We start from the raw sequence: 71,437 nt of genomic DNA on the forward strand, positions 1-71,437 counted from the left end.
CTGCATGTTGTGCGGTAAGTGTGTACATGAGAGTAGTCCTAACAGTAGACTGCTGCCTCATGACCTTTACGACATTATTTATGAATGAAAAATGTATGTGACTGGCTGGTGTTCAGTACCTCGACATGGTGTGAGACCCTCCCAGCAGGTGGAATCTGCTCTGCAGGGTTCTCCCTTTGTCTTTCTCCTTCTTCCATGTTAGCACTCTGAGGGAGAGGTCACGTGACGCCGTAACGACCCGGAAGCTGTCCTGAATGAGAAGGGTCATGGGTTTAGACCAATGAGATGCGTGCAACGGCCTGCATGGACGCCGAACAGCACAAACTGGTCAGATGAGGCTTACCACACAAAGCGCTGCGATGGGCTGCGTGTGGTCCTCAAAGCTAGCGAGCACAACGCCTTTCAGTGTGTAAACTCTCAGTCTGTTCCCCACGGCAACCACAAGAGTGTCACTCCCTTGGGTTTGGAGGAGGACGTCTGGACGCCTTCCCCCGAATTCCAACTGAAACGTCTCGACTTGCTGAACTACAAAACAAAGACAGAACAAAGGCTTCTGTTCCACCTGTCACCACAGGGTCACAGAATGGCACCTGCTAAAATGGAGGTGAGTACTGATGACTGATCGTGACTCTAATCGTGACTCGCTAATTTGATGTTCCAAAAAGCCTGGTTTCTGCACTTAAACTGAAAGGTGAATCTTCTGATTAAATTGTGTCCCATTTTATCCCAACCCCCAGACTCAACCAAACTTGCTGGTCTCCTGCCAGAAACCCTTCCTACTGATTTCAGGAGGAGACGGCAGACACGTGACTCCTCCCAGTCACGTGACACTACACTGCCACCTACATGTACACCCACATACAAAAGAGCATATACACATACGTGTAAGCAGTACTGCCATATGACACCGTGTTTGGAATGTTGAAATGAAAATTAAATGTTGAAATGAAAATGAAAACTAAACACTACATGCTACATAAAACATTGCTGCTGTGAAACTGCCGTGCATTTCTTTAGAAACTGAACCTCACCTAAAATGTCCACTTGATATTTGGATTTTTTCATGGAGATGTTGAAGACGGAGAGGGTACTGTATCCACGGTTTTCAGTATTGTGGATCAGAACCAATCTGGCTGGGTCCGCCGGTAGAAAAGCAGCCGCACAGCAGTCTGACACAGGCAAGGACTGGCGCAGTGGGGGCTCGTCCTCAGAGGGACAGCTCAGACTTTCACTGAAGAAAACCTGCAAAATGGAGGACAAGAACTGAGACCTAAGCACTGTGTCTCTCTGAGACCTAAACTGGAGAAACACTGTGTCTCACTGAGACCTAAACTGGGGAAACACTGTGCCTCTCTGAGACCTAAACTGGGGAAACACTGTGTCTCATTGAGACTTAAACGGGAGATATACTGTGTCCCACTGAGACCTAAACTGGAGATATACTGTATCTCACTGAGACCTAAACTGGAGAAACACTGTGTCTCACTGAGACCTAAACTGGAGAAACACTGTGTCTCACTGAGACCTAAACTGGAGAAACACTGTGTCTCACTGAGACCTAAACTGGAGAAACACTGTGTCTCACTGAGACCTAAACTGGAGAAACACTGTGTCTCACTGTGTCTCACTGAGACCTAAACTGGAGAAACACTGTGTCTCACTGAGACTTAAACTGGAGAAACACTGTGTCTCACTGAGACATAAACTGGAGATATACTGTGTCTCACTGAGACCTAAACTTCAGAAACACTGTGTCTCACTGAGACCTAAGCTTCAGAAACACTGTGTCTCACTGAGACTTAACCTGGAGATATACTGTGTCTCACTGAGACTTAAACTGGAGAAACACTGTGTCTCACTGAGACATAAACTGGAGATATACTGTGTCTCACTGAGACCTAAACTTCAGAAACACTGTGTCTCACTGAGACCTAAGCTTCAGAAACACTGTGTCTCACTGAGACCTTGGCCTCAGTCTCCTGAAACACTAGGTTTACCTTTGGACTTGTGTCGATGCACTCCTGTGCCCCTACAAAAAGCCATTTTCTGTCAGGAGACGAAATTAGTTGGTTGATTTTGAAGGTATCGAATAACATGTGACGTGACAATTGTGTAAGGGAAGGGCTTGTCAGGGTGTGGAGGGCACCACCACCAGTCCCAGCCTATAAAAGAAAAAGGTTTTGTAAAGTTCATTCATTACAATACATCCAATTAGTTGGACAGCTTTGTTTAATTTAATAATTTAATTAGTAGTCACGATTTGTTTCACACATTTAAATTGGTTTGATGCTACAATGCAGCACAGCCATCTGGTAATATTCCTGTAACCATTTATAACGTACATTCACTCATGAATTAGCTTTGTCACCGACTGCTGAAGTTGAGTAGTTGGCTTGCTAGCTTGCTAAAACTAACTTGCTGTGGCTAAAATAAATGAGTTGGTCTGACAGGCTAAGTAATGAAGAGGGGCTGCTTGTGATGACACCGAGGAAGAAAGCACAGGGAATGCGGCGTGTGATGTGATTGGTCAGCGCGGTCACATCGGCACGTGCCCTCACCACTATCATACTGTTTTAACCCTCAAACTGACGTGGGCTGTAGCAGTAAGTTGGGCCTCACATATAATATGGGGGGGGGGGGGGGGAGGTAATGTTAACCAGATAATGTTTTGACCTCTTTTTACCAGAACTAGTCAAGTTCATCTTGAGTTTGAGTGCATTTTTTGCATTGTGCTTACATCACCAAAATATAACCCTTATATCAGGAGTGTCCAATCTTATCGAAAAAGAGCTGCTGTGGGTTCAGGTTTTGTTTCAGACCAGCCCTATGATAGCTGAATAGACTAATTAACTAATCATGGCCTTCAATCAAGACCTTGATAAGTAGAATCAGGTGTGTTGGGCTATAACACAAGCCTGCACCCACACCGGCTCTTTTTGGATAAGATTGGACACCCCTGCCATAGACAAAATGGTGTTTATGACTGGAGACCCTCACCATGAGGACGGACTGGTTCTCCACGCTGTAAGCAAGCAGCTTGCATCCGGAGGAGGAGGTGGAGAAGGAGGCCACCTCCCTCCCAGAGAGCCCCTCCCAGGCCGAAATCTTCCCCGCGGTGTCTGAGGTGAACAGGGTCCCCAGCTTGGTATCCACGGTGATGTCACACAGAGCACTCTGAGCAGGCGTGGCCCACAGCTGCGTCCCCTAACAACAGCGCAGTGAGGAGGTTCAGTCCCACACAACACCCTCCCACTCTATGACATCACAAACAACACCCTCCCACTGTATGACATCATACACAACACCCTCCGACTGTATGACATCACACACAACACCCTCCCACTGTATGACATCACACACAACACCCTCCCACTGTATTCAGCACCACACAATACCCTCCCACTGTACAACATCACGCATAAGAACTACCTCAAGGGCCTAACTTTAGTTTGAATATTGGGGGGGTTGAAATGCATAGACCCCGAGAACTGCAACCCTTGAGGGGCATCCGGGGACATGCCCTCCCAGATATTTAAAAAAAAACATTTTTTTAAAGATCAGCTGTGAAATTATCATTTCTGGTGAATTCTAAGAGGTAAAATACTACAGACTACTGATCAGTAAGGCTGGGTGTTTGTCACGGAAAATATTGGCTGAAGTTACGGAGCAGTCACGGCAAAGTTGCTGAAAATCCCAGAAAACTGAAAAAAGCGGGAGTGCTTTTAAACATTAATTAATTAATTAAATTAATTCATAGATCTCAAGTTCAGCAGAGGGAAATGGCTGAAATAATACGTGCAACTGTAGCAACAGTAACAAGTGCTAGAAGTTTCAAAAAAATCAACGAGCAGCATGCTTATTTCGTTCAATTTAACAGAAGGCTGTTAGAAATAGGGCATGGTCAAAACTACATTGCTGAAATAAAACACAGCACCTGTGCGCTTGTTTTATTTCTTCAAAGTTTGTTTTGGTACAATATGTTAAAAACGATATAATAACATTGTGAGGTTTGAGTCTCTGATGAGCGCCTGTTGTCACTGATGTTACCGCACAGGGGAGAGATCGCTGGGCATGAACACTGTTGACAGGGGCCGTCAAACATCTGATGGCTACAACTGAAAATGATGGGAATCTTGATCAGAGTGCATTCCAGAATCTGTATGCATTGTCGCAATTTGCTTCTCCCAGCATTTAGCAATGGGGTATAATTAAAATGCATAAGCCTATACAAATAACACCGTCTGTAGTCCACGTTAAGGTTGACAGTTACCATCCAAAACTGCCAAAAAAAATCACAGAAAAAAAAAGCACAAAAAATGAAGATTATGGAAATGTCAAAATATGGGTAAAGTCACAGAATCCACGACACCTGTGACTTCTGTGACAAACACCAATATATCCCAATCACATTCTCATCTCCATTATATGAAATCATTTTTCTTATCGTAAAGAAAAATGACCTACCTGCTGGACGTCCCATGCCCGTACCGTCCCATCTGTGGATGCACTGCACACCACTGACGCGGAGCTTGAAATGTCAGCATCACTTCCAGCCAGGTACACCAAACCAACTACACTCCCTGTGAGGTAAAAAAGAGCAGTGCCTTTTAAAATGCGTTTTAAAAAATGACAGCACTGTGATTCATTCAATAATAACACCTGCTTCCATGCCCAGACATGCAAGCTCTTATTTTAGCCAAATTAACAATTCATTTTTATTATTAGTTTCCCAAATTTTTACCTTGCAGTATGAAAAGGGTTGTGGGGGGGGGGGGCATTACTGATAAATTTCACATTTTTCCATGGGAATTTTGTCTCAGAAACTTATTAATTAATAATTAATTTATTATATTATTCATTAATTAATCATTTTATTTAATGCTGTACACTTGAGAATTCTGTATTCTCTGTTTCAGTCAGATTTTCCTGTGAAATGAGTAATATTTAAACAATTCACTGGATCTTTTTATCGTCACACTTGGATTGTTTCAACTCATGAAATTCCAAGAACAAAAGTGTTCAAACAAGTTCTGACATCTTAGATGAGTAATTGTGGAACCTATAAAGATGACTGAACATGAAGGCACACTGGGAAAATGGAAGGTTCCGGCGATGTTCCTGCAACTATTCAACTCAGCTAAATGCTTCTGTGGAGGTAAATTATCGCTGGTGAATGTGGTGATAGCGTAAATAATCTAAATATGATATTGTGATGCTATTTGTCAAAACTCTACCCAGTTAAGTTCCATGTTATATATTTTCTTAATATGATGGAATATGTGCACATTGTAGAGATTTTCTACTTAGAGTACAGTTTGACGTTTGTAATTGCTAATCAGTATAAACTTGCACGCAAACATACAAAACATAGTGAAGCTCAATTTATTACTATTTGTATGTATGCACGGCAGGGTCAATAGTGTGCAAGGGCCACACTATTGGCTGGTTTTTTGTGTGCTTAAGTACCAGTAATTAATCTGAATCATTGATTGGCCAAAGATTCCACACGCATTGTTCTCACGGCCTCGATTGGCTGCTGACTGAAAATGAACCGCAGCACCTGCAGACACAGTCCGCCAGGATCAGAGTTGTCCGCCATTAGATCACACGCACAGCTGTTTCCGCACGAGCGGACTATATTCTGCTTATATTCGGCTTTACCTAATAACAAAGGTGCAGGAGGTGAAAACAATATAAAGCAAGATAAAGAATGGTAGAAAATGCAGTGTTGTAACATTCAATTTTACTTTAGAATTCAAAGCTATAGGGCTAACGTAAAAAAGTTCTACCCAATTTGGACTGATCAAGAGCTCATTACTGGATCCTTCATGATCAATTAAGCATACAGTGCCAACCCTGACTTCACATCACAATGCACAGACGAGTTAGAGGAATTTGCTGTGAGTGCAACTTAATAGGCTGACTTGCAGGCCCCCGATCGACCAGCAGGGGTCGCTAGATGAGACGCAGATCTGGAAGATGCTACTGTCGATTCCGCATCACTCTCTAGGACTACAGGCCACAGCACTGGCCTGGTTGGGATTCAAATTCAAATTAAAAGTGCTTTATTGGCATTACGAAATTTGCATTGGTATTGCCATTTCCAGATTCAATCTGAGACCTTAGGGCCCATACATGCACTACAAGAGGAATAGTGTCTTAACATCAGCCAGCAACCCCATAAAAAAGTTTACAATGCGCATTCTTATTTGTCTTGAAAAGTGCATTTCCGCTGATAGTAAAAAAGACTAAAAGGAAACGAGAGACGCCGCAATCTCTGTGGAAAAAAACAACCATTAATTACCATTCCAGTTTAATTCCATGGAAAACATTTTGAAAATGTAAACTAGGAAATCCTGGGATTTTGTAACCCTAAGTATGCCCAAGGTTCGAAAGCAAAATTGAATTCAGAAAATTCACAGCCAGTGTTTCCATGATGGTAGGGGCTGACTCTGTTCTGTCTGATTATAAAGGCTTTTTTAGCATTACCATGACAACCTGCATTACAATTGCATGTCATTAAGGTGATTTATGAAATGTAAGTGCTTCTGCAAAAATACAACCTGTCCATCTGCAATATAACTCATGCTCATATGATTCCTAGGTGCAGTTTACCATATGACATGACACATAATACAACATATTTTTGCTCAAATATCCGAACGTGAACCGAATTATGATAGCCACCTAACCATGCATCATCAAACAAGAACAGACTGTTCAAGCACTTCTGCTATCCCTGTTATTGTGGTGCTTTTACATACAAATATTTTTTATAGCATGTTTTAAACAATGACACTATTTCACTTCTGTTAGAGAGGATTTATGCATCTATTCTGTGATCCATCTGGCCTAGTTATAAGCACCACTCATCCTGAAGTGAATACAAAATAAGGTACAAAAAAGAGTTAACAGCATACACGTTACAATGAATGTTTTCTAGACATAATTTTTCTTTTTGTTTATATGCCTGAAACTGGCATGTATTTGTAACAGAAATAAGATGTGATTGTCGTGTAAATCAAACGGGATCTTTTTAAATTTGCCGCCAGAACAGGAACATCGTACCCGTGTGCCCTCTCAGGCTCCTGCAGGTGTAGTCCGCGCCCGACCGCCCCGTCTCCATTCTGCGCTCGAGCCGCGCACGGCGCAGGAAGTAGCTCCTCCAGCTTCCTTTCCCGCTCTCCGACCGGGCCACGTTGCAGAAGGTCCACTGCTGCAGACACATCTGTCTGGGTGAGGCATATTTACAAGTCAGTGCTGTTTGGATGCCAATAGTCATTAAGCCATTTATACATTACAGGTAAGTGTTATTATTAAGTTTTATTAAGAGGGACTTCAGTACCAGGACACACAATGTTCTCCTTCCACCAGAGATATAACGGGTTCTGTCACATTCTACATTTAACCTACTTTGACACTGACTATATTTAAAGTTGTCCACTAGATGGGACTATATTTAAAGTTGTCCACTAGAGGGCGGCCAAAGCCAGGCTTTGTTTTTGAAGCTCACTTCCTGGTCTTGTTGCTGAGTAGCGCCGGTGCGGACGGTTTGCATCACTCTGGGGGAGTGGCACCTCCTGTGCTTAGCAATGTCTCCGGACTGTCAATCACACTGCCCAGACGCAGCCTGGACTTCATGACCATATGGGGTCCGCCCCCACCCCCCTTTTTCCCCACTGCGCAGTCACTGGCACCAAAAACTGCACTTCTGCGGTTTCAACTTGATTTTGACAAGCCCATAGAAAGTCAATGGGTGACGTCACAGTCACTCTGTCCATATTTTTTATACAGCCTATGGTCTACGTGCTGTGTAGCGCATTACCTGCACCTGATATACAGCAAGTGCATGTGTGAGAATGGCCTTTTTTCAGACATAGCCATTTCATTGTGCATTCAATGGCAGACTGACACAAAGAATAGCATGTAAAGATTCATCTTTTCTGCTCAAACAATTGAGGTTCAGACTCCAGGGATTCTTTTAAGTTTATTTGTTGATGATGGGCCAAACTGCCCCAGACTAGTTTGCAAAAGTAGGTTTTTTGCAAAAAATTGAAAATGGCGAAAAAACAAAATGGTTCCCGAATTTTAGAAGGGAGTACCAAATTAAGAGGTCGATATACTCACCAAAATTCATGATAATCGGCCATTGCTAAGCTTGTCACATGGCTGCTGATGGCTGATTAGCTGATGGCATCCATGTTTTTTAAGTTATCTTTGGGTCATTAGAGTGACTGGTGGGGGCTTTCAAAGAGATGCAGCATGCAAAATTTTAGCCTGATTGGTCAAATGGTTGAAAAGTTGTAGGTATTTCGATTATTTTTTTTAATTGGTATGCTTCCTCGGAATCATATGCGGTAACCTACTAATGAACCGAATTTCATGACATAGCGTTCATGAATTACAGCTGTTTAAGTAAAACATGGCCACGCCCATGACAATTGATTGACGAGTGCCGGTCATATTGTTTTGAAATGTCAACATTTTTTTGATAATTATTGAGGTTCAGCATCCACATATTCTTTCTGGCCTAATTTCGTGATGATAGGCCAAACGGCCCCAGACTAATTCGCAAAAGTAGGTTTTGCCAAAAATGCTAAATGACGGAAACTTTTAAATCGAGAATATGAATTTTATTCAGAATGAGCCACAGAATTTGTGGAAAAAAATCATTTTGATTCTACACCACACGGTAAAGGAGTTATGGGCCAAAACATAAAATTGCTGAGTTACAGCGCCATCATCTGGCCACAAGGCGTCATTGCGATAACCTGAGTAGTGGGGAGGCAAAGCAACATACCTGACAAGTTTCAAAGCTCTATGATTTGTTTTAGATGCCCATTTCGTTTTAGCGAATAATAATAATAATAATAAAATAATAATAATAATAATAATAGCTTTGCTGCTTGGACCTCTAATAATAATAATTATTATTAGGAGTAGTATTATTATTATGATTATAATGACTATTATTATTAGCCTATTATTATTATTATTATTATTATTATTATTATTATTATTAATAATAATAATAATAATAATAATAATAATAATAATAAAATAATAATATAAAAACAATAGGGTTCCTGCAGCTTCACTACTTGGACCCCTAATAATAATAATAATTACCCCCGAAATGCTTTACAATAAATTAATACACAGTTCAGTAGTCGAATGTGCACACAGGCGAAGGCTACCGAAGTAATAAAACAATAAAGCAAACCGTTACCGAAAACGTGAAATACTCAAAGCAGGCAAACAAGGCAAATTTCTGGTGTTGTGCAGGCAAGTAAATTGGTGGCAAGCCTCCGAATTTTTGCCAAAGAAATTAAAAACTCACCTCCACAACCAAGGCGTTACCGCAGCTTCATGCCAAAACTTCGGACGGAACCGGAATTTCATTCGGGATTTTAAAAAAGGAAAACATTTTCACTGACAAAATCCCACAGAAGAGACTTGCTAACGTTTGCAAAAGTAAATGTTATACTATGTTATACCTAAAGCAGAGTAACATTTCAGTTAAAGTATCTATTTTAGCTTGCAACCTTCCGCTAATATTACTAATATGCAGTAATAAAAATTACGTCGGCCTACAGGCAGCTATATAGCTTCGTTCCAGAACCTGTTCCACTGACTTGTGACGTTGTAGCGAAGCTATTTTGCAAAAACTAAAATATTTGTGGTTCTATATCTAGGCCACTAAAGTTAATCTATGAACCAATATAAGTAGCAAGAATTCTAATGTGAAATATTATTTATAGCTATAGATAATAAAATAGTAACTTTCAATGTATTCTCTTTTTACCTTACAGACCTCTGAAGCTCTTATTAAATCGTCTTCATCGAGAAATGAGAAAATATAAATCAAGCAATCCAAAGAAAGGTTGGAGGAATCAAAATCCATGATTAGCCTATAGTTAGCTACAAGAAATTACACTGGTTTACCGACTCATATTTGTAAATAAGATCTAAACAAACTCTAACTCAGTTCGCAGGACCGAAACAGCAATGGAGGATTAATATATGACTCATTTTTTATTTCTGTATTTGTATGAAATCATGTGGGCTGTTAATCCGACATGGTCAGAAATCAAAATAGTCGAAAGTAATCAAAGAAACAATTCAACATGACAGCTCTCTTCCGTAGTCATGCCCAAAACATTACTATGCATTATGAAGCCAGCGACAAAAAGGCGTATCGCAAGGGTCTGAAAATGTCAAAATAAAAGTCGTCAAAAACCATTATTGCGTTCAATATAATGGAAATAATTAAAGCAACATCGAAGTTTTTCTAAAATTATAAACTATTTATTTTCTGTCTGAACAATATTAAAGAAACTTAAATGTTAAACATAGACATTGTAAAACAATACATATTTAACAAAATTACATAAATTACATGCAAATAGTGTCTCCATTTTCCCAGGTTTTTTTCTATATTTTTAACAATGACATCAAGGAAATGTTTTAAATGGAGAAATAAAAATGATATACTGTTACTTTTAAGTGTTATTACTATATCCAATACAGCACTCGTACATGATATTAACTGAAAGGTGAGGGAGAAATTAGAGTAATTTAAAATGTGTTACTTCAACATTCTGTGCTACCTTGTAACATCAGCTATGCAGCTCATGAAAATGTGACTAAGTAGGCAAGGCGAATTAGAGCGTATTAGCACATATTGTTTGTACAGATGAAAACATAATATACAGTATATCATGCTCTGCTGCTCTGGGTGTTTTGAAAATCTGGGAGCCGCCACTCTTCAGATATGGTGTCAGTTATATCAAATATATTATGCTTTGGTGCTTTTAGTGGTATTTCCCTCCACCCCTATCATCTATGATGAATGAATGAATGAATTCGTCCTGCAGACGTCCCTTACAGGATTATAAAACCTGGTAGGCTAAGCTGAAATTGGCCATGCCACACTTAAAAATCTGCGACTTCAGTGCAACAAGGTGCAATCTGTCTGGTTAGAGGACAACGTTCAGAGGGAATTTCAGCAACTCGTAACCAAAAGGTACCAAAAGATTTATTTGCCTTTAGCTGAACTGGGCATAGACCTGTTAGCAAAAGGGTGGTGGAACAAAAAACTGAAGCAGGATATAATTTATTGTATCGGTCGGGTTTTGAAGGAAATTTGCCCAGATATGACTGAAAGTGTTCTGAACAAACTTGTATACCTTCAAAGGGAAGGTATGCCACTCAGAATTACCAAGAGGGGGCGCTCAAAGCACAGCAATTGCGAAAATGAATGGGAGCCAGGGGTAGGGGGAGGTAGGATTCTTGTTTGCTGAACAGCTTACTCTACAGGGTTGGAGTCCTGATCGATGTGGTCACTTCTGGCACTACGATCCTTACTTCACTCTAGTGTTTCTTTTGCACCTCTACATCGTGAACCAATGCACTTGTTGTACGTCGCTCTGGATAAGAGCGTCTGCTAAATGCCTGTAATGTAATGTAATGTAATGGAGTCAATGGGGGATTTCCCAAAATCACATATTGCTTGAATAGTTTTGGAGAAAATTGTGTTTAATTTCTTATTCTGTGCTGAGCAGAGAAAATTCTTCCCTTAGAATAACCAGACACAGGTATATTCATATATATATATATATATATATAGGATTTATTTCTGCAGAAAGAGTTTGGCACTTACAAACGCCAAGATGAACAAACCTGAACTGAAGAAAACTGGGACAGTCCCTGCTTTTATAAACAAAAAAGCTTTTTACTGATACGTAAAATACTTAACTCAATATATGATAAGTACATGGTTAATACATAAGCATGTAGTAAAATTTAACAAAGTAAATTATTGTCTGTGTCTAATCATATAGCACCACGACCTACAACATGACAAACTGCTACTATAACACCCAGGAACCAGAACCAGTACCAGAGGGAGTGGCTGGCACTGAGGTAGACATACCGGGACCAGAACCAGTACCAGAGGGAGTGGCTGATGTTGAGATAGACGTACCGAGACCAGAACCAGTACCAGAGGGAGTGGCTGATGCTGAGGTAGACGTACCGAGACGAGAACCAGTACCAGAGGAAGTGGCTGATGCTGAGGTAGACCTACTCCCCTGGAAGCCCTACAGCAGCAGGAAATCAATGGAGACAGAAGAAGCAGTGGAACCCCAAGGCAGTGCAGTGACCGGAACCAGAACCACGGCCACAATAACCCCGAAGGACCACATGCAGTCTGGCCCATCAGTCTTTCATATCACTGTGGAGGAATTTTAGCCCACTCATCTATGCAGAACTGATTTAATTCAGACAAATCTGTAGATTTTCGAGCATGAACTGCTTGTTTCAGGTCCTGCCACAGCATCTTTATTGGGTTCATATCAGGACTTTGACCAGGCCACTCAAAAACTTTCATTTCTGTTTCTTTTCAGCCATTCAGATGTGGATGTGCTTTTGTGTTTTGGATCATTGTCTTGTTGCATGAATCAATTACGATTTATCTTCAGATCATGGACAGATGATCAGGCATTCTCCTTAAGCGGAATTCATGGTCACTTGCAAATTGTCCAGGTCCTGTGGCGGAAGAGCATTCCCACACCATTACAGTACCGCTACCGTGTTTGACTGCTGGTATCATGTTCTTACTGTAAAATGCTGCATTTTATTTACGCCAAACATAACAGGACCCGTGCTCGGCCAAAAAGTTCCACTTTTAATTCATCTGTCCATAGGACATAATCCCAGTGTCTTTGTTTTTGTGTTTTTGTCATGATGACTGCTCTTAAGTGAGGCTAGAGAACTGCTGTTCTTTGGATGCTTTTCTTGGATCTTTTGTGACTTCCTGGATGAGTTGTTGCTGCGCCCTTGGAGAAAATTTGGCAGGCTGGCCACTTCTGGGAAAAGTCACCACTATTCTAAGTGTTATCCATTTGCAGATAATGGCTCTCATTGTGGTTTAGTGAGCCCCAGAGCCTTAAGCCGCGTTTCCACCGCAGGAACTATACCCCGGAACTAGGAACCTTTTGAGGAACTCAGTGCGTTTCCACCGCAGGAACTAGGGTCTAAATTTAGTTCTGGGGGCTTTGTTTTACCCCCCAAAACGTTCCTGCTCGGGGGGTAGTACTTTCCGAAAGTACAGGAACCTTTTGGGTGGAGCTTGCAGCGCTGAACATTTCTGATTGGTCGAGTACTCGTAGCGTTTGTGTTGTATTTATTTTCCGCCATTACCCGCCATGTTTGAAAATATGCAGCGCAAACCAATTTATTTTCATAATAACTTCAAATCAAACTTGTATGTTATGCAGCGCAGTAGCCTTCTTTTGGTTATAACCTGTCAACGTCTTGGAATTATAACGTGTGCTCTTCTGTTCTTTTCTTGCTTTAGTATTCGTTTTATAAAATGCTAAGCATTCGTGCTGGGACAGCATATTACGTAGGCTACCAAAACATTCAAACGGATTAATTCGGTTGCTGAATATTTTCTTCCGGATTTTCTTTGTTAGCCCGTTGTAATTGACTCAAAACGTTTGATACAGTTATGTGAGGTATGCGGTAGTTCTGCACGATTAACATTGGTGATACAGTACAAGCAAACTGGAAATCACCTTCCGCACTTTTTATCCGGGTAAAATAACAGGTTAATTCTAGTAATCTTCCCTTTAGCTTTTTCAGACTGCCGTAATTTTACTCAATTTTACTGCCATTTTTCAATTCCACGAAAAGACCAGGAAAACTATGGACTCATTTATGGTGCATGGTTCGCATCTGAAGGGCACACGTCGCTGCTCGGCTAGCAGTAACTTCGAAGGAAAGCAAACGGTGGCTGTACCACTACTAATTTACATTTTCACGCAAGTCCGAGTTTTCGTTCTATTCTTGTCATTTTGCGATTAGCCTATATGGAATTGACGACGAGAAAGTAATAAAACAGCTAATTGTTTACAACGTGTGCATGTTTTCTGCTGTTAATGAATGTGTTTGAGAGGATATATGAAAATCAATAAATACAAAAGTAACCATATATAGTCATTGTTGGTAACGCGTTGTATATAAGTGGAATAAACCCCTCCGGGCTGTCCCGGTTATTAGAAAATAATGTAGGCTACTTCGGTGGTAGTATGGGGTTACAGAAGAACTCATATGACAGATGGACCGACGACAACGTCAGTGGGCTAATTTACCTAATCTTCGCGGTACTTTAGACCCCGGTGGAAACGCAGACAACCATTGGCTGAAGGAACCTTTTAGTTCCTGGTAAAGTAGTTCCTGGGACTGAAAGTTCCGGGTAATTTCGGTGGAAACGCGGCTTTAGAAATGCCTTTCCCCCCCTAATCTCTTCTGGAATTTCCTTTGATCCTGGCATAGTGTGCCTGTGGAAACTCGTGGTGACTATTTCACTCTGATGGTAAGGTTCAATAGTTTGATTCAACATGGTTTGCTGCAATCAAGCTTGGCTGTGTTCAATCAACTGAATCTAATTATCAATTAATTTCCTTAAACATGCGTGATATTAAATAAATTCAGAAATAATTTTAAAAATGTATTTTGGGTTTAGGCAGTTTCCCTTTGCCTAATATTACATTTTGTAATATTACATATTACAAAGATCTGAAACCATTCAAGTGAGACAAATATACAAGAATAGAGGAAATCAGTAATGGGGCAAATACTTCTTTTTTTTCTCTTTTTTTTTACAGCACCGTATCACTGTCTACATGTCATTCAGCCAAGAAGCAAACAGGAAAATTAAAGACAACCTGGCCAGGATCCTACAAATCACGGACCTACTCCAGGACTACAAGATCATCAAAAGAAACGTGCCTACAAAAGAAACTTCAAGAACTTCAAGGACCATGTGGTAAGCAGCAAACTCCCTAAAATCAACACTGTACCCATACAAAACCTGGTATTTCACAAACAGGCCACTACAGTCAAAAACAACACAACAAACACAACATACTTAATTGAACACAGTCAACACAACAAACTGCATATATGTCAAAACTGTATAATCACTGTGACATAACATATGAAGGAGAGATGGGGAATATGATTAGAACTCATATATTACATTAAAAACCATAGAGACACAGACACAAATATCAACCTTTCAAACGAATGCTCACTGGACAACAGGACAGATGTAGGATCGAAAAACACAAAATTAGAAAGGTGAATACCATATTCCCAGGACTAAACATATGCATATATTGACACATATGCAGTTTTTGGTATTGACTGTGTTTGTTGAATTACAATGTACAACAGTGCAAACACAACACAACAGAATACACCAAACCAAATTTTAGCCACTGGAGAAATCTTAAAAATTGGATTTTGCTCATAGAATAGCTGAAAAACAACCTAACTGGGATCATCTCAATAAAATAATCACAAGAAAATGTGTTTGGAATAAGAGAAATTTCACTCAAAATAGATCTTCTTACAGCAGAACAAAAAGAAAATCTTTAGAAAATTTGGATCACCCAAAATCCATTATTATCATTTTCCCTAAGCATTTCCCTGTACAATAGGCTACCTGTGTGTTTGAAATTAGCTAATATATGTGAAATTTGCTAAAAATGTTAATAATTAAAATCAGAATATATTTTGCCTCCAAATACTTGAACTAGAACTTGAACTCTCATATTCATTATTCCATAAAAATAATTTTCTATATACCATGTGCTCCAAATATTTGAGAGAACAGAGACAAATTTCTTTGCAAGGGGCAAGTTCAATTGCTTTTCATGAAAAGCTCCCATCTCCAGCCCATGCAATTTTAAAGCTATACCTTTCCCAGTTTCCTAAAATTTACAGTCTTGAGGCCACCATTAAGGTTTGTTTGATTTATGTTAACTTGAAAGACAAGATATGTGTGTGTGTGTGTGTGGTTTGATTGAATTGCATATGCAGACTCCTTACCTTTTTTGGCCACTAGATGTAACCATTTCATCAAAGATTTCTGAAATGTGACCACAACGGTGGAAAATTTGACATTCAGTTCCATTCATGAAAGATGATGTTCCAGCCTTATTAGGATGTGCTACTTTTCAACAGCTAGGCTTGATGCAGAGAATCAGTGAAGTTCAAATGCGTAGAAAAATATATTCTCTGTGCTTTTCAAGGTCTGTTCAGAGGGATGGGTTGCTTACCAGTGGTCCATTCCAGAAAGTAAATTCAAGAAATCTTAAGCTCAAACATGAAGCCTGACACGAGTGAGTCATATTTCGCCTGTCCATATTTCTTGGTACCGCAACAGCGGATTCCAAATGAGATGATCGATCAAACTCGGATAGGTTAAGCCCAAACCATTCGAGTTCACGGCAAAGCTATGTCCAGTCTCCCGTCGAAAAAAATTATTCAACATAGATTCTGAGTCCGTGAAACACCGTTAATTATTTTTTCACGCCTACTGAGCAGGAGATGATAAATAAAAAAGCAATACATCAGCAGCACCAAAGGAAAGCAAGTTGCCGTGGGAACAAAAAATCGCAAGGTTAAGTTAATCCGTAAGTTTTTTCTGACTGTGCGTTCACTATAGTGCTTGCTGAATTAAATATTTAGGGAGGTATTATTTTTTATTTTACTTATTTTTAGTTTCTTTAGGCACTTATTTACACATTTTTTTAGTCTACAGTTTCCCGATTATTGTCACAGTTTACGAGCATATGCAACAAAACCAGGTTTTGAAAGATATTAATACAAAACTGAATTAAATATGTTATTAAATAAAGAGGTTTACAAAGAATGAGGAATCAAAATCATACTTGATTCATGTATACATTTTATGAATACATTTTAAAAGGCACAAATAAACTAATGAGTGAAGTCATTGTTAGTTGTTCTCTTAATTATTTGGAGCATATGGTGCGTGAAAATGGTAGAAAATGATTTTTATGGAATAAAGAATATAACATCAGAAAAAAGCTCTTAGAAGTACAATACAGTAGAAGTAGAATTTACCATTAAATCACTGTATTGTACACAATGAAATAATAGTTCAAGTATTTGGTGGCAAAATATATTCTGATGTTTAATGATCATAAAAACAATTTTAGCAAATTTCAAACACAGTAGAATATTGTACAGGGAGGTAGTTTGGGAAAATGATGATAAAACAGATTTTGGATGATCCACTTTTTTGGTAACATTTCACAATAAGTTTCCATTAACCAGCATGAGTTCATTCATTAACTAACCTGAACAGAGAATGAACTAATCTATTAACATTCATTCATGTAAACTAAGCCATTGGAGCAACTCCTTTTGTTATTCATTATTGTAAAGAGCATTCAGCTTTAAATTGCACGGGCCTGTTGAATACCCGTCACATCCAGGGGAAAGGGAAGAAGATATTAGCCCAGAAACACTGGCCATAACCCCGACAGGGAGCGCAACCAAGCCAGTCATTATAGGTACACCCGGAATTTCCAATAAGGTCACCATCGCAACGCAACCAACACTTACGGTGCAAACTAGATACGAGCTAGTGAAAGGTCCACGTTAGAGTCAGAAAAGTACATGGGGATAAGCGCTGAGTGAGGGCGGTGCTAAGGATAGTGGTCAAAGGTTAAACTTTGGGGGTTAGAGAGAGGGGTGGGGTCAGGGTTAGAGTTAGAAGAAGGGGTGGGGTTAGGGTGAGAATTAGAGGAAGGAAAGTGGGGTTAGGTTTAGGGTTAAGAAGGGGAAGATATAGTTATAAAAGGAAGTGTGGTTGGAGTTGGGGAGGGGCACAGGAGCTGGGTTAAGTTCAGGATTTTAGGAAAGGACATCATACTTCTCACCTCTAAAAATGCGAAATATATAAAAAGTCTGATCAGGCTGGATAGACAGAAGAACTAGAGTATCAAGAATCGAAAAGCGGTTAGTGGCCATCATTTCATACGTGCAATAAGGAACAGTGAGCCCCAATGACCCTGGGATGGGGGTGGGGGGGGAATAAATAAATATGAATGCAAGAAAAATGTAAAAAAAAATAAAATGAATGTACACAGAAATAAATAAATGAATGGATTAAATATAAACATAAATGGGCATTTCTGCACTTATTTATTTTCATAGTTATTTATTTCTTGATTCATTCATTTCTCTATATATTAATTTTTGTATTTATTTCTCAATTCGTTTATATCTGATTTTTGTCCGCATTTATTTCTTGATTCATTTATTTCTGTATATGTTTATTTCTTTATTAATTTATTTCTGTATTTCTTCATCCATATGATAATGAGGGGACTGTCAATCAATGTATGTCATAGTGTCATTGTTATTTCCATTGGTTGATGAATACCATAGTGTGTAGATTGATTGCACATGCCTTGCTTCAACACTGGTTGCTTTTACTGTTTTCAGCTGTCTAGCCATGTCAGGGCCTCTCTCCCGCCATAACTTGGATGAATCGGAATTGAATAATCGAGATAAAGTGAAGACAGGGGTTGGCCACAATTTGAATAACTTTTAATTTCACCAATACAAAACCCCTTCCGTGCTTTTTTTGAATAAGATAGTGAGCGCCATTCAAACAAAAAAAAATTTTGGTGCCATTTTGCTTCTGAAATGGCTGTAGAATTTTAAGTCCCTGAGGACGCAGGTAGCTGTAATGTTTTTAAGACACTTAAATATACCAACATATGAATAAATAATAACAGATTAACATCAAAATTAAAAAAAAAAGTTTTTCTTGTAATAAAATTTGTAATAATGCCTTCAGTTTGCTTACATTTTTTGTAATAATCACATTGATTTTGGTGAAGTGATAAATACATTTGCATGTAAACAAATTACCATAATAATTAGCATAATAATTTCTTCTGAAGTAAAAAGTAACATTGCTGAACTGTGAGTGCACTTTATTATTTATTTATTATTTAGTAGCTTTATCTACTCTGATTTTGTATATTCATAGGGAAGGATTCATAGGGAAGGATACGAATAATGAATTGATCGATTACTCGTCAGATACATGCCGACTCTATCTTTTTATTTTCTCACAAAGGCTAGGCTATGTGTTGGAGCTTGGCTCCATTTATTAATTTATCATTTATCATAATTTATCATAGTAGCTCTGCACTGAGGGAAACTGCCCGAGGCAGATTGTAATGATTGTAATAATACCTCCATCAATTGTAATGAAAGCATGCGTTTCAAAATATGTGATTCAATTACAAAGAAAACGTTATCCTACTGAAGTATTCTAGAAAATATCCCATACCCTATAGGCTAGCACTTAGCAATGGACGCCTTTTACCAGTTGACTGCCTCAACTGGGTTACCTAATATTAAAATTCAGTTCGGTTTTAGGTCAAAATGGTGTCACAGCATTTTTTTTTTAAAATCACTAATTGCTATCTAGTCAACTACCGATTTATATTTGAAACAGAGGCTGAACTATAAACGCAGTAAATCTGTAACTAGCATAGCTAATCTCTATACAGTCGTTCATGGACATCGAGCTTTCACTATTGCAAGTATGATATTGTAACTGTTGGCTTGCTTGCTCTTACAAATTTCCACTTTATTTATCGAGTTAGACCGGATTTATCGGATTCATTTAGAACAATGATTGAACTTTTGCAGGAGCTACTCCATAGTAGTGGTAGATGGAGAAATAATACACATGTCCCAGCCAATCGTATTCAGCCAAGCCATTGTGTATTGGTTTTGTGGGTGTGCAACATTTGTGAGTTGAAAATAATTTTTTTGTGTGTCATGTTCAACACTGACTGTTTATTGACACAATAAACTAAACATTAAGACTGTATTATGATGGAAAGACTTGGGTACTGATGTGCATTGTTATGCGTTGCATTCATGAATTTTTTATACAACCAGAGGTGCTGCCTGGCCAAGATGTGTTCTAAGGATAGATGCTTACTCATGCTAGGAATCAGTTTGGAATTGAGCACATTATGCGATCTCTCGATCTGTAAAATAATTGAAAGTCACTATTCCTGCCCTATAGTAGGGGAGAGCGGGGCAAAATGTAACACAAATTTTTGTGTTAAACAAGTGGAACAAGTGGTTGCATCGGAGCTTGAATAATGCATTTCAAATTAAATACTCAAAATTTCTCTCTCTTTGTCTCCAACAAACAGCGAGAAATTTCAATGAATATTTTGGGATATAAAATTGCAAAATAAAAGTCTGTTTTGGGTATATGTAATAGATTTTTTTTTTTTTTACCATGAAGTATTTTCCAGGTGCTGTATTGTGTGTATGTGAAGGAATCCAAATGTATGTTATCGTAAACCGTCTTTTTGGTTCTCCATAATACAGTGTAATCATGTTTGGTATTGTCGGAAAGCCGATGTCATGGGGAATAAGTTGGTGTCTTAGATGGTGTGGTATAGTGGGCGCTGACTGAAGACATTGATATCTATGTGTCAGCGCCCAGCCAGCTATGAAGGTCAATTTGGTGTGACAGGCTAACAGAAATAGCACAAGCAGGATCTTTCATGTACTGCTTTGTTATGATTGTGCCTTTATTTGATTACTTTATTTGATGATTTGATGGCTGGATATATAAGGGAAAAGTGGAATGGTTCGACTCGTCAACATTGTTTCCTGCATGCCATTTGAGTATAGCGTTTACATACACATTTTGCACCATTATATATTGTCGTTACTGTTCAATAAATTGCATTCACTTTAATCTGGCCTTCCACTTTAACTCTTACGTAGCAGGATCCACAATAGTATCGATACGCCAGAGGCACGTCTGCATCTACCAAGATAGATATCGGACTGCATAGAGCCACACTACTGGCAGATAATTTGCATTCTCCTTCTATATATAGCTGTTAGCACAGAGGAAAGGTTAAAACATTATTTTGGAGTCAGATAATCAAGATCATTAAATAAATACCACTCCAGAAGCACCAGGTAAGACTACGCCCTTTGTCACTTCCACTGTTTGGTGTATCTGAGGGGATTTTTACAATAGCATGCCAGCTTGCTAGGATTGCTAGCCAGTCGAAAGTGCAGACACATCCCAGGCGGGTTAAATTTAATGCAGTGTTTCATATGCCGCCAGTGATGGAAAGTACTTGTAGCAGCAGAGTTTTCCACTAATAAATTGTATGCTATCAATGACAAAATACAGTAGGCCAACTAGAGTGTTTTCAATCGATCCCATCATGACATCTCTTAAGCTTCTATATACATTACAATGTACATAACAGTGTGAATTATACACAGTGAAAGACATACAAACATGTAGCTACACAATGCAGAATAATTAGCTCAGACAAAAAAGTAGTCTGTATTTGGTTTCAGAAAATAAGAAATAGAAAGAGAACCATTATGGGCCTCCAGGGAGGTCTTTGATATGTTGGAAATAAAACAAAACTTTTTTTAAATTAACAGCTTGTTGTCGATAGACTATTGTCTACCTAATTGATTGCAGTTATTCAGCTCAGACCTTATCTTCATAAAACATATTTAACTCAATTTAACATCAGTGAGAAATAGCTTAGCTAATCTTTATGTGTGAACTGATATAGCTTTTTGGATTGAAAAGGGAAGACATCGAACAGGAACCAGAGCATAATGTACAGTCTTGTGATAAGTTTTCACTGAATGCATATTTTAGGCTATGAGAAACATTTAAATGTAATCAATAAATAGAGTAAAGTCTGTGTTTTCCCTGATCTCCCCTACCCGAATGTCTATGCTGGCAAGAGATAGCCAGAGGTTTGGGACTTGCTGACATAGCTAAAAATGCTAGTCCTGGATTCTCGCGTGGATGCTTTCACAATTTGTTCCAGTTATATGCATCACAGAGGTTGACCCTGTAGTGTTCTGCAATTTGGAGGAAGTGGCTCATCGCCTGAATGCCCTTCTCACATGCTGCCTGTGGAAGCTGTGGAGAGTCATTCATTAGCTGGTGCATCTGTCCACAACGTTGGCACTCTTTCTGGGGTTGGTGAGAGAACAGTTTACCTCCAGATGCCAGAGCAGGTGATTCTGAGATTTTAGGGCAACAAAAGCCTCCAGTCACGTAAAGTTCGCCCAGATGTACGAGTGCATCTCAACTGGATTTAGGCTACTGTGGTATGGTGCACAGCTCAAGTTTTTTTCAGCCATAAACCGGTGTTCTGGACGATCAGATATCTTATCTAGGAACTGATGCCTGAATGTAAATGTAGTGTCCACTCATTATCATATGGACAAAGAAATACAAAAATTAAAATAAATAAATGAATCAAGAAATAAATAAATACAGGAATACCCATTTATGTCAGATTTTATTAATTAATTTATTTCTGTGTGTACATTCATTATCTTTTTACATTTTACATTTTTTACATTATATTTATTAATTCATTCATTTATTGAGTAATTTATTTGTTTACTTATTTTTAATTTTGGCCTTTTTGGTCCTCCATACCTGAAAGGGGGGAACTATTTATAAACGTGCTGTAATTTCTACACGATGAAACCAAAATGTATTAAAAAAATACCCTGAAATAAAAGCTGAGAATGTCCACTGAATTGTTTGATTACAAATCTAAAATGGTGGCGTACAGAACCAAATAATAAAAAAGTCTTTGTTTCAAACATTGTGTGTGCATGTATAAGTGCCGTTATGGGCTGTGTTTTTATTTGTATAGTGCTTTTTTACAGAGAATTGTCACAAAGATGCTTTACAGGGTAGAAGACATACTCATCAGAGAAAGTTTATTCTGAACCAGGATGAATGCAACTTTACATCGAACTTGAAAGGCCTAGATTTTAGATCATGAAGAGATTGTGAGAACAAGATTTGAGATTGAGGGCAATGAGCTGACAGAGAAACAGACAGCTGCTCTCTTTCCATCCCCTAACTCCTCATTTGCTCACTAAACCTTGCAAATCTCAGTGGCAATCCTAAGAAGGCAAAATCAAAAGCCTTAACAACCAAGGTGTAGGTCAAATGGCTGATTATTACCAAAGGTAAACCCATCAGTTCGTCTCAATCCCCTTCCTGCTGACAACCCTCTCCCTCCCTGCCCCCCCATGTATAATCCCAATTGAGACTACTTAGAAGAGTATAAAACCACACTTAGGGTACCTGGCACACAACAGGATCTGACAACCACAGGAGACCTGACTTCTCTCCTCCCCTCCATAGATCTTCTCCCATCCTTTCTCAAGAGCCCACACAAGCCAAGATGAACGGCACTGAGGGTAAAGACTTCTACATCCCTATGTCCAACCGGACGGGGTTGGTGAGGAGCCCATTCGAATACCCCCAGTACTACCTAGGAGAACCGTGGCAGTTCAAGATGCTGGCTGCCTACATGTTCTTTCTCATCTGCTTTGGCTTCCCCATTAATGCCCTGACACTGGTGGTAACTGCTCAGCACAAGAAGCTCCGACAACCTCTCAACTTCATCCTTGTCAACTTGGCTGTGGCTGGCTTGATCATGGTCGTGTTTGGATTCACAATTACCTTCTACACCGCCATTAATGGCTACTTTGTCTTTGGGACCATGGGCTGTGCCATTGAGGGCTTCATGTCAACTCTTGGAGGTAAGACATTTAACCATCCTCTAGACTCTCTTGAATGCCAACCTTCTGTGCTGATCGACCTAGTTCTGTTTGTGGTCTATGAATATTTAACGACAGACCTAACTCACCCTTGCATTCTATTCTGGCAGGTTTACACTGTATTGCTGGATGTGTGTGTGTACAATATAATCAATGTTAACAAGCATTAGAACACAGGTGAAGCATTCTTGCGTAAATTTAATTCATTGAAACGCTTTCCTTTTGGAACTGCAAAAGGATAAAATCCCCTCTCTATGACACTGTTTCACTTTCAATGCAAGTTTTCAAACAATCAATAATAATCACAAAACTGAGTTAAAAACAAGCCAGACTGCTGTTGTCAAGGTAGAATTGGCCATCTCTTATCAGTCCCTGTTGTTAACCACCGCCATCTCTCTTCCCTACACAGGTCAGGTGTCTCTCTGGTCCCTGGTGGTGCTGGCCGTTGAGAGATACATAGTGGTCTGCAAACCCATGGGTAGCTTCAAATTCACCTCCACCCATGCTATGGCTGGCATTGTATTCACCTGGATAATGGCTATGGCATGTGCTGCCCCACCCCTGGGTGGCTGGTCCCGGTAAGTCAGGCATTTGATGATAAATCAGCAGACCCCACTGTATTTATTTTTATATTATATATATTTTACTATAGAAATGATTAAGTGTACTTTCTTCCCATTCAACACAGGTACATCCCTGAGGGCTTGCAATGCTCCTGTGGGCCTGATTACTACACCCTGAACCCAGACTACAACAATGAGTCCTATGTGATGTATATGTTCAGCTGCCACTTCTGTGTGCCCGTCTTCCTCATTTTCTTCACATACGGCAGCCTGGTTTGCACAGTCAAGGCGGTAAGAATCACACTAAATTTGTTGGGGCAAGTGGGAGCAAAGAACACATTTGTGGGAAGTGAAGTCATTGCTGTTGTTTCCTGTAAATATACGAGCCCTGAGAGAGCGGTGCTCCCTGCAAAGATTTTGTATGTTAGCTTGGTTCCATGAGAAGCCATATTACATCACACCTATTGCCTATTTATTTTTTAAGTACAAGTTTTGGTTTTACAAAATTAAAAGGTGGTAATATATCATTTTCTGTGGCAAGCAGTTCAGTATAGATGGCCAGTATAATGTGCCTGTACCAAACAATATTATTTCTTGTGTGTTTATATGGTTGGCTCTATTGTACGGCTCTCTTGACCTTGTGTGTCTGTCCTACTCTCTTCCTCCTCAGGCTGCCGCCACCCAGCAGGACTCTGCCTCCACCCAGAAAGCAGAGAAGGAAGTGACACGCATGGTCATCTTGATGGTTCTGGGTTTCCTGGTGGCCTGGTCCCCTTATGCTAGCTATGCTGCCTACATCTTCTTGAACAAGGGTGTAGCATTCACTGCCCAGAGCATGGCTGTACCAGCCTTCTTCGCCAAGACCTCAGCCTTGTTCAACCCCATCATCTATGTGCTGCTAAACAAACAGGTGAGTCCGGCATTCATGGGAATATAGACAAAATAGACTCAGTACTTTCTCTGCCTTTAAAAAAATCCTGATTATTTTTCACTTTTTGTACTGAATGACTACTCAACTCTGGACCTGGAGGGCAGCAATACAGCAGGTTACTGGTTCTTTAAACCAGTAACATTCAGTAATGGGTACCAAATGTGTTCCGTTAAGTCTATGAGTTCTTGTATCAGGTCATCATGTCCTTGGACAGAATAGAACCTTGAAGATAGCAGCATAAGAAACTGTAGTGCTGATATCTAAATGTCTTTCTTTTCCTTTAGTTCCGTAACTGCATGCTGACTACTCTCTTCTGTGGCAAGAACCCAATGGGTGATGATGAGTCTTCCTCTGTATCTGCAAGTAGCAAGACAGAGGTTTCTTCAGTTTCTCCAGCATAGAAACCTCCCTCTGTCTCCACCCTCACTCAGCTCTCCAAGTTCTCACCATCTTCATTATTTTATGAACTGTATCAAAGAAGCTTATATTTCAGCAATTTAATGGATATATATATGTTTTTATAAATGTATATATATAATGATTTGACTTTGAAATTAAGTGCTGATATATTCAAGAGCTATGGCATCCCATCTCTCAAACATTATGTAACCCTCTTACCCTGAACCTTGTTGATCTTGCAACTCTCCAAAGCTCTGGCTTTCTATTAGCATAACGGGACTTTGTGACAAAAGGAACAATGTTTTCTAAGGAACAAAGCAAAATGTTATTTTTTTTTTCTTTTTTTTTTTTTTTTTTGCTTTTTTGTTGTTTGCCATCATGGGAAGCAATGTCATTCCAGTTCACAGACATCTTCCATGGGTTTGTTGCCTTGCATATAGTGAATGCAGGACATCAAGCTGAGCCGTTGTACTGTGATTCTTGCGGTATCCACTGCTGACACCCCTCCCCCTTTCTAAGCAGTCCCTTTAAGTCTGCATCAGCTCTTGGTCCAGGATGCAAAGCTAGCAGGGCCTTTTAACTGAATGGGCAGTGAATATCTTCATCTACACCAAACAGTGACAAAGCAAGTGGGCAGCACAGGACCTAAATTAGAGTTAAGGCTCAATTGGAATCTACTTCTTGGTAGTTTAAACTCCAAGACTGAGAAAACAGGGTCTGGCCACAAACACAGGGGCAGGACAAACCCAGCATAAGAGACACACGAGGCAGCCTCTTAGCTATTCTCCATGAAGCAAGGTGAAGTTGAAGATCCAGAGCTGGTCTTTTACATTTTTTAAGTTATGTTACACAAAATGGGGGTTCACTACAGTTCTCCTCTCCACTCCACTGTTCCTTTCAATGCTCTGTATAGAACTGGTGGACCTGCCCTTTTAGTGGTGAGACATCAAGGGAGACTGGCAGGTCCACAAGCTTGATTCAGAGGACTGCACTAATGTTTTGGTTGGTTTTGATGAAGTTTGTTATTTTATTTTTGTGTCATAACGTGGCTATCAATTCTTTTGCTGGCCTGATCATGTCATCGATTGCTGTACATATTTTATAAATGAATATAAAAAATAGGACTAGACCAATAAATTCATGCATCACAAATACTTGTGTCTGGTTGTTTATTGAACCATTTGGAAACAATTACACGTTTAATTCAATATTCTAAATTAGTTTTGAGGAAAATGTGTTTAAACAGTTAAACTTTCATTTTCTCAGCATTCAGTTTCAGGCCATCACTATAAGTCCCTGACCAAATGCAGCTAATCTCAGATGTTCTGTTCTTGTACTTCTCCGGGGTCTTAAGACTGAAAATACCTTGACATTTGGGGTTTCAGCCACTATTTCTGCAACGGTGCAAAGCCCGTAGTATTCTCTTTCATTTGCTTTGTTTATGTATTGGGGACCGATGCATATCCAAATGACTGGCTTCACTACTGTCTCGCAGTGACTGAACCATTCAGTGCAAATCCTCTTTTTTCCTCAGTTTGTGTGCCATAACCTTAAAATTACCTTCATTGTGGTAGTGACCTGGTTGGTGTCTGTTCTGGATAGAAGGGTTGACAAGTTATCTATTAAATCCAAGTTTAGGCAAATCCTGGATTATTGCTTCCAAACAAGAGGATCAGAGAAAGCTCGTGTCAACTTCAAGAAACTCATGATCAGTAACTAACCTGGTTAAATTGTCTTGAACTAAATCTTACCTCCTCTGTAGCATTTGATGAGATTTATTAGGCAGACGCGTTGCTTCACAGGCGAACTATCTGATGTATCTCATTCCCTGTTGAAAATAAAATATACCACAAGAAAACAGTCACAAGAATGGCAAAAATTTTTCAAATTTAGAAAAACCATTAAATGAAGAATGGGGGGGGGGGGGGGGACTGTATGAAATCTCCCTTTTTTGGGATGGCCATTAAATAAGAGTATCTGCGGTTATTCTACATGACTTTGACAGTGTTTTGGAAAAAAAGAATGAAATATTTTACCTTAAAAACAGAGATATAACGTATAAGTTAAACATTATTTTTTTATTTAAATATTTTTTTAAAAATAATTTAACATTTAAGTTATGTATTTAGCCTATATACTTTGAGATTTGTGGATTAAATCTGAAAGCATGAACTAAAAGGCTTATTTAGCATTAAATCTGAGAAAGACGCATACAATTTGGCATAAATATTTGGGGAATGCCATATTTAGGCTAAATCTGAGGGGAAAAAACACAGTAAAAATGTGATGTGTTACTTTACATTTGGCACCCCAGATTGAAAACCCTGCGGTTTTAGCATTTTGTCAGAACTCCGGTTGAAACTGTGCACGACACATTGGACATATATTTTGTCACTGCTAATGTAAATAGCATGCTTTTAAAAAATTTTATCTGCAGGAAATAAAGGGGAAAAGACACCATTTTGTTTAGAAACAGATTCTGCTGGGGGAGGGAGGGGATTGTGGTGATGACGTGCAGCCAACAGTTAAAGAGATTATTTCAAATGCCGTCCCTCAGCAGCCTGCCACCTGTGTGATCTAGAATGAGGTGTAGGGAATCATCATCCCCTTCATCAAGTGATGGTGTGGGGCTTCTCTCTCCTCTCATGGTTGCCATATTGTGTAGTATACCACCTGACACAATTTTGTCATATGCCCGCTTTGGTGACACCTTGAGCCAACACCTTGGGGCTCCCTTTCGTCACCTCCACCCTGGCTCGCGTCTTGCTATGGGCCAAGTTGGAGTGGGCTTGTGGGCCAGCCTACAGGACAGGGTAGGACGTCATCGCAAAAGCCTGGCAGAGGTAGCCTCTGTCTCCAAGTAGGAGGCCAAAAAACTGTCCTATTTCATCACATGGTACATAAAGCATAGGTTTCACAATGGAAACTTTAAAAATTCACTTACGTACATCACTAAAGATTTCATGCAAAAAATGTATAACTCTATGAAAAGTGGCATAACATTTTCATATCAACAAAACAAGGTGGACTCCCAGAGTCAGGCCATTTGAGCTGCACGTTAGTTGTGAGGTGGCTGGCATTGGAAATGCAGTAAAGAAGAGTAATACGTTGCATGGTAAACTGAAATGAAGGATAGCTCTGCAAGGTATGAATTTTTGGCTCATAATATTTTACCGCACTGTAAAACCAAAAGGATTTGAACACAGACTTAAGCACTTCTCTGTAACACTTTAGAAACCCGGCAAGGAGTTGAATCATCTAAACATGTTTGAAACCTTTTTTGGGATCAGGCACAGACTGATTGGTAAATTTGGCGTTTAACTATCATTTCCTGAACACCTGTGCGCACTTGCTGTTCGGGTATTAAATGTGTCACACATTCTTCGGATTAACAGTGCATGACCTGCACACTTATACTGCACCCCGTTGCTTTACCGATGCGCTCTGCATCTGCAGTGTCCCAGTCAAGCTCCCACAGGCAGAGAACACCAGGCAATGCTAGGGGGAGTGAATGCAAAACCACCAGGAGGGACACTGGAGATGTGAGGCTTTTGGGGGTTAACTGATAAATGACAGGTTGCCTCGAATGAGGATTCATGAATACATGCTTCTGAATGAGCTAGCTAGAATATCTATTTGGTGTCTTTTGCAAAGTAAAGCCTGGCAAATGATTATCGTATCTATAGGGTTTTCCCCGGAAGGCCACACCACACTGTAAATGTTTGTATTTCACTGTTTTTTTCTTCTTCTTCTTCAAACCACTGTCAAGCTCATGTAGAATAACAGAAATAACACTTTTTTTAATGGCCATCCCATAAAAGAACAAGATTTCACAGTTTTTTCCCCTCTTCATGAAATGTTTTTTCACTGGCGACATTGCTGCCTTCCTGACATTATTTTCTTACAGGATTTAAATTATTATTATTATTTTTTTCACGGCGCATGATCAGAAAAGGTTCACATGCAAAGCAAAGTGTCTGCCTAACGAACCTCACCGAGCGCAACGCGGAAGGTCAGGTTTAGTCTGACCTTCCGCTTCAGATGGCCTGTCAGATGGCGGGTCACTAGCAGAGCGTAAGTTGCAACAGTAAGTGACACAGGCTGTCGCTGATCCTTGAGTTTGAAACCGATAATCCAGGATTTCCTGAATTCCATTTTAGTAGATCTGGACAACTTGTCAATCCCACTATCTGGAGCAGACACCAGGTAACTGCCACATTGAAGTTAATTGTAAGGTTTTTCCCAGTTATACACACACCCGGGAAAGTTCCTATGGCAAACAAACTGAGGAATGAAGAAGCATTACACTGAATGGTTCAGTCACTGCGAGACAATAGTCAAGTCAGTCATTTGGATATGCATCGATCCCCAACACATAAACAAAGCAAATAAAAGAGAACACTAAGGGCTTTGAACCGTTGCAAAAATAGTTGCTGAAACGACAAATGCCAAGGTATTTTCAGTCTAAGACCCCAGAGAAGTGATGGCCTGAACCCGAAATGGTGAGAAAATGAGATCCATTGAATTGAAGGCATGAAGTTAATTTAAACTGTTTAAACTGTTAATTTAAAATGTTTTCCTCAAAAAAATTTTTAATATTGCAATACAGTTATATGTACTTATTTGCAAATGGTTAAATAAACAACCAGACACAAGTATTTGTGATGCATTCATTTATTAGTCTAGCACTATTTTTATATTCATTTATAAAATATGTACAGCAATCGATGACATGATCAGGCCAGCAAAAGAACTGATAGCCGCATAATGACACAAAAATAAAATCACAAACTTCATCAAAACCAACCGAAACATTAGTGCAGTCCTCTGAGTCAAGCGTGTGGACCTGGCAGTCTCCCTTGATGAGGGCAGGTCCACCGATTCTTTACAGAGTATTCAAAGGAACAGTGGACCTTTCAAGACTAGTTCTGGATCTTCAAATTCACCTCGCTTCATGGAGAACAGCTAAGAGGCTGTCTTGTGTATCTCCTATGCTGGGTTTGCCTTACCTCTCTGTTTTCTTTCTCAATCTTGGAGTTTTAACTACCAAGAAGTAGATTCCAATTGAGCAATAACTCTAATTTCGGTCCTGTGCTGCTCACTTACTTCTTTACTGTTTAGTGCAGGTGAAGATATTCACTGCCCATCTGCTTAAAAGGATCTGCACTAATGTAGCTTTGCATCCTGGACCAAGAGCTGATGCAGTCTTAAAGGGACTGCTTAGAAAGGGGGAGGGGTGTCAGCAGTGGATACCGCAAGAATCACAGTACAACGGCTCAGCTTGATGTCCTGCATTCACTATATGCAAGGCAACAAACCCATGGAAGATGTCTGTGAACTGGAATGACGTTGCTTCCCATGATGGCAAACAACAAAAAAGTAAAAAAAGGAACATTTTTGCTTTGTTCCTTAGAAAACATTGTTCCTTTTGTCACAAAGTCCCGTTATGCTAATAGAAAGTGAATGCAAGATCAACAAGGTTCAGGGTAAAAGGGTTACGTAATGTTTGAGAGATGGGATGTCATAGCTCTTGAATATATCAACACTTAATTTCAAAGTCAAATCAATATTTATACATTTAGAAAAACATATATATATCCATTGAATCATTGAAATATAAGTTTCTTTGAAAAAGTTTGTAAAATAGGTTGAGGGTGAGAACTTGGAGAGCTGAGTGAGGGTGGAGACAGGGAGGTTTCTATGCTGGAGAAACTGAAGAAACCTCTGTCTTGCTACTTGTAGATACAGATGAAGACTCATCATCACCCATTGGGTTCTTGCCACAGAAGAGAGTAGTCAGCATGCAGTTACGGAACTAAAGGAAGAGAAAGACATTTAGATATCAGCACTACAGTTTCTTATGCTGCTATCTTCAAGGTTCTATTCTGTGTTTTCTTGTATTCTGACATGATGACCTGATACAAGAACTCATAGACTTAACGGAACACATTTGGTACCCATTACTGAATGTTACTGGTTTAAAGAACCAGTAACTTGCTGTATTGCTGCCCTCCAGGTCCATAGTTGAGTAGTCATTCAGTACAAAAAGTGAAAAATAATCAGGATTTTTTTTTAAAGGCAGAGAAAGTACTGAGTCTATTTTGTCTATATTCCCATGAATGCCGGACTCACCTGTTTGTTTAGCAGCACATAGATGATGGGGTTGAACAAGGCTGAGGTCTTGGAGAAGAAGGCTGGTACAGTCATGCTCTGGGCAGTGAATGCTACACCCTTGTTAAAGAAGATGTAGCCAGCATAGCTAGCATAAGGGGTCCAGGCAAACAGGAAACCCAGCACCATCAAGATGACCATGCGTGTCACTTCCTTCTCTGCTTTCTGGGTGGAGGCAGAGTCCTGCTGGGTGGCAGCAGCCTGAGGAGGAAGACAGTAGGACAGACACACAAGGTCAAGAGAGCCGTACAATAGAGCCAACCATCTAACACACAAGAAATACATGAAAAAGTACATTCCTTTCCTGATTTCCTTTATTAATGCATATTTGTCACACAAAATGGTTTCTGATCTTTAGACAAAATGTAATATTAGACAAAGGGAGTAAACATACAAAGTATTTCATTTTTTTAATTGAAAAAGTTGTCCAACACCTATATCGCCCATGTGAAAAGGCAATTCCCCCCTTAAATGTAATTACTGGTTGCACCACCTTTAGTAGCAATAACTGCAACCAAATATTTCCTGTAATTTGATATCAGTCTTTTACATCACTATGGAGGAGTTTTGGCCAACTCTTCTTTGCATAACTGCTTTCGACCATGAACTGCTCATGTCAGGTCCTGCCACAGCATCTCTATCAGATTTATTTATTTTTTGATCTGTTTGCTTCGAGCAAATGGTAAATGGTAAATGGACTGCATTTATATAGTGCTTTTATCCAAAGCGCTTTACAGAATCAAAATTTTAACATTTCTGTTCTTTTGTTCCACCCGCAACATAATGTTTCTGAACTGGTTAGAACGAAACAGAAACTGGTCAGTTTTGTTCCTTTTCTCCCACCTGGCAAGCATTGAGACCAGCCCAGTTGCCTGTCTCAAAACCTGTTTGTGATCATGTTTCCAAAAATAATGATAAAGAAGAATAAAGGGAACAGTTATTTTTTTTAGAGGTGCAGCAGTCCTTCTGTGAGATGCATGTGGTTTTTGACTGCTGTATTAACCACAACTGCCTACATGAAGCCCCTACCCCATTACCACCCACCCGGTTTAGAAAAAGAAACCTATGGATGGTGAAAAACACAGTGGGCAGACAGTATCACACTGCATTAGCACTGAATAACCTGGCATGGCCATTACAGCTCCATGACAAAATAACCATGTGCAAATTTCTTTGATATAGGGAAATAACAGGGGGAAATTCTGTTGGAAAAGACTCTACTGTCAAATCACTCACGGCATCACATGCAAATAATCTGATCAACAGGTATTTACAAGGTCTTGGGTAGTACAGAGGTAATTGAAATACGAGCTTTATAAATCACATTAATTACATCCAACATGAACATAAACGGATGGCAATGTCAGCATTATCCACGTTGAGAGCTAATAGTTAGCATCATCAAATCTACTGACATAACTTACACAGTAGCCTAAAATTAAAAATTATATTGTATCACCCAGCTTTATTGTTACACAACGGAGCAACAGCACAGCAACTCGGAGCTGTACTCGTAGCAATAACTTGCACTGACTGGCCAACTCATTTTCAGTAAGAAAACCGAAGGTACGCGTAAAGCATTACCAATAATATATTAGGCTATGCAAAATGAAATCACCATGATATAAATAAAATGTGACTCACCCTCGAAGGTCTTCTTTCTCCTACCAAAAGCGGTCACAAAGGATATCCTCAAAATCCAGCTTCATGACAAGTTCTGACTCGTCCATCGATAAACTAAAGGCACTTGCTGTCCCATTGTGGTTTGCGTATGCCTAATAATTGGCAAGCTAGCAGAAGTGTAATCACTGGTAGCAGCCATAGAGCACACATTGGAATGAACCGCTGTCTCGAACTATAGGACGTCAATGAATGAGCGAGTTGAATCGGACTTGAGTTGAGACAGATAGGGTGCACTCACTGAACGAGATCGAATGAACCGTTCTCTCAAACTGGGACGTCTGCTACTTGCCCAGGAAGAACGACAAATTGATTTAGTATCATGTAGAAACTGATGCCATTTTTTAGAAAAAGTATCAAAACTCGAGAGGTTTGAAAGGTTTGATACATTTGATACATTGAGAAGAATCGGTCCGCCCACACCAGTAAGAGGGACCAGGCGGTGAAGCCTAGAAAGTAGCGGGAAACGGCCTCTACTGCGCATGCTTGAGGGCAAAAGCACTTGCTGCCCATTGAATTCAATGTAGAAATCCAAGATGATTTCATAACCAAAGAAAACCTCATTGGTTTGTTTTTTGGAATCATAAGTTTCATTATGTGCAGCAGTTTCTGAAACAATGGCTGTTTTGGTCCAGAAGTCTTGGGAAAATATTTATTAAAATGTGCATATTTTACTACGTAAAATACTACGTGACCTGGCAGGCTATTCCACACATTGACTACTCTCTGCATGAAAAAATTCTTCCTAATGCCTGTATGGAATGTACCTTTTGTAGAATTTCCATTTTAAAGTCCCCTTGTTCTACTAACAGAACTCAACTTTAAGAATCTCTTGTAATTCACTTTGTTGATCCCCTTCATGAATTTAAAAGCCTCAATCAAATCACCCCTGAGTCTCCTTTTACTAACCTTGAAAAGGTTAAGCATCTTAAGTCTTTTCCTCATAGCTTTTACTTTCATACCAGTAATCAATCTTGTTGCTCTTCTTTGGACTTTTTCCAGAGCCTCTATATCTTTCTTGTAGTACGGTCCCCAGAACTGCACACAATACTCCAAGTGTGGTCTACAAATGTATTGTATAAGATAAGCATGATAACCTTGGATTTATACTCAATACTTTAGGCAATATATCCCAGCATCCTGTTGGCCTTTTTTTTTTTTTACTGTGAAAGCACAGTGCCTAGAACCAGAAAGGCTTTGATCAACCATTACTCCCAGGTCTTTTTCAAACTGAGCACATTCCAATTTTCCACATTCCAATTTCCCACATGCAGAACTTTAGATTTGGCTATATTAAATTTCATTTGCCAGGTTTCTGCTCACTTCTGGATTTTATTTAAATCTTCTTGGATCACTTTAGTACCTTCCAAACTATTAGCTGGGCCTCCCAGTTTTGTATCATCTGCAAATTTGACTAATGCATTTTCTATGTCCCTGTCGAGGTCATTGATATAAATGAGGAAGAGCAGTGGTCCCAGCACTGATCCCTGTGGGACTCCACTTCTAACAGCTCCCTGCTCAGATAATGTCCCTCCTACTACTACTCTTTGTGTTCTACCCTGTAGCCAGTTCCGAATCCAGGCTGAAATACATCCTCTAATTCCTACTGTCTTCATTTTACTAACAAGTCTCTCATGTGTTACCTTATCAAATGCCTTTTGAAAATCTAAGTAGATAAAATCATACTTGCTATAATCAAAACACTTGGTAGCTTCTTCAAAGAATACTAGAAGGTTTGTCAGACATGACCTTTCCTTACGAAAACCATGCTGGCTATCCCTTAGAATGTTACTATTTTCAAGAAATACTTACAACTTGTCTCTAATGATAGATTCCAGTATTTTACATATTATGCAAGTTAAACTTACAGGCCTGTAGTTCCCTGGATCAGTACAGCCCCCTTTCTTAAATATGTGTATTATATTACCATGTTTCCAGTCCTCAGGTATTTCTCCAGTTTCTAAGGACTGCCTAAACATACCTGCCAGTGGTTTAAAAATGATCCCAGCTAGATCTTTGAGTACTCTTGGGTATATGCCATCAGTACCTGCTGCCTGGTTTGTCTTTAGTTTAAGTAATTAATGCAGTACTTCTTTATCCTCTATTACAATATCTGATAAGACTTTCTGAGTACTGAATATGCCTTCCAGTCTATTAGTAAGCACTTCTCTAATATGCACGTCTGTAGCATTAGCATGTAGCAGCACCAACTAAAAAAACTGCTGATGCAGGGTTGGGTTACCTTCTGCAGAACTGCTGCTGAGTCCATTTACGCTTTGTAGACCCACTTTAATTAAACCGATCCATTGTCCCGCAAGCCAGGAAGGCAGTCTCGCCAAATCAAACCGTCTCGCTATCTAGAAGTTCAACTTGGGAAATTAACACTGGGGGTGCCTGCTGCCACCATGATTTTGCACCATCATGCCAGGAAACGATGTATACTAGGCTACATTAAGTCTTACCCAGCCTAAATAAGTCTTACGCGGGTCAAAGAGAAAAGGATGGCTCTACTGAAGCTATGCTACAACTTGATCATTTATGTATCGCCGCTTGTCACAAACCGAGGTTAAATCTTGATCATCCGTTAATGTTGATCCCACCACTACAGCCAGGCTTTCTTTACTGAAAATTGCTTATAAATAACAATGGTACGGCTTTATCATTCATTCAATTTTTGTAGCCTACAGACAAATGTCTCAATCAGGTAAATAAGTAGTGCACCATTACAAAGTAACATTAAAATCATAAATAATACATCTACCTGTATTATTGCTACCAAGTGAAGGCACTAAGAGAATGAACTAACTAGACTATATATTAGCTGATAATATTTTTACTGCTATAATTGTTTTATCCTCAGTTAAACTGCAAGTGTTTTGTGTCGAAATTCAAAATCCTCTGACAACAGAGAATAATCCAGATTCATCAACATTTCATGTCTGTGATTGGTTAAAACCACTCAGAAAGATAAAGCTTACCCATAACTCACCCATAATTTGGATTGACAGATATTTATATTTAATAAAGACTACATTTTTATCAGTACTGTAGATCAACATTTTAACACCTTTGAATACAAACAGTCTGTAATCTCTTTTTAAAAAGTCATTTGTTTTGGCAGCTGGGCCAGTAGAAATGTAGGCATGTGTTAAATTGCATAGAATGAAAACAAAAAAAAAAGTTATTAACAGTTTTTCACTAAAAGTTTTTGTTCAGGAACAGTAATGTTGATTTTGTGTGTGTTTTTGTTTCTGTTACTGCAAAAATGCCTTTTGTTTCTGGTTTTGGTTTTTGTTTCCTTTTTTGTTTTCAAGCCCTGATCTCTCTTGGGTTCAAGTCAAGACTTTGACTAAGCCACTCCAAAATTTAAATTTAGTTTCTTTTCAACCATTAAGATGTGGACTTGCTTTTGTGTTTTGGAACATTGCCTTGCTGCATAACCCAATTACACTTGCAGACTGCACATTCTTCTTATGAATTTATGGTTTCTTCAAAAATGGCAAGTTGTCCAGGCCCCGAGGCAGCAAAGCATCCCCACACTATCACACTATCACCAAAATGTTTGACTATTGACATGATGTTCTTCCTGTGAAATGCTGTATTTGCTTTACACCAGATATAATGGGACCCATGTCATCCAAAAATTCTACATTTGACTCATCTGTATAGAACATTATCCCAAAAGGCTTGGGGATCATCCAGGCACCTTGCCATAAATCCCATTTTTGAATCCCATGAATCCCAGTCTCTTTCTAATTGTGGAGTCGTGAAAGCTGTCCTTAGCTGAGGCTAGAGAGGTCAGAAGTTCAGTGGAGTCCCAGAGCCTTATAAATGGCTTTGTATCCCTTTCCAGACTGATATATTTAAACTTTTTTTCTTCTCATCTTTTCTGAAATTTCCTTTGATCGTGGCATAGTGTGCTTTGTGGTGACTACTTCACTCTGATGATAAGGTAACATGAGAGAGTTTTAGATTTAACAGGGCTGGCTGCAATCAAGGCTGGCAGTGTTTAATCAGCTGAATTTAATTATAAATTAATTTTGATTAATTGGTTGATTAATTCATTACATTTTCACATGGGTGATATGGGTTTTTGATAACATTTTCATTAAATCAATGAAATAATAATTTTCGAAAATTCCCCTTTGTCTGATATATTTTGTCTTACGATCTGAAACCATTCAGTGTGGCAAATATGCAATAATAGAGGACATCAGGAAGGGGGCAAATATTTTTTTTACAGGGCAAAGCACTGTAGTACTGTTTGGTACAGACACATTATATTGGCCATTTATACTGGACTGCTGGTCACAGAAAGTAAAATACTTGTACCTTTTTGTTTTGTAAAACCAAAATTATAACCAAAAACTTACATAGATGCTAGTATAAAAGATAGGCAGTGTGATGTAATATGGTCGCTCATGGAACCAAGCTAACATACGAAATCTTTGCAGGGAGCGCCGCTCTCTCAGGGCTCCTATATTTACAGGAAACAACAGCAATGACTTCACTTCCCACAAATGTGTTCTTTGCTCCCACTTGCCCCAAAAAATTTAGTGTGATTCTTACCGCCTTGACTGTGCAAATCAGGCTGCCGTATGTGAAGAAAATGAGGAAGACGGGCACACAGAAGTGGCAGCTGAACATGTACATCACAAAGGACTCATTGTTGTAGTCTGGGTTGAGGGTGTAGTAATCAGGCCCACAGGAGCATTGCAAGCCCTCAGGGATGTACCTGTGTTGAATGAGAATAGAATACACTTCATTTACAATGAATACAATCATTTCTATAGTAAAATATATATAATATAAAAATAAATACGATGAGCCCTCTTGATTTATCATCAAATGCCTGACTTACCGGGACCAGCCAACCAGGGGTGGGACAGCACACGACAGAGCCATTATCCAGGTGAATACAATGCCAACCATAGCATGGTTGGAGGTGAATTTGAAGCTGCCCATGGGTTTGCAGACCACTATGTATCTCTCAATGGCCAGCACCACCAGGGACCAGAGAGACACCTGACCTGTGTAGGGAAGAGAGATGGTGGTGGTTAACAACAGGGACTGATAAGAGATGGCCAATTCTACCTTGACAACAGCAGTCTGGCTTGTTTTTAACTCAGTTTTGTGATTATTATTGATTGTTCGAAAACTTGCATTGAAAGTGAAACAGTGTCATAGAGAGGGGATTTTATCCTTTTGCAGTTCCAAAAGGAAAGCGTTTCAATGAATTAAATTTACACAAGAATGCTTCACCTGTGTTCTAATGCTTGTTAACATTGATTATATTGTACACACACACATCCAGCAATACAGTGTAAACCTGCCAGAAGAGAATGCAAGGGTGAGTTAGGTCTGTCGTTAAATATTCATAGACCACAAACAGAACTAGGTCGATCAGCACAGAAGGTTGGCATTCAAGAGAGTCTAGAGGATGGTTAAATGTCTTACCTCCAAGAGTTGACATGAAGCCCTCAATGGCACAGCCCATGGTCCCAAAGACAAAGTAACCCATTAGTGAAGTGTAGAAGCAAATTGTGAATCCAAAGATGACCATGATCAAGCCAGCCACAGCCAAGTTGACAAGGATGAAGTTGAGAGGTTGTCGGAGCTTCTTGTGCTGAGCAGTTACCACCAGTGTCAGGCCATTGATGGGGAAGCCAAAGCAGATGAGAAAGAACATGTAGGCTGCCAGCATCTTGAACTGCCATGGGTCTCCCAGGTAGTACTGGGGGTATTCGAATGGGCTCCTCACCAACCCCGTCCGGTTGGACATGGGGACATAGAAGTCTTTACCCTCAGTGCCGTTCATCTTGGTGTGTGTGGCCTCTTGAGAAAGGATGGGAAAAGCTCTATGGAGTGGAGGAAAGAAGTCAGGTCTCCTCCGACTGTCAGCTCCTGTGGTGTGCCAGTCCTGTGTTTCCCATGTGTCCTGACTGTAGTTTTATACCCTTCTAAGTAGTCTCACTGGGAATTACATATGGGCAGGGTGGGTTGTCAACGTGAAAGGGATTGAAACAAACTGACGGGTTTAAGTTTAAAGTTTCATAATCAGCAATTTGACCTACATGTTGTTTGTTAAGGCTTAGCATGCTAGCTACCTGGGATTTTAGCTGAGATTTGCAAGGTTTAGTGAGGAAAAGATGACTGAGGTCATGGATAGGTCAGCAGCTGTTCATTTCTCGGGTCAGCTCCTTGCCCTCGCTTTCAGATCTTGTTCTTACATGATCGGAAATCTGGGCCTTTCAAGTTGGATGTTAAGCCGCATTCATCCAGGATCTAAATAAACTTTCTCTGATGTTTCTTGAATATGACTTATTTGCTACCGTCCTTAAAGTTAGGGAATTTTTAAAAAGAAGAAAACAAGAAATACACATACTTTAAAATTGTGACCATTTGTTAATTCAATACTGTTTGAAATGGGATTTAATTAATTGGGCCAAAGGGGAGTGTTGTTACACTCATGAACCTTCTCTGATGTTTCTTGAATATGACTCCTTTGCTACCCTCATTCAAGTTAGGACATTTTTAAAAAGGAGAGAACAAACACACATAATTTAAAATTCTGAAGATTCATTCATTATAACTGAAATGGAATTTCATCAATTGGGACAAAGAAGATTTGATTGTTTTAAGTATGAATGTTTTTGAAACGCATTCAAATTTTTGAATATGTTGTCAAAACTCTTTGAGTGTTGTTAAACTCAACTGTGAGGTATAGTAAAAAAAAATCAGCCATATGATTTGATTATTCTGAAATCACATTGAAAGATCTGACACAAATGTAGTATTTGTCTGTCTCACCTATATTTTTTCAATTTCCTTTCCAAGTATTTCAAAACTGTCCAGGCGCCATTCACATCTTTTGAATATAATATTGCATTGTGACTGCTTCTGCTAGTTCATTCTAAACCAGAACTGATCTGTTTTTTTTTTTTTTACTTATCTGTGTGAACATAACTCAGATACCAAAATGCAAGTGGGCCACATCCAGCCCGGTGCAGATCCGCCATTGGCCCAGTTCTAATCCAGCCTTGGAGTTGGGCCTCATTTGGCTTGAATCTCTGGCCGGCTCCACTGAATCCATTTCAACCCACTGAGATTTCAACAAACTTCATAAAATATTAAATGATATTTGATGGTTTACCTTTTTAGTACCTCTATTATACTTGCTGCCGGAATTGTCTCCTCTTTCATGTGTTGGTCAAACCAGTTCAAACTGGTTATTAGGAATCCACCAGGATAGATATTCAGCAAAACTGGCCAATGAGCCCAGGAATTAACTCACACAGTCACTGCCATTTTGTCTTTGACAACATCAACAGTGTCCTTTGGAACAAAATGGTGTATTCATCGGTGTTGTAAAATTCAAATGACATGACACAACTCTGAGAACAGATGATTCCATTCAAAGCTTGTTATTCATCTGTCAGTCTCGAATCTTGATTCTAGGCTTTTGATTGCCTTTTGAGTCTGTGATTAGTCTTTGTCAACATGAGAACCAGAGTTGTACCAATGAAAGTCAAGGAAGCCATATTGTGATGCTGAGAAAAAAAGAAAAAGGCAGTCAGAGACATAAGCCAAAACTTGGGCTAACTAAAATCAACTGTTTGGAACATTAGTTAAATTTTCAGATGACACAAAACTGGGAGGGTCAGCTCACCATTTGGAATCTACTAAAGTAATCCAAGAATATTTAAACAGAATTCAGAAGTGGGTGGAAAAGCTGGAAAATAAAACACAATATAGCTAAATGTAAAGTTCTACATGTGGGAAATAAAAACATTAGGCAGGACTACTTTATGGGAGGAACAAAATTGAAATGAAGCCTTTCAGGTTCTAGGAATTGTGCTATATCATTAAATAAAGCCAACAGGATGCTGGGATATATAGCCAAAAGTATTGAGTATCATGTCCAGGAATTCAATGTTATATGATACTTTCGTCAGAACAAGCTGAGAGTACTGTATGTTCTGCAGACTGTACTACAATAAAGATATGGAGGCTTTAAAAAAGGTTCAAAGATAGGCAATTAAATTGGTTCCTGGTATGAAAGATAAAAGTTATGGGGAAAGACTTAAGATGTTTAATTTCTATAAGCTTAGTTAATGGAAACTTTTGGGCATATTTACTAAGGAATTGCTTCTTTTTTTAAAAATAGATGCCAATGAGACAAATAGTGTTTTCCATATTTACTAAGTTGCCGTGCCAGAGGTTTTGGGACTTTTGGGACCAATGGCTTAGTCTGTGCTTTTGATTGGTCTGGTATATTTAATTGTTTCCTTAGTGCAGGTATTAGTGAGCTTTCAGTATCTCATCTTGATTCTAGGCATTTGATGGTTATTGGTGTTTGTCACCATGTTTCTCTCCACTCAGGGTTCCTGCTTCCCCTCCTCCACCACAACCCCGCCAGGAAACCTTCTCCCCTGCTTCTTCCTCCATAAGTCAGACTCCCTCTCCAGTGGCTCTCATTATTGGAGACTCCATCATTTGTGATGTGAGAGTTGAAACTGCTGGACCATCCTTTGTATACTACCCATCCCTGATATCAAATCAAAATTGAAGATGTTATCACAGAAATAATCAACTTTCCCAAAAATACTCATACATGTTGGAACAAATGATATACACCTAGACAGTCCGAGATTCTGAAAATGAACATTGCCTCTGCCTTCAAGCAAGCATGTAAAATGTGCCAAGAGGTCATCTTATCTTGGCCTCTCTCTGCAGGTGAAGGTGATTAAATGTACAGCAGGCTCTTTAAACTGCTCTCATAACGGTGCTTTATAAATAACTGGCCCCCTTTCTGGAGACAATCTGGGTTGTAGAAGCTGGATGGTCTTCATCCCAGCCCTGATGGCCCCTGCATCCTGTTAGGAATATTAGTCAAGGATTGAATTATGACTGTTATTGATGCCAGGGCTCTATCCCCTTAGAGTGTATCCCTGGTCTAAGAACTTCCCTGGACAAGTAAAGACCCCAGGTTATTTTATCCACTGTTTCTGCACATCGGCACAGCTTCAGAAGCGTATCCAGACAAAGTGGTGTGAGACACAGTAACCTCATTTCAGTTATTCTTCCAAATCCTACACCTGTTAGTTCTGTTACCTGCTCCCCTCTTTGTATATGCCCTCAAGGGCTTGGATGGATACACCTTAATCTTCGCAGAATTCTTCCCAAAGCTGATTTAGTGGACATTTTGAACAACGATACTGATCTTGATGTTTTGTTTTCGCTGAAACGTGGCTAAGCAGTTCTTTTGACGATGATTCTATTGTGTCAAAGGGATGTAATGTTTTCGGATGCAACAGGCCTAGAAAACGTCTTAACTGCTTCATTATTGCCTTTATCTGCCCTACTCTGTAGCCAGGGCACTTTTGTGAACGAGAGCTCTGTTCTCAACTGGCCTTCCCTGATTAAATGAAGGTAATTGATTGAATTGATTGATTAAAATAACCTACATACAACTAAATCACTGAGGGTATCTGTTCCAAAACAGTTTGAACTGCTAGTCACTAAAACAGAAGTAAGTCATAATGTTAGCTTCCATGTGGTGCCAGTCTATCGCCCACCATCTGCAGCTGCTGATGTCATAAATATTACAGCAGATATATTGGCTCTTTTCCTGTCCTCTGAGGTGGGTAGTTTAAGAGATCTTTACTTCAATTTGTTGTCCCCATCCTCGGATTGTTTGAAGTCTACCAGTATTGATCTGGGATTTAGTCAACTGATTAGTGTTCCTACCTGTACACATGTGAAAGACCTTTTCGAAATCTACCCATACTGATGTAATTCTAAGACTAGACTACCGAAATCAAAATACCATTTTATCACAAAGAGGAGCCTCTAAAAATTTGAGGCACAAGGGTTGCTGCATGATCTGTACCCTGCCGATTCGTCATGTATTTCTAGTATCCCCGATTCTGAGGTGACTCTTCTCCATTTCTTATTTGCATTTGTCCCCCTGACAAACAAACATCCACCCCCGAGACGACTTAGAGTTCAAGAGTTCAATCCCTGTTTTACATCTGAGCTCACCGACTTGATTTAGTTGAGAAATGAAGCTTAAGCCAGATGCACCTGTAGTTCCTTGGACTATCCAGCCTTCAGACGATTAAGAAACAAATGCTCCACCTCTGAAAGGAATGTCAAATCAGTAAATTAATTAAGTTGCTCCTGCTGGCTCTCATGCTGATCCAGCAATGTTCTGGAAAACAGTTAACTCAAAAGGTCCTAATTTGCTGCCTTACCAAATTAGGCTAAACACTGGTTCGGTTCAGAGTTTAGTAGCCGATGCATTTCACTGGCATTTTGTTGCATCTTTTCTGAGAATGTAATAATAATATTGGCTTTTTATATCTGTCTGAGCCTACATCTGAAGCAACTCTTGATTCTCCAAATACTTGGCCCATTTTTTTATTAGGCTTTCTGCTCCTCTGACTGTAGAGCCCCTGACTCATATTTTTAATCTCACTATTCTCTCCGGTGTTATCCCTAAAGTACAGGGAGCTATTCATGTGTTACTACTCCATAAGGGTGGTGACCCTAGTGACCTTAATAATTATCGCCCTATTTTTAAACTGTCCTGCTTGGCTAAAGTTCTAGAATACATTGTTAAGAATCAGCTTAAAGCCTTTCTCCCCAGGTACTCCATTTGAGCAATCAACCATCAGGATTCAGAGCTTGATCATAGTACAATTTCTGCTACAACTCTGTGTTAAATGAGATAGTGACCTCTCCAGATAATGGGCTACATTGCACTGCCCTTTTTGTGGATCTGCTAAAGCATCTGATATGGCCATTCAATCCACGTTGTTGCATAGGCTGAACTGCATTGGGCTGGATACAACTGCTTGTAATTGGCTCCAAAACAACCTATCTGACGGGTCTCAGTGTAGAACTACTGTTAATGTCCTTAATACAACTAAAGGTGTCTCTCACGGTTACGTTTTAGGTCCCACATTATTTACAAATTTTATAAATGGGTGATACAATGTATTTTACTGCTCTGCCTCGACTGTGACCCAAGCTGTCGAAAATCTGCAGGTCTCCTTCACTGTCTTGCAGAAGGCACTTTTAGCACACAAACTAGTTTTAAATACAGACAAAACTAAACACGTTATTTACCAGATCTAATAGGACAGACTATACTGATCTGCAGATGTGCACACTTAATGGTGCCCATATTGAGTGAATCTTACACTTTAAATATCTGAGCATCTGGATTGATAGAAACCTGACTTTAAGATCCATATTGATAAATTAATAAAGAAAAACTACAAGTAAGACCTGGTTTCCTATATAGAAATAGATCTTGTTTCTCATTTGACAGTTGGAGGAGGATTACTGAGGCAACATTCCTTCCATTGCTTGGTTATGGTGATGTAAAAGCTGAAGAAAAATGTTTTGTTTTCAATGTATAAAAAGGCCAAGTTGCTCACACATACAAGGCACTTTGTGCAAGCACACGTACATTCTGGCTCTGAGCAACACATAGGCATGGATCCAGTCATTTTTCCTTTCCTGTAAATGACAAATAATTGAAAGTGATACCCCTGTTAAAAGAACACTTTTGAAACCTGAACGTGTAGTTACCTTCTGTAAAAGGAACGATGACATAAAGAACATATTTTTATTGCAAAGGTGCGTCCCATTGTTTGAATCCTTCCTGGTACAGATGGCTCGATACAGCCACACTTTTGACAGTTTTGCATTTGACATTTTGACCGAGTTGAATGTTAGCTAGCTTGCTAACGAGTCGACCAAGCGAGTTAGTGCAGACAGCGCTGAAATGAAACACCGAAATCTGTGTTGATCTGCATTGATACCCAACCCTGGTATCAATGGAGAAATACCTCATACCTCATATATGAAGTATGAGGCCCTTGTGTAAAAGGGAAATATGTATTCACAAATATGTATGCGTTTGTACAAATCAGTGCACATTCATTGAAATGTCAATTTACAGGACACAAGTTGAATGACACTTGTTTGTGGATAGTAAAACACACTTGTGACTTGTCTCTTATTTATGGATCATGATACACAAATTTATCAATAATATTGAGACCAATCTCACTCCATATCTGCCCTGCTTCCTGTTGTGTTCACACTGCTGCCAAATCAAACTGGGCAGGAGTCAGGACTCTGATCAAGAAACTGGTTACCTTTGGATGCAAATGTTCTGACTGAATTGAACTGTTTGAATTTTACTTATTAATATTATTTATTAATATTATTATATTTATTTTTTATTATTTTTATTAATTCTTTCTATATTCATTTTTATTATCTCTTGGAACCTTTAGCTTAAGATTGTTAGAACAATCTATCGCCAATCCATTGCAGAGCACACACACCATTCCCGAAGAAGTTATACTTATCTTCTTGAGTACCTGTGTCAGATCTCACTTACAGTATTGTGTGAAGTTCCGGGGACCGTACTACAAAAAAAGGTATAGAGACACTGGTAAGGGTTCAACGAATAGCAACCAAATTGGTTCCTGGTATGAAAGATAAAAGTTATGAGTGTAAGAAACTCCTCAGATACACCAAACCGCAGAAGCATCTGAATAGCAAAGGAAGGCATGTAGTCTTACCCGGAGCTACTGCAATGGGATTCATTTAATTATCTCAATTATCTGACTCCAAAAGTAGGTTTTAATAATGTTTAATAATAATGTTTCTGTGCTAACTGTTATGCATAGAAGCAGGACACTGCTTTCTGCCAGTAGTGTGGCTCTATACGGGTCGCTATCTAGCTTGGTAGATGCAGGACGTGTGTCTGGCTTGTGTAGCCTGCATAAATACAGTTGTGTATCCTGTACTAGTGTATAGGCGAGTGACTACGGGGTGCAGATATCCTATGTGTATGTTAGTTCTATGTGTATGTTAGGACTTTAAAACTGCTAGGCCCAGCAGTAAGAGTCAAAGTGGAATACCAGGTTAAAGTAAATGCAATTTATTGTACAGTATTTTAATAATGACAATATACAGATGCAAAAGAGTGTGTGCAGTGAGATGGATAGGTGCGTATGGTGCATAGGAGGTCATATTAGTGAGTCTCCCAGAACCACTGCACCTTTCCCATACATATATTTAAAGATTAAAGCCAAACACCAAGTCATCAAATGAGGACATAATCTTAACAAAACAGTGCAGATCAATGACCCTTCTTGCTCTATCTGTGTAAGCATATTACACTGGGTTAGCCTTTGTTGCTGAGACACCAAATTGTTCCCCATGACATTCGGGTGTCCAACAATACAAAACACGATTACACTGTATTATGAAGAAACGTAGCTTTACATAATGTGATTCGGTGAGATGTTTCACGGCTGAGTGCAGTCTCTTTATCAGAGCCTGCTGACTCCCCGTCAGCGCAGTAAACTAAGTGTTTCCCTTTGGGGCACACTTCCATAAACCGCCTTGCACGAGGGAAGACTTCAGATGCTTAACCTCTTCAAGTTTAGGAACTAAACTTGAAACTTTAAGGAGACGCGGGGGTGATTTGATTGAGGCTTTTAAATTCATAAAAGGGATTAACAAAGTGAGCTGCAAGTGATTCTTCAGGTTGAGTTCTGTTAGTAGAAGGAAGGGGCATAAATGTAAATTAGCAAAAGGTAAATTCCACACAGATTGTGGTGGAGTGTTATGGCTTGGGCATGTGTGATTGCCACGGGTACTGACTCATTTTTCTTTATTGATGATGCAACTGCTGATAGTAGCAGAATAAATTCTGAAGGGTACAGAAGCATCTCATCCACTTGAGTTTAACCAAATGGCTCCAAACTCATTGGACGCTGCATCAGTCAACAGCATGATGAAGTTTTTTACAGCCAAAAATAGAAAAACCCTTGGCTTGTCAAGTTATACACCTGAGTTGAATCCAATTGAACACGTGTTTCATATGCTGAAGAGAAAACTTTACTAACAACTAGCCCACAAAACAGTAAACAGGAATTATAGATGGCTGCTGCAAAGGCTGGGCAAAGCATCACCAGAGTAGAAACTCAGCACCTGGTGATGTGTCTGGGTCACAGCAGGCATTGCCAGCAAGCAAGCAGGCATTGCAAGCAAAACATATGCAAAAACCACATTTGAATTATTTGATTACAAATCTGAAATTGTGGAGTACAGAGCCAAATCAAGAAGAAAAAAATGTCTTTGTCCCAAAAAATATGTTCACTGCACACACACGCACGCTCACACACACGCACATACATATGTATGTGTGTGTGTGTGTGTGTGTGTCTGTGTGTGTGTATCCCCTTTGGCCCAATTAATGAAATCCCATTTCAAACAGTATTGAATTAACAAATGGTCACAATTTTAAAGTATGTGTATTTCTTGTTTTCTTCTTTTTAAAAATTCCCTAACTTTAAGGACGGTAGCAAATAAGTCATATTCAAGAAACATCAGAGAAAGTTTATTTAGATCCTGGATGAATGCGGCTTAACATCCAACTTGAAAGGCCCAGATTTCCGATCATGTCGGAACAAGATCTGAGAATGAGGGCAAGGAGCTGACCCGAGAAATAGACAGCTGCTGTCCTTTCCATGCCCTAACTGCTCATTTGCGCTCTAAACCTCGCAAATCTCAGTGGCAATCCTAGGAAAGTAAAATCATAAGCCAAATGACCAACGCGGACCAATGGCTGATTATGACCAAACTTAAACCCGTCAGTTCTTCTCAATCCGCTTCCTGCTGACAACCCCCTAGCCCCCACCCCCATGTATAATCCCCACTGAGACTAAGAGCAGTATAAAAGCACACTCAGGGTATCTGGGAAGCGCAGAACAGGCACACCACAGAAGCTGACTGCCAGAGGAGACCTGACTTCTCTCCTCCCCTCCATAGATCTTCTCCCATCCTTTCTCAAGAGGATAAAAACTTTTATATCCTCATGTCCAATCAGATGGGGTTGGTGAGGAGCCCATTCGAATAGCCCCAATACTAACTAGCAGACCCATGGCAGTACAAGGTGCAGGCTGCCTACATGTTCTTTCTCATCTGCTTTGGCTTCCCCATCAATGGCCTGATGCTGGTGGTAACTGCTCAGCACAAGAAGCTCAGGCAACCTCTCAATTTCATCCTTGTCAACTTCACTGTGACTGGCTTGATCATGGTTTGGCTTTTGGTTCACAATTACGTTCTACACTGCCATTAACAGCAATGTTGCCTTTGGGCCCATGGGCTGTGCCATTCAGGGCAACTCTTGGAGGTGAGATATTTACATCCTTTACACACTTTAGAATGCCAACCTTCTGTGCTGACCTATTGGCTTTTGTGCTATATGAATATTTAACGGCAGACTTAACTGATCCTTGCATTCTATTCTAACATGTTTACACCTTATTTCTGGTTGTGTGTTTACAAAATCATTAATGTTAAAGGGCGTTAAAACTCAGGTGAAGCATCCTTGCTTAAATTGAAATACTTTCCTTTTGGGACTGCATACAAATTATATGCATAGTTTCTCTCTATGACATTATCTTGCCTTCTATGGCATTACCAGCAGTCCATGCTGCTAATGAAATTTTTTGAGCAATCAATAATAATCACAAAACCAGTGTGGAAAACCAGCCAGACTGTTGAAGGTTGAATTGACAACAGTCCCTGCTGTTAACCACCGCCATCTGTCTTCCCTTGCACAGGTGAGGTGCCTCTCTGGTCCCTGGTGGTGCTGGCCACTGAGAGATATTTAGTGGCCTGCAAACCCATGGGCAGCTTCAAACTCACCTCCAATCATGCTATGGTTGGCATTGCATTCACCTGGATAATGGCTCTGTCATGTGCTGCCCCACCACTTTTTGGCTGGTCCCGGTAAGTCAGGCATTTGATGATCATCAACAGCCCATACTGTATTTGTATTTTTATATAAGCTACATATATTTTTACTTTAAAATAATGGTTAGGCGGACACTTTCACCGATACATCCATGTAATGCTCCTGTGGGCCTGATTACTACACTCTCAACCCAGACAACAATGAGTCCTTTGTGATGTACATGTTCAGCTGCCACTTCTGTGTGCCCGTCTTCCTCATTTTCTTCACATACGGCAGCCTGATTTGCATAGTCAAGGCGGTAAGAATCACACTAAATTTGTAGGGGCAAGTGGGAGCAAAGAACGCATTCATGGGAAGTGAAGTCATTGCTGTTGTTTCCTGTAAATATAGGAGCCCTATAGTGATTTTATTTCTCAGTATTTTTAACCCCTTCTCAATCGTCCGCTTTTTTAACAGAAGCCTGAAAAGGACATACCAAAAATAAAATGGTTACTGTTCTGGAACCCCTTTGACTACAGATATAATCTTGATCTCTTCTGAAAGGTAACCCTTGGGAATTCATTTTCTAAGAGTCATAATTACTCAAATTACTCTTTCACCAAAAATATTTTTGAGTGGATACAGATGCTTGTGGCTGAGCTTAAGCTAATGACTAGGCTAGGCAAATCCCTGACAGAATAATAATTAAATTAATGAATTATTATTATTATTATTATTATTATTATTATTATTATTATTATTATTATTATTGTACGACCAGAGTATTCAGCATTATTTTTTTATTACATGGTATTCAAAATTTTGGATAAATGGATAAACACAAATGTAAGTCAAATGTAAGTTAAATTTAAATATCCTCTTGGCTCACTGAGTTTGAATGCAGACTGTTTTGCAATTTTGGCCACCAGATTTCACCACTGGATCAAATAGTTCTGAATTGTGAACACAGGAGGAAGTGTGATATTCAGCTGCCATTCATGAAAAGTGATGTTCCAACCTTATTGGGATGTGCCACTTTTCAGCAGCTAGGCCTGATGCAGAAAATCTGAAGTGAAGTTCAAATGTGTAGCATAAGATATTCTCCATTATTTTAAAGATCTATTCACAGGGCTGGGACGCTTACCTGTTTACCACCACATTGAAGTTGGTGTCAAGGTCCTTCCAGTTGCTAAAGGAACTTTCCTACACCCAGGAGAGTCTTTATAGTACACAAAGCGAAGTATAAAGAGGAATTGCACTGAATAGAAAGGTTCAGTAATTGCAGTTACAGTGGTCAAGCAAATCATTTGGATCAAGACATAAACAAAGCAATCAAAAGAGCACACAACCCACTTTGCACAGTTGAAGAAATAGATGTTGCAATGGCAAATACCTGGGTATTTTCAGCCTAAGACACCACAGAAATACAACATCAGGACATTTTTATATTAGCTATATTTGGTCACTGACTGAGTAGTGATGGCCTGAAACTGAATGCTGAGAAAATGGGAGCCCTTCTACCAGAACCAAAGTACTAGACTACATTGCACAGGTTTATAGACACACTTCAGCATCTTCCCAGGTTAATTAGTACTCACCTCAGGGGTGAGTACTCCACTGGATAAATGATACAGCCTGGCACTGAGAAGCTGCACAGTAAAATGTCCAGTGTTAATTCAGCTCTAACAGTGTTAATTCAGCTCTAACAGTGTTAATTCAACTCTAACAGTGTTATTTCAGCTCTTAGCAGATAGCATTTGATACCACACTGGAATGTGTGATCAAATGTTATCTATTAGGAATTTTACTCATAAAAATGTCAAAAGTCAAATGTGGACCAAGACAAGGATCACGTGACAGCAAAGATATGGCTTATTTTTTTATGCTGACCAATTTGTCAGCTTACAATGGATAATGAGCAGCTTGGTATCAAATTAATCTTATAAAACGTTGGTTAAGGTTGGACATTCTGACTCATTTTTCCAGTGTTTAAAGCGGTGTTACCTGCAGGGCTTGATATTAACATCCACCAGCCGCCAACCTGAGAACCAGACAGTTTAAAAACGACATTCAAAAGACGAGCCAGTTGGCATAGTTACATTTGCTTTGACATCACAACAATAAATAACAGCAACACCGCCACCTCGGCCAGTAGCGCGGGGCTTATAAATGCAAGGGTAGTCCATCGGAGTTGCCTGATTCAGATGAAAAAATTCTTTATGCAGTTGACATGTCTCAGTCAAACACAATACATTTATATGTTTGTCATTTATGAAATCGCAAATCAAGGGGGATTTAATGTTCAGAGATCACGCATTGAACAGTTTGAAAGTTTGAAAATGGAGCGGGTGCTGGAGGAACTGGTCGCAGAGAGCTGAGGTCAGTTTTTCATCTGGAAGACAACCAATCAGTGAGAGAGTGGCGGGTCATAGACCAGAAGGGTGGAATAGAGTTTAACTTGTGATAAGAGAAGTTCCGAGTTGAGCTGCCACGGTGGAGATATTTCGGGCACAGAATAACGTCCAAGTCTTTGGGCGGCCGGGGTGGAGAAGGAAACCTGCAGTAGCGTGTTTGTAGACTGAGCAGTTCCAACATGGGGTACTTCGCTTCCATGTTGGCTGTTGAGGGGTATTAGAAGAGAGCCCAAAGAAAGCAGTAGTTTAATCATTTGGGAATTTAAACAGCGGATGGGAGGGCCGTGTGTTCTCTGTTTCAGTTGTGATTTAACACGAGCACATCCGTATAGACTCGGCAGGGAAAGACAGCCTGGGCTCAGCGAGTAGTCCTTGTCAAGCCTGCAAGCACCAGTGGGAACCAGCAGAGGGCGCTGGCAGGAGCAAGCAGGAAAGGAGCATGCAGCACCACGGATTAGCAGACAAGGGAACCTGGCCAAGCCAAGGGTGGCTACAGCTTCCCAAGACACGAGGAGATTGGTTACTTCCTCCCTGAACTCCGGAAACCACAGCTCGCTCAGCTGGACGTGTCGGAGTTGAGGTACGGGTCCAGAGAAGTAACACAGCCCAACGACGAAGTCCAGGTAGTAGCTCTCATAAACTGGACAGCTTTGTTGTGTTTGAATAAGGACATTTGTACCATTTGGCCCAGCTATCCGGATTCTGTAGCATAGAACATTTAGACTTGGCGGTACTTGGTTGTTCAATGCAAAGATCACAACTACAGTTAAATTGCCTGAAGTGAAGGTGTAACATAATTTTAAACGGTTTAAACACGATTTCTTCAGAACAAATTTTGAAAATTGGAATATAATTATGCGTAATTATTTGCAGATGCTTCAATAAACAACAAGAGACAGATATTTGTGATGCATGAATTCATTAGTCTAGTAGGCTACTATATTTTATATTCATTTATAAAATATGTACAGCAATCAATGGTCTGATCAGGCCAGCAAAAGAATTGACAGCCCCATAATTACACAAAAATAAAATCACAAACCTCATCAAAACCAACCGAAACATTAGTGCAGTCCTCTGAGTCAAGCGTGTGGACCTGTCAGTCTCCCTTAATGCCTCACCACTAAGAGGGCATTGAGCTGTGGCGAACTACGCTCCCAATTTGTGTGGCATAACATGAAAAATGTAAAAGACCAGCTCTGGATCTTCAACTTTACCTTGTTTCGTGTAGATTAGCTAAGAGGCTGCATCATGTATCTCTTATGCTGGGTTTGCCCTGCCCCTGTGTTTGTGGGCAGACTCTATTTTCTCAGCCTTGGAGTTTAAACCACCAAGAAGTAGATTCTAATTGAGCCTTAACTCTAATTTAGGTCCTGTGCTGCCCACTTTCTTTGTCACTCTTTGGTGCAGGTGAAGATATTCACTGCCCATCCTGTTAAAAGGCTCTGCTAGCTTTGCATCCTGGACCAAGAGCTGATGCAGTCTTAAAGGGATTGCTTAGAAAGGGGGAGGGGTGTCAGCAGTGGATACCGCAAGAATCACAGTACAACGACTCAGCTTGATGTCCTGCATTCACTATATGCAAGGCAACAAACCCATGGAAGATGTCTGTGAACTGGAATGACATTGCTTCCCATAACAGCAAGTAACAAAAGAGTAAAAAAAGAAATAATTTTGCTTTGTTCCTTAGAAAGCTGTTGTCACAAATTCCCTTTATGCTAACAGAAAGCCAGAGCTTTGGAGAGCTACAGGTCAGGGCAAGATGATTATATAATATTTGAAAGATAGGATGCCATATCTCTTGAAAATATCAACACTTCATTTCAAAGTCAAATCAATATATATATATACATTTAAAAAAACATACATATATCCATTAAATCATAGAAATAGAAGTTTCTTTGATACAGTTCATAAAATAATAAAAAGGGTGAGAACTTCGAGAGCTGAGTGAAGGTGGAGACAGAGGGATGTTTCTATGCTGGAGAAACTGAAGAGACCTCTGTCTTGCTGGTTGTAGAGGTCTCCTCCTCACCCATTGGGTTCTTTCCACAGAAGAGGGTAGTCAGCATGCAGTTACGGAACTAAAGGAAACGAAAGACGTTAAAATATCAGCACTACAGTTTCTTATGCTGCTATCGTCAAGGCTCTATTCTGCCCAGGAACATAATGACCTGATACAATCTGAACTGAACACATTTGATCCCTGATTACTGAATGTTACTGGTTTAAAGAACCCTCCAGGTCCAGAGTTGAGTAGTCATTCAGTATAAAAAGTGAAAAATAACCTGGAATTTGTGGAAACCTGGGATTGAGAGTCTGTTATATCTATATTGCCATGAATGCCGGACTCACCTGTTTGTTTAGCAGCACATAGATGATGGGGTTGTACAACGCTGAGCTCTTGGAGAAGAAGGCTGGTACAGCCATGCTCTGGGGACTGAATGCTACTCCCTTGTTCAAGAAGATGTAGCCAGTCATGGTAGCATAGGGGGTCCAGGCCACCATGAAACCCAGCACCATCAAGATGACCATGCGTGTCACTTCCTTCTCTGCTTTCTGGGTGGAGGCAGACTCCTGCTGAGTGGCGGCAGCCTGAGGAGGAAGAGAGTAGGACAGACACACAAGGTCAAGAGAGCCGTACAACAGAGTCAACTATTTAAACACACAAGAAATAGTATTGTTTGCTACAGGCACCTTATACTGGCAATCTATATCGGACTGCTTGTCACACAAAATTATATATTACCACCTTTTAATTTTGTAAAACCAAAACTTGTACTTAAAAAATAAATGGGCAATAGGTGTGATGTAATATGGTCGCTCATGGAACCAAGCTAACATACAAAATCTTTGCAGGGAGCGCCGCTCTCTCAGGGCTCCTATATTTACAGGAAACAACAGCAATGACTTCACTTCCCACAAATATGTTCTTTGCTCCCACTTGCCCCAAAAAATTTAGTGTGACTCTTACCGCTTTGACTGTGCAAACCAGGCTGCCATATGCGAAGAAGATGATGAGGACAGGCAAAAAGAAGTGAACAACGAACATGTATATCACAAAGGACTCATTGTGGTAATCTGGGTTGAGAGTGTAGTAATCAGGTCCACAGGAGCATTGCAATCCCTCAGGCATGTACCTGTGTTGAACGGGAGGAAAGGTCAGGTCTCTTTGTGAAGTTGTACACCTAACTGTTGCTATTGTAAAAATACATATTCAATAGAAAAATACAAATGCAGTGTGGCCGCTGATTTATCATCAAATGCCTGACTTACCGGGACCAGCCAAAAAGGGGTGGGGCAGCACATGACAGAGCCATTATCCAGGTGAATGCAATACCAACAATAGCATGAGTGGAGGTGAATTTGAAGCTGCCCATGGGTTTGCAAACCACTATGTATCTCTCAATGGCCAGCACCACCAGGGACCAGAGAGCCACCTCACCTGTGCAAGGGAAGAGAGATGGTGGTGGTTAACAATGTACAGCAGGGACTGATAAGAGATTGCCAATTCAACCTTGACAGTGGCAGCCTGGCTGGTTTTCCACTCTGTTGTGTGATTATTATTGATTGCTCAAAAACTTTCATTAGCAGTGAAACAATGTCATAGAGAAGGGATATAATCCTTCTGCAGTCAAAAAAGGAAAGTAATTCAATTAATTTAATTTACTCAAAGATGCTTCACCTCGGTTTTAATGCCCTTCACCATTGGTTATGTTATAAACACACATCCAGCAATAAGTTGTAAACGCACTAGAATAGAATGCAAGAATCATTTAAGTCTGCTATTACATATTCATATAGCACAACAACGATCAGCACAGCAGGTTGGAATTCTGGAGTCTAGAGGATGGTCTCACCTCCAAGAGTTGCCATGAAGCCCTCAACGGCACAGCCCTTCGGCCCAAAGACGAAGTAGCCATTAATGGCGGTGTAGAAGGTTATTGTAAACCCAAAGATGCACATGATCAAGCCAGCCACAGCCAAGTTGACAAGGATGAAGTTGAGAGGTTGCCGAAGCTTCTTGTGCTGAGCTGTTACCACCAGTGTCAGGCCATTGATGGGGAAGCCAAAGCAGATGAGAAAGAACACGTAGACAGCCAGCATCTTGTACTGCCACGGTTCTCCTAGGTAGTACTGGGGGTATTCAAATGGGCTTCTCACCAACCCCGTCCGGTTGGACATGGGGACATAAAAGTTTTTACCCTCAGTGCCGTTCATCTTGGCTTGTGTGGGCTCTTGAGAAAGGATGGGAGAAGATCTATGGAGGGGAGAAGAGACGTCAGGTCTCCTCCGACTGTCAGCTCTTGTGGTGTGCCAGTCCTGTGGTGTGCCTTTCCAAGTACCCTGAGTGTGGTTTTATACTCTACTAAGAAGTCTCACTGGGGATTATACACAGAGGTTGCCAGCAAGAAGGAGATTGAGACAAACTGACGGGGTTAAGTTTGGTCATAATCGGCCATTTGACATTCACGTTGGTTGTTGAGACTTCTGGTTTTGCGTTCCAAGGATTGCCACTGAGATTTGCAGAGAGCAAATGAGGTGTTGGCATGGACATGACAGCAGCTGTCCATCTGTCTGTCAGTTCCTTGTCTGTCAGCTCCTTGTCCTCAGCTCCTTGTCCTCATTCTTGAGTCTTGTTCTTACATGATTACCAATCTAGGCTTTGCGAGTTGGATGTTAAGCTGCATTCATGTAGGATCTGAATAAACTTCCTCAGATTTTTCCTGAAAATGCCTTCTTTGCTACCCTCATTCAAATTCAAGCATTTTAATAAAAAGAAGAAAACAAGAAATACACATACTTTAAAACAGTGAAGAATCATAATATAACTGCTCGAAATGGAATTTAATTAATTGGGAGAAGGGGGATTTCATTTTTCAAGTGTCAGTGCATTTGAAAATATGCAGGCTACACTCTGTGTTGTCAACCCCAAATGTGAGGCATAGTAAGAAATCAATCATATGGTTTGATTGTTTTGAAATTATGTTGAATGATCAGACATGAATGTAAGATGTCTGTCTGACTAATGTTTTTCCCCCATTTCCAATTCAAGTATTTTAAAACGGTTCCAGAATGTGTTGCCTCTTCAATATAATATTGTATTGTGAGTGCTTTTCTGCTACCTCATTCTGAACTGGGACTGATCTGCTTTTGTGTGAGCATAATGCTGTTTCTGCAAATGACACTCCTATTGCTGCTTTTGCTGCAAACAGTACAGATGCAGTTCACAAATACAGAGGTATATACGCACATATTTTTAAAATGTGCGTGCCAAATCCAATAGAACATGCACTGCATTTTCATTATGGATTTAGTCATATCCATAGACCCAACACTCTTTGCTGGACTGCTTGCTGTTTGAATTTATCTTAAGAATTAATTTCTACTTAAGGTCATCCTACCTTTATAGACACCAGGTGGCCAATGACGCAGCTGGTAGTGGCACTTGAATACTGTCACCATATATTGCCATGAAAAAGTACTTGCCCCCTTCCTGATTTCCTCTGTTATTGCATATTTGCCACATTGATGGTTTCAGATCTTTAGACAAAATGTGATATTAGCAAAAGGGGACCTGACTAAACAGAAAACACATTTTTAAAAGTGATTTCAATTAATGAAAAGAGTTACCAAACATGCATTTAACCAAAGGAAACTTCCCCCTTAAACTTAATAACTGGTTGCACCACATTTAGCAGCAGTAACTTCAACCAAACACTTCCTGTAATTTTACCAGTCTTTCACATAAGTGTAGAGGAATTTTATCCCACTCTTTTTTGCAGAACTGCTTTAATTCAGATAAGCCAGTAGATTATTGAGCATGAACAGTTTGTTTGAGGTCCTGCCACAGCATGTCTATTGGGTTCAAGTCAGATCACTCCAAAACTTTTATTTTGTTTCTTTTCAGCTATTCAGATGTTGAATAGCTTTTGTGCTTTACATCATTGTCTTGCTGAATAACCCAATTATGCTTCAGCTTCAGCTCATGGAGAGATGACAAGACATTTTCCGAAATAATTTTCTGGTACAGAGAAAAAATCATGGTTCTGTCATGGTTCATGGTTCTGTGAATAATGGCACACCATCACACTACCACCACGTTTGACGGTTGGCATGATTTTCGTATTGTGAAATGCTGCATTTACTTCATGACAGACATAATAGGACCCATGTTGTCCAAAAAGTTCCACTTTTGACTCATCTGTCCATAGAACATTACTCCAAAAAACTAGGGGATCATCCAAGTACTTTTCCTGCAAATGTAAGATGCTTCTCTTGGTTAGCAGTGGTTTCCGCCTTGCTACTCTCCATTAGTCTCTTTCTTATTGTGGAGTCATGAACACTAGCCTGAGCTGAGGGGAGAGAGGTCAGCAATTCTTGCAGTTCTTCTGGGATCTTCTGTCTTCCTGGATGGGTTGTTGCTGTGCCCTTCGACAAATTTTGGCAGGCCGGGCACTCCTGGTAAGATTCACCTTCGTTCCAGTCGTTCTACATTTAGAGACAACGGATCTCACTGCGGCTTTAGTCCCAGTCCGGTTTGAGTCCCATTGCCTTCAAAATGGCTCCATAATTCTTTCCAGACTGATAAATTTCAACAACTTTTTTTCCCTCATCTCTTCTGGAATTTCCTTTAATCATGGCATAGCGGCTTGTAGAAACTTGTGGTGACCACTTCACTACCACTTCACTGATGGTAAGGTTGAATATGAGTGAGGTTTATATTCAACATGATTGACTGCAGTCAAGCCTGACTGTGTTCAATCAGCTGAATATAATTATCAATTCCATTTGGTTCATTGGTTGACTGAGTAACTGAGAGGACAATTACTTTTTCACATGGGTGAAACACCCATATCACCCATGGTGCTATGATGCTACATTTCCATTGATTGATTTGGGGATATGGACGCAGAAACATTGAAGGTGTCAGCCATTTTGAGATTTATTCGATTTCTAAGCTGGTAATTATTTCACTTATTTATGATAAAACTTTAGAACAATTTTAAAGTTTTTGCATACTGATTTTGAACAGCAATGAGGCAATGTACCCAGACTACCATGCCTATTCACAAATTTAAAACATGGCTTGGATAAGTACTCAATTCTGATTGGTTGACAGCCATGCATTATGTTTGTTGAAAGGCACAGTAAAGTGTGCATTAGTACAGTAATCCAGGTACTTTGCTTCGCTACATTTCAAAATCACTATGCAGAAACTTTGTATCCATAATCCCAAATAAACAAAAGAAAATGCAACCTTAGCAACAGGTTATAACAGTCAATTTACAAAACCAATAAATAAGGTTAAATATCTGGATAAAAAGCATTTTATCAGGCAAATATCTTAGTTGCAACATGTTATATCTAGCAAAGCATTTTTGTGGTCAGGGGTGCAGTAAATTTGGAAATATTAACATGCCATAGTTATGCGGATTAGAGTGACTGACACAGCCGATTGGCTGCAATAACACTTCACAATCTCGGTAGCCAAACGCACTTCATACAATAGTATGCCAATTTTGAATTGAAAATCTTCTTTTATAACAGTTATAACATTTTTTTATTTTATGCTAAATTTTTATAAATATTAATAGTGATATAGTGTGTGGCTTGCAGCTAGTTAGGTGGTAGAAGAAGCTAGTAAATTAGCATCCTAGCAATACTTAATGGTTGCTTCATTTTTCATTGTTAAATGTCTTTTCTCTTTTCTCATGTTCTTGATAGCTAATTGACAACTCTGCAGAATCCGAATTCTAGTGCCATTTACCGTTACCACATGAATTGTTTAAATAGTTTGTTACAAACTATTTAAAAAAAGATCCAACATATTTTCTTCCTGTGACAGATAAGGTGCTGTTGTAGATTCCCACTGATATTGGTAGGCCTAAGGCTATAATAAGATGTACTTTAAAAAAAAAAACTTGAAAACATCCTTAAGATATAGTATTCTAAACCTAAATTTAAAAATGTCTTAGATTACAAAGGTTTCATTTCACTGTATATGTGCACCTGTCACTCCTGGAACCAGTGTTGTGAGCATAGTTAGCATGCTGTGCAACCTGATGTACTTGCAGTGAGCTAATGTTGGAAGCTGGAAGTATTGTCCAGTTTCTGTGAAAAGTAATTACTTTAGTACACCACTTTTGTGACTTGAAACACTGTATTTGGAGATCGGCAAGTGAGAAACGGGCTAGAAGGATGACGGCTTTTAAACACAAAAACCAATGTTTAAAAGCCAGTGTGAAATGTGAAAGAACAACATTTGTGGTTGTAGCTTCTGGAAGAACTGCACATGGCATTTTTTACATTTAATCTGTATATATCCCAGCATGCATTACCACAGGACAATTAGCCTCTTTTTAAGCTTAAGTGTTAAGTACTTTAACTTTTCTCATGTACAATGGGGAATATATGCTTTTGAAAAAACTGTTTAAATTAGCTTTCTTATATAGTTATATTTGTTATTTTCTCAGTTTGCTTTTAGCTTCTGTCTTTTATTTTATTTCATTATCCTCATTATTGTTTTTCATTAGATATTTTTACAAATATGTTTTAAATGTTCTCTCTGTTAAGCACTTTGTAAGTGTTATTTGGAAGTGCAATATAAATAAAGATGTATTATTATTATTATAACACAGTTATAATTACCAGAGAACTGTGTTTTAAACACCATTGATTCTAATTATATAATACAATTTTATTTAATTATCTCATTATTTCATTAAATACTTAAATATTCTTCATATTTTATTTGTTCAATGTTTGAAATATTTTCTCTATTTTCTCTGTGAAGCACTTTGTAAGTTTGATTTGTATAAGTGCTATGTAAATAAAGATTTATTATGATTATTATTGTTATCATTATTATGATTGTTTACCTTGCACATGCATGCTACTCTTCCAGCAGAACAACAGTATTATAATCTTACAATAAATGGTATTTAAAACACAGTTCTCAGGTAATTAGGGGTCTATGCAGTGAAGCTGAAGGAACCCTATTGTTTTTGCTGGTATTATTATTATGTCTTCTGCAGTTTTTGGCAATTAAAGCAAAACCGCTTCATAACTTTTGATGATTTTTCACAATGGGAGATCCTTGGGGACAGTAGCCATGCAGTGAATTTCACCCCAACTTGCCACACGATGGCACTATAGTGGACAGTTAAATGCAAACTATATATTAAAAAAATACTTCTACCCCATTAGATATATGAGACCAATGTCAATAGATATGACTTCTCATGAACAATAAATAATTCCATAGAACCCATGATGTCTGCCATATTGGATTGTCTGCTATTTCGATTAAAAGTAATAATAATAATAATTAAAAAAAAACCTTTTAAAACCATCTCCTAAACGATTTCACATGCCAATATGAAACATTTGCCATTTTGTTCACTGGAAGGCCCTCTTCTAAATAAAGATAGTTAAAGAAAGAAAGTTAATCCAAAAAACATGGCCACAGTAAGCTAATAAATATCAAGGTGGGTGTGGCTTATCACAAAAATGATAATAATTCCCAAGCAGATTGACATAAATTGATGAAACTTAGTAGCTATATTGGCACTCCCATCAAGAGCATAAACCTAAAGTATTGGCCCAATTGAAGCTCATGGTTGTGCTATAGAGCACAGCATTTTCAAAAAAAATCAAAACCTATGTTATTTGTTACAATCATAAATCTTAAATTTGTCATATGGTTTGGGCGACTTTAATTCAGATAGTATCCAGTATACCCAATTGAGGGTGATATGATATGATCATATGTTGTACACCAGAAATTAATGAAGAAGAAACTATTACAGTAAATACAGGTCTGTATTGTTTATTTTATACTCACACTTTAAGTATCATGTTGTATACACATGTAAGTGTACTCCACTCACTCACACATGTCACATAAGAGCATAAAAATCAGAACTGGGCCACTTTTTGCAGGAGTCTGAGTAAAATGGAAGTCTTGTGTACTTTGTCTGCTATCTTGGAGATACTAATAACAGAGTTAGTTGATTTGTTTTCTGCTCTAAAATATACATTAACTATGATGATAAGTGCTTACAGGTATTATTATTCCAAACAGGCCACTTTATTTTATGAACAGTGCATGCCGGCACTTGGCTGGGGGCGACACAGTCTAAATTCAACGGATCATTTTCTGAGTGATTCTATCATCTGATTCTATCAACTCTGATTACATGTTTGAAAGAAAAAGTAAACAATAACTACACGCTGAGTGCTTTCTGAAGTAGCAAGCATGTCTTGTGTACAGACAAGTTAATGGAACAAATAAATTAACTTAATTTGTCAACATGGACAGGGTTATATTGAATTTTAAATGATTTATAGTGGGCTGTGAGCCAATATATCGTGCTGAAGGAGGCACCCCATGGTCTGTAATCACACCCTGTCCATGCCAGATCTAATTGTGCTAATTGGGCCAGATCTAACAGGCCCAGTCACAGAGACGTAATTGGCTGTAGCATCCTCCAATCAGCAGGGATCTGCTCGAAACTGGCTCCTGCAGTGGCCATCTACCATACAGTCTGCCAGCGGCAGCTTCTGCGGCACAATAAACTGCACAGCTCACCTTGTGGATCGCCTGCATGCATTTCAGTAGATCCATAAGAACACCATACAGTCCTATTACCAGTGGCCAATGAGTTCAAATCACAGTGAACCTGAAATATAGCCTACAGAAAGGAAATGCAGTGTCAAATTAAAACTAACTTGAAATTTGTGCCACATATTTGCAAACATATCTAATTGCCTGAGGCATAAAAGTAACAACTGCAATCTTAGTTTATCTGCTGGACGAAGTTGTCCTTTTTGGTGCGATTAACATTTACAGTGTTTATTTATTTGACTGCATCAATGCCGTTTTGTTGTCTACATTGCACAGAAACCTTCACAGAACCGAGAGAAACCTGTGACCGTGCAATTTAGCTTTAAGCACTGTCCAATGGCCTGCATCTCAGATATAACTGGGGAGCCACCTGTGCATATAAGAAAAGGTGGGCTGACCTTGCTTAAGGAATCCTGCGGGCACATCTACACCATGCGGCAGACACATGGTTCATGAAGGTACGACTGTCGCCAATGCATGTCGACAACTCGCCAACACCGAAACATAAGAAATATCATTTTGAAATATCATTTGCAGCATAAAAGGGAGCGTGGGAAGACAGAAAGCCGTAACTTCATTTCTAAGATTAGCTGGCAACACGCCCGAAGGGGGATTGGAAGGGTCTAGGCAGCTACGCACATCCGATTAGCGGCGCTAATAGCCCCTAACGAGATTTTCGTAAAACCCGGGAGTTTGCACGCGCTAATCCACAATCCTGCAAAATTGGATCCACACCTTCGGCATCACACAAGCAGGAAGGATCCTCGTCCAGCGTGTGGGACAGAGGCGAGCTCGGGAAGGCAGGTGACCCCTGTCTCCCTGAATTTGCGTTCGGTTTTGTGACATAGTTCCGCAGCATTCTCAAGTTCACACGCACGGTAATCACCTTCTCTCCGCTGGTCGAGACCTGTAGCCAGACACACGGGTGTAAACTGGTACTGACGGTACATGTTCAGTTTGCACTCTCTTTTTGTCAGTGGTCGTTTTATTTCTGGTATAATGAGGTTAATTCAGACATTAAACTAGAATGAAAGGAACTACAACATAAAAAATGAAAGCAATTAACGATGTGAAAGAATAAGCTGGAAGAAGGACAAACCTGGATTATGATAGCAAAAGTACAGCACTTATTTCAAATAATTAATTAAATGAAATCCCTTATTTATCTAATTTAGCTGATGTGCCAGTAATGTGTTTATGCTGCATAGCAAAAGGTTTGTAGCTGCATGATGCATCATTTACATCGCTTGCCTTTATTATGTTTTAAAATGAGCCAGAGATACCTTTTCAATTCAGCCAACCCCTAATATGAGTAGTCAGATTTCTCAAAGCACATAAGGCAGTGAGACAGAATCAGTGCTTCTGCGTCTCTCACATTGTGTTTCAGTTAGGGATAGGGTTAGAACAGAAGAACAGCCTCATTCCATTTCATTGAATATTATTGAATTCAGTTCTGTCCTTATGGTAACAGCCCTGCCAGGGAAAATTTGTCTTGTCTCTAAGTCTCAAAAACCCTATATTTCACTTAGAAACTAGAAGGTAGTTCTGTTCAGTGCCAAAAGTGCTGCTAAAAGATGGCTTGACAACAAGAATGTAAAGAATGTAATAAAACAACTTATAATAGCAACTCTACTGTGACAACAAGAAATTCACAGAAAAGGTTATTCTTTCCAATTCTTTTCATGCATATTAAATACATTTAAAAATTTTAAATTTTAAAAATGCAATACATGTTTTCAGGCCAAAGAATTGACTGCAACAAGTGTTTCAGCCCATAATATAAACATTTAAATCATTATCAAATCAAAGGTTACATGTATAAATAACAATTTCAGGACCTTGACCGTCTTCCACTTGCGGATACTGATGACTGAGCCCAACGCGGCATCGACCAAACAAGGGCAGTCGCCTCAGACAGGGGAACATATTCCACTCACTCAGCCAATGGCTGTGTTTGCCGTGGCAATGATCCCACCACAACAGGCGGATCCAGGACATCCCATAATTCAGCCAGAAAATAGGGTAAACAGGCCAGTCACCCTTCCTGTGCCAGTGGGTAGGATGGCATGTGCCGTTGAATTGATTTTATGTGCTGACATTTCAGCAGAAACGAGCCAAAGATCATCAATGAGACAGTCTCTGAACCAGTACAGTACAGCACAGAATGAGGTCACAGTTCAACAGTAATGATAAATTAATTATTCATGACTCCTTAAAGATGTGTCTATCCCACACATTCCCTTAATAATAATAATAATAATAATAATAATAACAACAACAACAATAAGAGCAATAAGAACAACAATAACAACAACAATAATAAGAACAACAACAATAATAATACAAATTTAAACTTTATTTTCCCCTTTAATAGGTGGAAATCAAAGTGCTTCACAGTGGAGTAAAAACACCATACATAAAAAAACGAAGGTAAAATGTATGCCGGAAATATTGTGCTGTCCAACACCAATTCCAAACCAAGATGGCGTGCATGGCAAACATAAATGCTTTTATCCTACCACAGCAGCTGTCTTACTCAATCAAAGCTCATCGGAGCACAGAGAGGCACAGGTTTTTTTATGTCTGCTTGAGATTCAGGAATTTGACCACTGCTTCCAGAGATATGCTGATTTTGTACATGCTTGTGTGGCTGCTGTGGCCCGAAACCAAAATAATTTTATTTCCTCTGAATGCATTCCTTCTTTGAAATTATTTTTTATCAGTATTATGTAAATATATATTTTGGATAAAAAAGCAAAATGATTTCTTTCTTGTAATGTATGCTTGTTTATACTCAATATATATGTGATTTCCACATTTGTATTTTTGCTAAAATAAACAAAGGAAAATTAAAGGAGAGTTAAGCAGATTCATGCATATTTTACTTTTAAAAACGTATTTGCAAATGGTTGCTGCCAATAAAAATATGTTCTTGCATAGCATTTGTCCTGCATCAGTGCTATTCCATGAAAATGACATTTTTTTCCAAAAAAAATGTCATTATATATTACAGAACATTATTTAACTACGGGTGTGCTTTCATTACCATTCATACCATACAATAAACAAATATGCCAAAACCCACTAAGAGTGTGTACTATTAAGTTTTAGTATGCTTCAGCCATATTTAACACTGTTTTACTAGTTTTCACACAATACAGTTTGACTCCTAGCTTTTCCTAGGGCTCAGTTCATTAAAACACATTTGCGCCGTGACTCTTTTAGTCTGTAAGGTTACACCAGTGTGATAGGATAACACTTTAACCAATGACCAATGAGAACGGCTCGCTAATTCAGAGCAGCTGGCAAAATGGACCGGTTTGACTTGGACTCCTAATAGGATTGCTTGAGCAGCTTTGCAGACGCGCATCACTAGGCAACAGTAGGCCACGGGTGGGGGGGGGGGCAGATCATGAAGTGCAGGTCATGAGCACAAACCATTGGATTACTTGATTGGAATCAACAACTAAATTTGGGACTTCGGGATCCTTGAACTGATAAGTACTTATCACTTTGATGAGGTCATCATGAAACAGAACGCTCTGGCACCGCAGACAGGAAATGGGATCACATGCTTTAGACTTTATGATGAACTTGTTCAATATGAAGTGCTTGGGTTTGCACGTTGCAGCTTGTGTGCATATATTAAAACAGACTGCTTTGCACAGTGAAGTGCAGTCAAAAGAGGTACCACAGAGACAAAGTCATTCAATCGGCAATCATTTCAAGACAAATTTACTAAAAGGAGAGACTTATTTTTCAGATAAAAAAGGTGAACAGGGTTTATGAAATTTAATTTAATTCAAATATGTATAAGTTGAAAAAGTTGAATTTTAATACTTTCTAAAGAAAACAAAATATTTTCAAATTGCACTTCAGATAGTTTACAAAAACTTTAAAATATGATTCACTATTTTGATATTTACTGTAAAATATATTTTGAAAAAAATATGAAATAACTTTATACACATAGTTTTTGAACCAGATTCAAAATTAAAAATCAACTACCCCCAAGTAACACACACTGCTTAAACATGGTCATCATAAATAATCGAAAATCACTCATAAAGTGGCACCTTATTCAGTCAGTAATCCTCAGGTCGTTTACCTCTCCCACACTGACTTACTTCGGGTACCATATCTTATCTTCACCCGCTCCCAATCCGTCAGTCTGTAAGAAACACGACTGACATAACTGGACTAATACAAGGCTCTATGGTACGGTAAGGCAGGAGCCACACCACAATGCAAGACGTCTTCTGAGCCCTAACAGAAATAATTAACTACATTTAAGCTGCAGATTAGTTTTTTCAGTCGCCCTTTCTGATAATATTTATAATTGTATCATGGGAAATGTGCGATGCGTGACTTTTCGCATCAGTGACAGGAAGAGGTTTGATTTCTCATAACTGTGTCTGCTGCACCTTCTGTAGTGTCTCATTTGGCTGACCTCACGGGTCATAAACTCTGAGGTTAGCCATCTCACTGTGAATGGAAAAAAAAACAGTGTTATCAGCTAGAATAACGGGGATACAAATGCATCACCCTGTCCTCAAGGAAGCCCCAGTCAGGCGAATCTAACTGCCCACCGGGGTGCTGTGGACAGTATTTAGAAAAATGAATGCACAGAATAAACTGACATAACACGATGACCTGCTATGGTGTGTCAGAAAAATACAGTAATGTGCTTACTTAGAACACATACTCTTTACATTGCACTTCTCCCCAGAGCCCGTATGCTATGTGTGCCCACAATGAAATTACCTATTGACTAAAGCGGCTTGAAAAGAGGACCAAGGGAGGATGGCTCCCTTTCAACAGAGGGTGCTGACTGCAGGTGCTTAAGTGCTGATCTACAGCCATTTATGTTGTTCACACAGATACACAGAGCTAATGAGTGCTTAGAGAAAGCAGCACTTGCGTGGCACAAACTGAAACTGAAAAAATAAAATCGTGTGGCAAGGTAAAGTGTCTTTAATAATTTGCATATACTATATAGCACATCATGTGCAACTTTCAGGGGTTTGGGGCTTTCAGGGGCTGTGATAAATATTTTCCTTTTTAAAATAATTTAGGACTGGTATCTTTGCCCACCTGTACAAGATTAACTTCTCGGAGTTCTTCTGTTTGACCTCATTCATGTAAACGTATGTCAGGAATGCTAATATTTTAGACGGTGGAACTAAACTCATTCACAAGTAAGCGAAAAAAGAAGAATCCTGTGTTAGTACTCTTAATTAATACAATGTCCCCTTTTTTAAAAAAAAAACTGATGCTCCAATAATTTGGGTTTTATTTTAGAACCCAAAGAACTCAAGATGTTTTACCATTTACAGTCTTAAAATATTATGTTGGCTTGCATGTATCAACCACAGTGTGGTACGTTGTAGTTATCCATTTCTTTAATCTTTCCGTTAGCGCTGATCAGGCTTAAAGACGAGAGCAAACCCACGTGGACACTGTCCTTCGTAAAACCCCCTTAAACCTTGACCACCAGGGAAAACTCTTAGAGAATGATATGATTGACAGCAGTACGTAACCCGTAGCATTTTCCCTTTCTTTCTGCGCTGACGGTGGAGTCGGGCCTCGTGCAGGCATAAGCAGCATCGCTTTGGCACTCTTAATGAGTCGTAAGCTGTGAGCTGTGCGGCAGAATGTGAACCATTTCCCATGCTCCTTCAATAGAACAGTGCACCAACCAAACCGGTGACTTAGCCACCAGAAAACATGTTCATGGCAGCAGAATGCTATTGCTGTGGCATACTATTCTAGCAGCTGGTGATTCGTCTAAAATGCTTCATAGCACACTGTGGACATTTTTGAAATGATGGTTCCTGTTTGCATTTTGCATCCACGCAGTACCTCTGATTCTGATGAATTTGGTTATTGGGGAGCATAGTTCTTCAATCTAATTAGATATTTTGTTTGTTTTTATATACCCGGAATTGTTTATATTGCAGGCAGTTTATCAGTGACACAGGCTTGTAGAGGAATGTATTGGCTACCCAAGCAAAGAAGAAATGGAAGAAAATAATTTTGTCATTATTACAAGGCTAAATTTTATGGTGTACTTGGTGTAAATCCTTGTTCTCATAGAGGTAACATGTTCTGTTGGATATTATTCCATTTTGATGTCAGACAAGTATTGCTTTTTATGAAGTATGAGTGGTTTGCAGAGCTAGTGACAACCAGAAAATGGTGAATTCAAAAAAGTGTTTAAGTTGGTAATTAAAAGATGTGTAACTTGTGATAAGCAACAAGCAGAAATTAAATGAACAGACTTTTGTTGAGATCTAGCTATCATTACACTGACTGACACATTAGTTTATGAGCCACCATTTTTGGCAGAAGATAGCCATACCATCATTATTAAATTTGTTGCAGTTTGAGGTCACTGCCTTTGTTTTTGCGCTACATGAGATCTCGTCAAAGAGATCATACAGGGGATAACTACAGTGATCATTTTAATGGTTCCCCAGTTTGAGTCCCTTAAGTATTATACTGTAAATGGCTTTATAGTAGCTGATGGTGAAGTTAACAGAAATTATTCGTCAAGGAATGAGGACCAGTAACAACCTGACTGACTGAGTCAGACTAACCCGAAAATTACATTCTTTCAGTTAGGTGCACTGACGTTAGCCATCTTGTTGCCCTTGCGCTCAAGCTTTGTAGCAAACATAACTTAGCTAGCAGGCCCATTCTAGCTTGTAATTTAGTGAAGCTGAAACATGTATTTTGAACTGCTGAACGCAACTATGGGTAAAAATAAAATTATTTACAAATTTATTTTATCAGTCAAAATATAAAATATACAGGCACATTCAAAGCAACATTTAAATACAGATTTATTTATTTTATGTCAAGCACATTCAAGCCATGTTTACACTCAAGAAGAATGTACAGGCCTATTAGGATAGCCTTTTAGCATACTTTTTGTATGTTAAACATGTTCAACACAATTTGTGTCAGTTACTACTTTTGCATTACAAATGTACAATTTATGTTATAAGGGGGAACTTACATAGTGTGTTGAAACACAAAACGTATTTTCCTTATCTAGATGTGATACGTTAAAGCACATTTGTTTTGAAAGTGTGCAGGTCTGTTTTCAATAAAAGAGAAATTTTTTTTAATTTAATGCAAGAATTTTATTACAAATTGTTATTCGGTCACCTCAGAAGTGTTTGTTCAACATTAAATAATTTACTTTTCCTAAAAGATTAATCTTTTTTGAAAAATTTGTACCTTCAAACACAGTAAGTGGTCGGACCTGCAGGATTTCAAATAGCCAACAGTTCATTTGTAGAATTTATTTACGTGCATTCTGTGTAATAACTCACGTTAAAATGGAAAAAGGCTAGAACATTTTCCAGGAATTTAATTAAAGAAATATTTGAAATAGTGATGCACTGATGGAATGAGCCCTCATTTAATTTCTGAGATTAAAGAATAAACCAACATTAAAACAATAATAATAGGCTATTAAAATAAATTAAAACCCCCAATAAATGAACATAATAAATTGGCCTAACAGTGTGTGTAAACTCTCAAAGACAATTATTAAAAATAATTTCTAAAACAATTCAGATCAGTCCACAAAGGCCGCTATTTGAATTTTTTTCGCTCCTGGCAGACACCGGAAGTTAAATAATGTGCTTCCTTTTTTAGGCATGTCCACCTAAAACATGGACAAATTAACTATCCGTAGAGTGTAACCGTGAAGTGAACTAGCCTTAATTTGTGACAGATAAATGTTGCTATCGAAGTAATCTCTTCGTAACCCTCAAAGTGTAGTGCAATGCATTCTGAAGCGCTTCAGGACCAAAAGGAAGACAAATGTGACCAAAAGGAAGACAAATGTGACCAAAAGGAAGACAAATGTGACGTAAGTTACCAGCTAGTTAGAATAGCAAACGGCAAGAGTTCGCATGCTAAAGAGCAAACTAGGTAGCTTTTCCGAGTTCCACAGTTTTGTTGTCCATTAGGCATTTGGTTGAGTTTTACTGAAGCTCATATGTCCGCTTTCTTTTAGGTAGAACACATTAACGTATCTTGAATTTATTTGCAAACGAATTCGTTTCGTTAGTTCACTTTATGTACGAACCAGAATAGTTTCGGTTTCACAATCAAGCTTTTTAGTCGCGGTCATATTACTCGTAGTTCACCTGCAGTGGTGTTTAAGTTGCCTCCAAGCTGCTTTGGGACTTCCTTGAAGTTGGTTTTCTTGCTTTACATTTACATTGCAACTTTTAATTTTTAAGGGATTCACAACACTGGGTTTATGGAAAGGATTAATTTTAAAATAATCCTGGCTCAAAGGGAAAACGCAGAGGAAAATTATGTATTAAGACGCCCATCCCTCAAATTCTGAGTATCAACAAAGAACCAGCGCACCTGACGACTCGATACCAGGGTTAGGTACTCCCTGAACTAGTGCTTTAGCTGCAAACTCCAAGCTGACGATTCGGTTCACTTTTTAATTTTAGTGTTGGACTACAACAAAAGCTGCAACTTCAGTAGACCTCCATTTTGATTGGACACCCCTGCTGCAGCCTGGGTATATCTCGCCATGTCTTCCATCAATTTGTGTGTTCCTTTCATTCTTCGCAGAGTGTATATCCACGTGCTCTTTCTTTTCCTGTTCAGACTAATTAAGTGATCATTTTCTAATAGGCGTGTGTGTGCTCTTCCGTGCCCTCACCACAGCCCTGCACAAATCTCTGTTCACATTGCTAAAAGCCTTTCCAGATGTCATTCTTTTTTCTGCAGGTGGACAGTCATACGGGATTCAGAACTGCAGGTGCGGTAACTGTTGTTTTGGTCCCCCCCCCGTCCAGCCTCTCCCGCCTGCCTCCAAGGGGTGGAGCCTGTGCCACGTGACAGGCGACCTGTTCTCCAGTCCCGCCGATGAGGCGCTGGCCCACTGCATCAGCGAAGACTGCCGCATGGGCGCGGGCATCGCCACCATCTTCAAGAAAAAATTTGCGGGCGTGGCTGAGCTGAAAGCTCAACGTAAGTCCCAGAGCGCTTCCTCAGTCTTTATGTTTTAGCACAGCAGAGCTGTAGAGGTGTATGGAAAGTGGTGGTTTCAGGAACTGGTTGTAATGTCAGTTTGGGAACATGCGGTGTATACACTATAAGGCCAAAAGCATGTGGACACCCAAGCATCACACCCATATGTAATTACTGAACATCTCATTCCAAAACCATGGGCATTCATATGGAGTTGGTCCCTCCTTTGCTGCTATAAGAGTCTCCACTCTTCTGGGAAGGCTTTCCTCTAGATTTTTGAACATGGCTGCATGGATTCGCATCCATTCAGCCACAAGACCATTAGTGAGGTTGGGCACTGATGTTGGATGTAAG

General features: G+C 39.4%; 5 protein-coding genes and 1 pseudogene across 9 annotated transcripts in view; 3 read left to right on the forward strand and 3 right to left on the reverse strand.

Annotated features, from left to right (window-relative positions):
- fbxw12 (F-box and WD repeat domain containing 12) overlaps window positions 1-10,183 on the reverse strand; it is an 11,706-nt gene extending 1,523 nt beyond the window's left edge. Inside the window, exons 1-9 of one of the 3 annotated variants that reach the window (XM_064299825.1) lie at window positions 9,815-10,183; window positions 9,341-9,378; window positions 7,069-7,232; window positions 4,465-4,580; window positions 2,998-3,204; window positions 1,998-2,162; window positions 1,032-1,242; window positions 344-525; window positions 120-250 (exon numbers count right to left, since the gene is read on the reverse strand). In XM_064299825.1, the coding sequence (XP_064155895.1) occupies window positions 120-250; window positions 344-525; window positions 1,032-1,242; window positions 1,998-2,162; window positions 2,998-3,204; window positions 4,465-4,580; window positions 7,069-7,232; window positions 9,341-9,378; window positions 9,815-9,904 (1,304 nt within the window). In that variant the 5' untranslated portion in view covers window positions 9,905-10,183. Of the gene's footprint in view, window positions 1-119; window positions 251-343; window positions 526-1,031; window positions 1,243-1,997; window positions 2,163-2,997; window positions 3,205-4,464; window positions 4,581-7,068; window positions 7,233-8,127; window positions 8,812-9,340; window positions 9,379-9,805 lie in introns of those variants that run through there. The other 2 variants (XM_064299824.1, XM_064299826.1) reach the window with 2 other exon arrangements.
- A 12,854-nt stretch (window positions 10,184-23,037) lies between these two features.
- LOC135234841 (green-sensitive opsin-3) lies at window positions 23,038-26,553 on the forward strand. Its single transcript, XM_064299827.1, has 5 exons — window positions 23,038-23,490; window positions 23,918-24,086; window positions 24,197-24,362; window positions 24,742-24,981; window positions 25,287-26,553. The coding sequence occupies exons 1-5, from the start codon at window positions 23,130-23,132 to the stop codon at window positions 25,401-25,403; spliced, it is 1,053 nt and encodes a 350-aa protein (XP_064155897.1). The 5' UTR covers window positions 23,038-23,129; the 3' UTR covers window positions 25,404-26,553.
- Window positions 26,554-30,059: 3,506 nt separating this feature from the next.
- Window positions 30,060-39,155, reverse strand: LOC135234842 (green-sensitive opsin-3-like). Its single transcript, XM_064299828.1, has 5 exons — window positions 38,710-39,155; window positions 38,114-38,282; window positions 37,822-37,987; window positions 31,534-31,773; window positions 30,060-31,216 (listed from the first exon to the last, which is right to left on the reverse strand). Exons 1-5 carry the CDS (start codon window positions 39,068-39,070, stop codon window positions 31,100-31,102), a joined length of 1,053 nt encoding a protein of 350 aa, XP_064155898.1. The 5' UTR covers window positions 39,071-39,155; the 3' UTR covers window positions 30,060-31,099.
- An 8,592-nt stretch (window positions 39,156-47,747) lies between these two features.
- LOC135235086 (green-sensitive opsin-3-like) lies at window positions 47,748-49,439 on the forward strand (annotated as a pseudogene).
- A 2,904-nt stretch (window positions 49,440-52,343) lies between these two features.
- On the reverse strand, window positions 52,344-55,780 carry LOC135234843 (green-sensitive opsin-1). Its single transcript, XM_064299829.1, has 5 exons — window positions 55,302-55,780; window positions 54,718-54,886; window positions 54,416-54,581; window positions 53,797-54,036; window positions 52,344-53,525 (listed from the first exon to the last, which is right to left on the reverse strand). Exons 1-5 carry the CDS (start codon window positions 55,660-55,662, stop codon window positions 53,418-53,420), a joined length of 1,044 nt encoding a protein of 347 aa, XP_064155899.1. The 5' UTR covers window positions 55,663-55,780; the 3' UTR covers window positions 52,344-53,417.
- A 13,941-nt stretch (window positions 55,781-69,721) lies between these two features.
- oard1 (O-acyl-ADP-ribose deacylase 1) overlaps window positions 69,722-71,437 on the forward strand; it is a 6,158-nt gene continuing 4,442 nt past the window's right edge. The window contains exons 1-2 of one of the 3 annotated variants that reach the window (XM_064299831.1): window positions 69,722-69,956; window positions 70,909-71,083. In XM_064299831.1, coding sequence (XP_064155901.1) covers window positions 69,870-69,956; window positions 70,909-71,083 — 262 coding nt within the window. In that variant the 5' untranslated portion in view covers window positions 69,722-69,869. Of the gene's footprint in view, window positions 69,957-70,029; window positions 70,629-70,908; window positions 71,084-71,437 lie in introns of those variants that run through there. The other 2 variants (XM_064299832.1, XM_064299833.1) reach the window with 2 other exon arrangements.

The sequence above is a fragment of the Anguilla rostrata genome, chromosome 11, assembly GCF_018555375.3.
Source record: "Anguilla rostrata isolate EN2019 chromosome 11, ASM1855537v3, whole genome shotgun sequence".
Classification (NCBI taxonomy): domain Eukaryota; kingdom Metazoa; phylum Chordata; class Actinopteri; order Anguilliformes; family Anguillidae; genus Anguilla; species Anguilla rostrata.

What these genes read in the sequence shown, in the direction of transcription:
- LOC135234841 (XM_064299827.1), top strand. Translation starts at nt 23,130, where the DNA reads ATGAACGGCACTGAGGGTAAAGACTTCTACATCCCTATGTCCAACCGG. An exon ending in CCCCTGGGTGGCTGGTCCCG is followed by an intron (nt 24,087 to 24,196) that starts GTAAGTCAGGCA and finishes CATTCAACACAG; the next exon opens with GTACATCCCTGAGGGCTTGC. An exon ending in ATGTGCTGCTAAACAAACAG is followed by an intron (nt 24,982 to 25,286) that starts GTGAGTCCGGCA and finishes CTTTTCCTTTAG; the next exon opens with TTCCGTAACTGCATGCTGAC.
- LOC135234842 (XM_064299828.1), bottom strand. Translation starts at nt 39,070, where the DNA reads ATGAACGGCACTGAGGGTAAAGACTTCTATGTCCCCATGTCCAACCGG. An exon ending in CTTCATGTCAACTCTTGGAG is followed by an intron (nt 38,283 to 38,709) that starts GTAAGACATTTA and finishes TTCCCTACACAG; the next exon opens with GTCAGGTGTCTCTCTGGTCC. An exon ending in CCCCTGGTTGGCTGGTCCCG is followed by an intron (nt 37,988 to 38,113) that starts GTAAGTCAGGCA and finishes CATTCAACACAG; the next exon opens with GTACATCCCTGAGGGCTTGC.
- LOC135234843 (XM_064299829.1), bottom strand. Translation starts at nt 55,662, where the DNA reads ATGAACGGCACTGAGGGTAAAAACTTTTATGTCCCCATGTCCAACCGG. An exon ending in CTTCATGGCAACTCTTGGAG is followed by an intron (nt 54,887 to 55,301) that starts GTGAGACCATCC and finishes TCCCTTGCACAG; the next exon opens with GTGAGGTGGCTCTCTGGTCC. An exon ending in TGGTTTGCACAGTCAAAGCG is followed by an intron (nt 54,037 to 54,415) that starts GTAAGAGTCACA and finishes CTTCCTCCTCAG; the next exon opens with GCTGCCGCCACTCAGCAGGA.